Here is a 72089-nt window from a genome sequence, read left to right on the forward strand (position 1 = left end):
CTTGTATAGAGGTATAATAATCAATGCATAGTTCAGTACAAATCTCCAATAATACCCCGTATGGCCTAAGAAGCATTGAACTCCCTTGGAATTAGATGGTGGTGGTAGATCGACGCTTTCGAAAAGTCTATGGCAATGTCGTTATTTGATACCACATGCCCTATGATGCATCCATGCTTTACCCAAAACTTGCACTTCAAGGAGTTCAATGAGAGATGATATAATCGACATCGTTCAAAGACCTCTCAGGTGTTCCTTCCAATTGGAGTGAACACACAAATCATCAGCAAATACTTCTAACTCTTTCCTAAGCATATCTTTGAATATGGCACACATGAGCCTTTGGAATGTGGATGGTGCGTTTGTCAACCCAAAGGGCATGACTAAGTAGGCAAAGAACCCCCACTCAATGACAAATGCAGTCTTGTGCCCATCATCAGGATCACTTGCACCTGATTGTACCCTAAGAAGCCGTCCAGAAAACTATAGGTGTCTTTACCAGCTACTCGCTTGAGCATATGCTTAGTGTACGACAATGGATAATTGTCTCTCTTGGTAGCAGCATTTACTTTCTTGTAGTTGATGCACACTTTGATCTTTTCATTTTTCTTCAATACAATCACTATGGGTGAGACCCAGTCCGTGTGCTCAATCTCGTAAATGAATCCTACTCTCAATAATTTATCGATTTCTTCTTTGACAGCATGAGCGTGCTTGGGATTCATAGGATACGATCGCTGCTTGATCAACATTGCATCGGGCATCATGGGTATATTGTGAGTCATTACACTTGAATCTACCCCTTTTAGCTCCAATCAAAGACGTCTATATACTCCCATAAGAGAGCAATGAGACTAGCTTCCTCCTCCTCGGTCAAGTCATCGGCTATGAAGATAGGTCGAGGCGTCTCTCCTTCCTTAGCTAGAGTAACCTCTTTGACTTTGGCTAGCCCTTTTATTGGTTCACTCGCTTGCACTTATCGTTTGGCTCCCAGCAAAATCACTACCCTATCACCTTTCTTAAACTTGTGAATCGTCTTTGCTTCTCAGCTTACAGTTCCTTAGGCTGTTTCTTTCATTCTTCCTTCAACCTTTGGTGTCTTAGGTGGACTGGTAAGTCTCCTTTGGTGTATCCGGTCTTAGGCAGTCTAAGTATTTCAAGATCACTGTTTGAGGTTACTTCCTACTCAGAATCAAACTCTTTGCCTTTGCTAGAAGAGGAGGTCTCTCCTGGTGGTCGTAGCTCAAAGGGTGCATGTGCGATCACAATCAATGCGCATGACTCCTCTTTTGATTCTAAAAGTGTTCTTTTTTTGAGGTTTGGAGTCTATCCATATTTGCTCAATTACATGTCCCTCATGTGTCATATTCTATCATATTGATCTCTCCTTTGCTCTCGTCATTGAAGGAGTAGCAGTCCTTGTATTCATCGTTAGAACTATCCTCATCCAATTGCTCATCATCTCCTAAGTCTTGATACAATGTTTCCTTTTCATCGGTGACTAAGGCCCAATTATACATTAAGTTTAGGTCATGCACCTTAGTCCACTACCACTTGGGTTCATCCAAGAGATCCTTGAGCTTGTTCATTAGATGCTCTAAGATCTCAAGGAGTTCTCGCTTGTTGTTTGGTACGTGTGGAACATGACAGGGTTGGGTTGTCTATGTGAGCTCCTAACCATCATGCAGACTGGTAGTATTAAGGGTGTGCCACTATCCTTACCAATTGCTTTAGCGGCTTGCTCATACTCCTCATTATCTGAGAATGGAAAATCAATATTGGCTAGCACATGCATCCAATCTCGCTCATCCTCAAGATAAGGGATATACTTGGTGAGCACCCCGTATGATCTTCTAACTTGCACATCACCCTTCAGCATAGCTGAGATGGCATCTAAGTTGACTAGCGTAGTCTTCTAAGTATCCATCTCCATCCTTACCGCTTTTGTTTGATTGCCTAGGAAGATCAAACCGTTGCCCCAGTCTTCTATGACTCGTGCATTGCACATCCAGGGTTGGCCTAATAGGATCTCATAGTCCACTCATTTCATGATTATGAAGTCTACGAAGAACTAGACTCCCGCAATATTCAATGGTCAATTCTTCAGTACTCCAAATGGCTTTACTTTCACTTCATTAGCTAGTGTGACATTAAATCTAGCATTCTCAATAGGCGGCTTATCCCAAGCCAAGAGCACTGCGTGGCTAAGCACATTGACTCCTGCCCTGTGTGTCTATGATTCCCTTTCTTATAGTATCGCCTAGAGCTAGGACCAAAAATATTGCATGCATTTTGGTGCCTTCCCAAAAAGCATTAACATGTAAGGACTTGGGCACTAAGTGTAGCGTCAGACTTGGTATCTACGTTACTGTGTCATGCTCATGTAAGTCAACTTATCGATTTTTCTACCCACTACTTCAGTTCTTGCCATAAAGTTGGTGCCATAGAGTTGGATGCTGCCTAAGTAGATCTCCTAGGTTTAGAGTCACCGAAGTGGTTACTAGCATTGTGAGGAGATTACTAACTTCTTGCTTCTCTCTTGATTCTACATTTCTTGGCCAATGGCCTTGGCTGATTTGCTAGCCCGTAGCGTTTAAACTCCATCTAAGCTATCGAGCACTACTTGTGGTGTAGTTGTGTCTCTCGATTTTGGTCGTGGAGGCAAAACTAGTGTGCTTACACTTGAGAGATCATCAATCTCATCCTCCAAGATGGGCTTAGCGTCCCTTAGGTGTTCCTAGGCTTTCCTCACCCACTCCTTCACTTTTTCTATGGCTTTTAGTTGGCGCTTCAAGTTGGGGTACTCCCCTACTTCTCAGTAGTCTTTGGAGCAAATGTCTCTGCCTCTGCATCTATGACCTTCTTTCCAACAGGCAATGTTGTGGCACTCTTGGTTTTAAGTGTGACCTTTGTATTGGTTTTCTTTTTTCTTCTCCTATATGGCTCTTCTCTCCGATTGAGGTTGTGTCTAAGTTGCTAGGCCCTGGCAGTGATATGCCGGCTACTTGCTTTGGGTCATGACATGCAACGGGATAGTGGCGTGGCCTCACCATTGAGTGTTTCGACACCGAACAACCCCAATGGGACTGATGGCGCAATTTCCAAACTAGAGGATGGTTTCTATCTAGGGCAATCGACAAAGAGATATGTGATTCCACACTTAGTGCATCTAAGATCAACCTTTGTCTTAATTGGCTTGTTCGGGCAATCAACAAATAGATGTGTGATTCCACACTGTGCATCTAAGATTAGCCTAGTCTCGATTGGCTTGTTCCCTTTCAAGGCCACATGAGGAGATGTGTCCTGGGTGACCACAAGTCCAACATGAGATGGGCTCTTGGGTCTCCTCTCTTAAGCCTCTGCCTCTACCTCTACCTAGCACCATCACTGGTATTGGTTGATAATCCATGAGCATTGGATTATTCTCTTTGTCATACGAATGAGACATAAGGGTTTATGTAGGGCTCATCATCATTCGACCCCTCCACATAGTGGATTGGAGTGTCACTCGATGGATGGGTTACAAAAGGTTCAAGTGGCTGGGGTATGCCTGTGGGATTTATCTCCATCCTAGGAATGGATGGTTTAGTGTCATTAGGTCCCGGGAGAGCCAATGGGGCTCCCCTCTCGAAGAAATTTGGTGACCTATTTCCTTAGGTAAGGCTAGTTGTAAGGTTGCGAGTATGGGAGTCTCCTCGGCACTTTGCAATGTATGGGATCATGGCCCGAACCTACCACAATTGGCACATGGTCGAGACCTAGGGTCTTGACACTCAGTTGGCATGTGGTTTTTGCCACAATACATGCATTGGACGTGTAGGTCTCATCATCATCTCTTGTAGTCTTGCTAGCTCCATCTTTATCTGACCCAAGTACTCTTTCCCTTATCCTGGCTACTTGAAACTAACCGTTCTCTAGATGTGGTTGTCCTTTCTGAGGTTTTAGAAATAGTCTCATCACAACCTGAGCTCCTCTCCTTGAGCTAGTCATCCACTCTTATGGCCTCTTCAAAGACCCTAGTTTGCGCGTCTCGCTGCAAGCTTGAGTTGTCTGCCAAGGCTTTATAGAGCTCTTCACTCTGTATTCCATTGATAAAGACCTTTCTAAGGTTCTAGAAATAGATGTGGTTGCCCTTTCTGAGGTCCTAGAAATAGTCTCATTGCAACTTGAGCTCCTCTCCTTGAGCTAGTCATCCACTCTTATGGCCTCTTCAAAGACCCTAGTTTGCGCGTCTCGCTGCAAGCTTGAGTTGTCTACCAAGGCTTTATAGAGCTCTTCACTCTGTATTCCATTAATAAAGACCTTCTACATCCCTCTTTCTATGGGTCATGCATTTGTCGAGATTTTCTTAAAGAGACTCCTCATATGGGTAACGTAGTCCCGTATGTCCTCCTTGTCTTTCTGCTTGATGTTCATCAATCACACTACAGATTGTCTGAGTACTTAGCCTCCAAGAATCTCTTAATGAAGAGGTTCTTGAGATGGTTGGAATTGTTACATTTTGAAGCAACTAAGCTAGTGTACCAAGTCCTTTCCTTATTGCTTAAGCATAGACCGAAGGATTGTGAGCGCTAGGTGCGATGGGTGAGGCCGTTGGCCTCACATACATGCTTGAACTGCTCTACAAAGCTATAGGGATCGTCGTTTGGATGATACTTGTCTAACTGCTTAACAACAACATGGATTTTTTACTGGCTCTTGGAGCGTTGGTTGACTCCTAATCCTGTGAGCAATGAGTTTGCCAATGTTGTCACGCTCTTCTCTGCTGACATATTATCTAATAGTCACTTCATGAGAAGCTTGCTCATCATAAGGTCTCCTTCTAGCGCTCTCTCTCTCTTCTCTCTCTCTCTCTCTCTCTCTCTCTCTCTCTCTCTCTCTCTCTCTCTCTCTCTCTCTCTCTCTCTCTCTCTCTCTCTCTCTCTGTGTGAATCAGATCTAATTCGATTTGTGTTTGCTAAGGCGAGATCTCCTGCATTTCTACATTTCGCAAGCTTCTAGCTTAATGTTCCTGATTGTATGCCACCATGCCTTGCAAAGCTTTCCGATCTAGTTTCCTCTCCTCTTCGATATCCACTACGATATCCTTAGATGGCCTATCGCGGTGGTCCATCCGGGTCTACAAGTCATACTTGCTCACCATCTATTGGATTTCATCCAAGAAATCCCCCAAATTGAGCTCTTCATTGTGTCTGCAATTCGTATTGGTCTCTGCCATGTCTGCAATTTCTTGCTCCACCAGGGTGACAACGAGGTTGATCGTCACGAGTAGATTCACTTCCCCAATAATGTCGGTGTGTCCAACTCATGTGTCGTGTCTTCCTCTTGGTCCTACAACTTGGGTTTCTCAATTACTTGTCTAAGTTTGAGGGTCTTCTCCTATACTTGTGGGTTAGTTTAGTTTCTTAAATCTGAGTGAGTTCCTTGTTATTCATAAACAATCCTCAATTTACCGTCACTTAATGTTTGTGTGTTTGTATGTGTGTGTGTGCTCTTTTCCGTGCACTGTGCAAAGTCATGCTTTCATCTTTTCTTCAGGTGCACTTCAAGTGTCGAAGAATAATGTGGGGTGCTATGCAACTTCAGCATTGTCGTCTACGTTCCCAGCGTGATAAGGCTTTAGGCTTAATTGTTGGCTGCTCTCACTGGTCTCTAGGGTCTGCATTGCATCTTTTCGCTTAGTCAAGGTCCAACTCAGTGTTTATGGTTCAGTTTGACTCTCTTAGCAGGGTGGATAGCTAGTAGGTTGGCTAGCATTGCTTTTAGGTCTGTGATTTGTTGGTTCTCTCATTCTTACGCTAGAAAGGTGTTTTGTTCATCTTATCGCTCTCGGGGGTTCGTACAACTATGGTCTAGGTCAGTCATGGTCTACAGATGTCAATTTGAAAAATTCTAGATTCGGCCCAACTGGTTTGAATTGTAGGGTCCAAGTGTTAGATTTGGCCCACCGTCCGAGTGGCCTAGGATCAAATGATATTAGGGCCGAATTTGAGGCTCAAGTATCTGAGGGCCCAACCATTCGAATGCCACGTGGCAAGGTGGGCCGAATGCCTGATCATCCAATTTGGATGACGGGCCGAATATGATGGTTTGAGTGGGTAGGCCGAATCGGCTCAATCGAATGGTTGAGTGATGTGTCCAAATGTGACTAGGCTAAATGGCCAAGGGCCGATTCTGGGGTGGCCCATAGTGGCTGTCTAAGTCTAGGACCTAGACAGGCAAAGTGCGATGACACTTGTTAGCAAGGTGACGATTTTGGTTCGAATCAATCAATTCCTAGTATCCTAGGTCACAAACACTTCGAGAATAGATCAATGGACAAAGATCAAGGTTCGTATATACCTGATGTGCTCAAAAACCTTCGAAATGAATCGATTGATTCACTGCAAAGGTTTGGTCTCTCCAAGCTCTCTTTCTCTCTCTCTCTCTCTCTCTCTCTCTCTCTCTCTCTCTCTCTCTCTCTCTCTCTCTCTCTCTCTCTCTCTCTTAATGCTACTATTACAAATGAGCTCTCCCTTGACCTCTTAGGTTTTAAACCCTTGTCCAACTGACCTCTCCAATCACTCCTCTTGTGACATTAATACATTTAAGCACTATTTTTTCCTATTTTTCCTCGTTTGTGCCATGTTTGGGCGTGTTTTACAGTAGAAATCCTAAAGCTTTTCACTTTGATTTCTCGATCCTATCCTACTCTAAATGCAAAAAAAAATCAAAACCCAATTACTGAAATGATTCCTCCTACTGCCTAATCATCAAAAAATCGAAATACTTACTTATTGTGAAGATTAAAACCCCAAAATATCCTACCTATCTCAAGCTCTGTTCAGGGATGAAATCCTTACTTTGTTGCTCAATTTGAGGTATACAAGTGCTCAAGCTTGAATCCGTTGGTCCCAACAACGAAACCAAAATGTAGAGGGAGCCCACGCTCAATAGCTAAGACCCACGGACCGCTTATTGCTTCAAGTATTTCAGTCAAGTACAAATGGCTATCTCTCACCTAGCTAACGCACCTTCTATTCTACTAGGGTGTAGTGAGCTTACCTTGATGCCCGAATGAGTAGCCTCCTCCTTCAAGCAAGCCGATAGCTCCATGATTCGTGATGCGAGCTCAAGCAACCTCAAGCCTCCACCTCCAAGCTCTATCCTCCATAGCCACGTGCAAGACAAGAGAAGAGAATAGAAGAGAAGAAGAAGAGAAGAGATGATGGAGAGCTTCTTCTCCAAGATTCCTTGCCCTCGCACACTCACTCCCTCACACTCTCGCAGTCCCTCTCTCAAGCACACACAAGCAAGCAAGAAGGAGAGAATAAGGGAAGAAGAAGAGTCCACTTTAGCCACACAATAAAGAACAAGCTTCTCATTCACTTTTTGAGTTTATATACAAAACCCTTATCCCTTTAGGCACCCATCCCCTTTTTTACATGACCGGTCGTTGTGGCAAGGTCCACTTTTCCCATTCCCTTCTAGTTGCCCTTTCTCTTTACCTACACCCATCTACCCTTTACAATTTGCATAGGAGGGAGCCTAGCACTCTTTTACAAAAGTTTTAGGGGCACCTTGCATTTAAAAATACCCTTTTTCCTTTGACTTAGCTTTTGAGACTGCCCTTGCACTTTTGGCCATTTTCCTTCCTGCTTCTTCCTTTGTGTCTGCATTTGGACTTCTTTTTCTCAGTCTCAAACTAGGGTTAATAGTGTGAAATAGAGAACAAAAAACCACACAAAATTAACTTTGTGAGTACTCAAATTTATAGCTCTTGTCACCCTCTTCATTTCTAGCTTAGAATGCCTAAATCTAATAATATATGCAAAAATTATGGCCAAAATATGACAGTGTTGTCAAGCTACAATAGTTGTCCAAGACTTCTACAACATGCTCTATATCTACTTAAAAAGGATAAAATGACTACTCCTCAGCTCAATAAGTACTCAATAAGACTCAACTAAGCCTTGGAAAGCTTCTTAATAAGCACAAATCAAGGTGAAATAAATAAATACTCAATGCATACCTCAAGATGAAGTTACAATGGTTGCTATGAAACCTTGAGTTGAAGCTTTGAATTCAAGCCGAAGCAAAGGATGAAGAAGCTTCTCAAATGGTTTGCTCTAATACTAGTTGAAAGGCAGAGTTCAAGTGAAAGTACACGAGTGGAAGCAAGAGCAAAGCAAGAGCTATGGCAAATGAAGCAAGAGAGCAAGAGACAGAGACATTGTATGTGGAAACTCCAATAGTCATAACATGTGATTAGCCTTCCCTTATTCAATAGTCACTAAAAGAATAAAGAACAAAGTGACAGTGATGGGTGCCCGCTACTTGCAGTGTATAGGTATGTGGGTATTTTCAGTGTAATGAATACATAGGTGGTTAGGCATAAGCACCTTTACCCCTAACAAAAACAACCAAGACAAAAATGCAAAAGGGGACATTTTCTGAAGACAATAAGACCTTAAGACTTAAAGACAAAGGGTTTGACTACCCACTAGCAGTAGCCATATATACAACTAATGAGGGGATGAACCAACAATCATTATAAAATCAATAAACGTAACCACTTGACCACCTTGTAGTAGTCAAATAAGGCACCAGGGGGGATGTTTAAATATTTGTATTAGTGGTGCCTTCTTTGTATGCAACATGAACTAGACCTTAGAGTGTGGAGAGATAAGGATGTTGAGTTGGATGGATAAGGATTTGAGGTGGCAAATCACATTGGACTCAATACAATGTATCCAATATACTCATATGCCTATTTAAAATGTTGTGTATTTTTCTTTGCTCTCTCAAACCTATGGCCTATCTTGTCTATGAGCCTCCTTGATTCCTTTTTGCTTTTTTTAAGGCAACTCGTGGAGTTAATCCTTGTGGGTAAGAAGTGTTTCAAATTTGAGACCTCCCCAAAGGTGGTTTGAGGGTCTCTACTTGCCCACTTTGCTTGGAGCTGCAAAGGATTTTGATGTCGATAACCTTGGTATATAGAACATCGGTTTGAGAGATTGGTTTTTGTGGATGAAGATTATGATTATGAAGGTACTATGATGCCAAATGTGGAGAGTTACTTGTGTTCACTGTGTTTGAAAGGAAGGCTAGGGTTATCCTCCTAGAGTTGTAATCATTGAGTTCACTAAATTATGAATTGTACCGTGGATATATCCTTATACACCATGTTTCATTATTCATGGCCACAAAGGCTATGATGTTGTATCATGTTTTGAGCTATAAGAGGCTATGTACGTATGCTTTCCATATATGAAACATTCCCTTTATTTCATTATTCTTTTGGTTTGAGGTGTGTGGCATTTTCTAGTGAGTTGGAATGTGTGGTGTTTTCCAATGAGTTAGAATTCTCATAAATAGGTATTGGGTGGTGCAATATATTTAGTTTCCTTTCAACATCACGTCATTTTGGTGGCCCCACTAAGGATCTTTCTCAAAGCTCCCAATGGAAAAGATGGCCATGGAGTTCATGATATTCCTTGGAAGCAAAGTTGAAGATGTTGTGTAGTTTATCAAAGGCTTTGAAGTGACATATGTGGTGGGTAAATTGGATGAAGAGAAGTGGCTGAAGATTTTTTGCAACAAGGTTTAAGGAGCAGCCAAGTTCTTATATATGGCTCAACAATCTCTTAAGTAATCGCCACTAGAGGTGGACTAAGAGGATCCTAAGATGGGCTTAGTTAAGAACTTTACCAAGTAGAAGATGTGAATGTGGTGAGAAGGGAGCTATCAATGTATGTACACAAGGAAAATAAAAGCGTGGAGCATTGCGCTTAAGGATTTTGAAACTTTATGGAACAGATGAAAAAAGGCTTTAGTAGAGGGAGGGAGGGTGGGTGGGTGTGTGTGCATGTACGCGTGCATGCGATTCCACTGGCCCAATTGGAGAACGTGTAGCTATTGTGACATGTTGAATGCAAGAGCTCTCTCTCTCTCTCTCTCTCTCTCTCTCTCTCTCTCTCTCTCTCTCTCTCTCTCTCTCTCCCTCCCCCCCCACCCAAGCTTTCATCTCCACGCCAAACCCATTAGAATTGTTGTTCACTCTCGCCGCTGCCCCAACCAACTATTGATGTGAGAGAGAGAGAGAGAGAGGGATGGATGGAAGAGAGAGAGAAAGTTAGAGAGAGAGAGAGAGAGATTGAGCTCGCGATGGTGCTCCTGCGTCGTGCCGCCCTGCCATCGCATGGTCTGGCGCGCCCTCCTGTTGTTCTCATCTGCGTCGTAGCCGCCTGAAGACCTGCCTGTCGTCACCCCCCGTTCGCGCCAGCCCAGTCGTCGCCTCTGTTCATCGGTAGTTCGCGTTTGGTCACCATAGTCGAGGGATGCATCAACTCCTGTTCCTGACTGTCGCGCCTGCTCCCTGCGCTGCCAGCGGAATACATGGCACCATCTTTCTGACGTCCCGCTCCTGGAGCTGTCGGGAGCAGACGCCCTGCTCCTGGAGCCGCCAGCACGTTCTGCTCCTGGCGCCCTGTCCACGCCCAGACGCCCTGTCCCTGATGCCCTATCCACGGTAGCCTACCCCTGACGCCGAGAGTCAGCGGATCCACCGTGTCTCTTGCCTGTCCCGCTGAATCGTCTGCAGCCGCCCCATCAACTTCACCTCTGCCGCGGTTCGAGGCGCCGCCTGCGTGTGCTCCTCCTTTCATGCAGAGGCGCCCAACTCCTGTGAAACCCTAAACCTGACCTTCGTCAGAGAGGCATCGTCCGGGATCGCGTGCCCTCTGCTCTGTACACAGAGAGAGAGAGAGAGAGAGAGAGAGAGAGAGAGAGAGAGAGAGTGTGTGTGTGTGTGTGTGTGTGTGTGTGTCGATCAGTCCTTCTTTGAGATCATCTCGTCATACACGATGGCTGGTTTGGATCTGGATTTCATAGACCAAACGGTGCCAGCACTTGGCCCGGACTCTGATGCTGAGGAACTGGAGGATATGGTTCCGTGCACTGAAGAATTGCCCCCGGGTCCTGACATCCAGCCTGCGGGTAAACGTACCAAGCACACCCCGGAAGAGATAGGCGTTACTCCGGATCGTTCCTATGCGCAGGTTGCTTCGGATCCTGTGGACTCTCAGGAGGTGGACTAGGAGCATCTGTTGGAATTTGCCAACACTCTGCTTGGTGAATATGTTCAACATAATCAAGAAGCCTTCTCTGCCTCTGCTCCAGACGATGTTCTGGAAGCTACCGTCGAGCCAAAAACTGTCCTACGCTCCTTTTCGGTATTTTATGATCGCGCGATGATACTCTTCTTCACTGGTCGAATCCCGCTGCTTTCGCGTATTCGCCAATGGCTGCAGAGTCTGCTACAAGGGGAATGTGTTGAAGAGATTTTTGTTGGATCTCGAGGTTTTTTTGAGGTCCTCTTGAAAACAGAGATGCACCGTGCTGCTCTCCTGTCTAAACTGCCTTTATTTTTTGATCGTCGGTTGGTTCATGTGGTTCCATGGCGCCCAATGGCAGATTTCCAGCGCCTCCTGCAACGTGAATGCCCTGTGTGGGTAGAAGTGGAAAATTGTCCGATTGTTTATTGGCCGCTATTAAAGGATGCTATGGCCGCTGTGGGCACGGTTCTGGTCCCTCCCAGTCTCAAGCCTGTGAATCGCAACCGCTTGTGCATGTTATGGGATACTGCAAGGAAACGGCCTGCCTGGTTATGCCTCAATTGCTCTGGCATGCATCCGTTACACTTTCGTTTGAAATGGGGCAATTTTGCAGGCCATTGCTTTTCCTGTGGACAGTTGGGGCACTTTATGGCTGAATGCCCCGAGCAACAACACGTTTCAGATGCAGCTCATGTTGCTCCGCCCATGGAAGATATGGTGTGTGATGCTCCGTCGCTGGATACTATCCACTCGCCCCAAGTTCTGGCCAAAGGTAAACAACAGGTTTCGGGTCTGGATTCCCGTGCCACTGATTGGGTTGAAGTACGTGCCAAAAAAGGCAACAGGATTGGTGCTGGCATGGAGAGTACTGGGCCTACTCCCTCACACGATTCCATGCGAACATATATGCGCAGGAAGGAAATGATGTCGTCCGAGCGCTCTGCTCCTGCTATGGTTTCTTCAGCTCCCCGTTATCAGCCCACCACGAAAATGTATTCGGATCGTCTAAAGGGTCCATCGGCACAGTTGGCTTTTGATACCAGAGACAACGTCATTACTCCGTGGGACCGTCGTTACCCACGTTCCAACCCCAAGCAAGCAGATATGCCGTCTACTTCCAAATCTGGTCCTCAGAACTCTTTTGCGGTGTTGGCGGATTTCTTGGATGAGGGAGTCCTGGACATTCTCACCGACAAAGTCAAATCGAGGCAAGCTGTGCCTCGTACCTGATTGTGTTTTGTATACACATGAAAATAGCCACGTGGAATGTGCGAGGAATTTGTTCTCGCCACAAGCAACATGCCATGTGGACTGCATTGTATGAGAATCAGTGGGATGTCCTGTGTGCTGTTGAGCGCAAGAGTCACGGTGACGCCGGTAAAGTTGTGGATTGCCATGGCTTTCGTTTGTTCTATGCAGGAACACAGGCCATGCATTATTCGGGTGTGCTCATGATTGTACATGCCAAATATCAGCCTGTTCTTATTAAAAATGATGTTCATGGCCGCTTTTTGGCGGTTGAAATCTTATTCGAAGGGGAAATCCTATGGTTACTTGGCCTCTATGTTCCGAATGATTCGTTATCTCGCCGGGAGCTTTGGCAGACTTTGCAGACTTCCTTGTCACTTGGCAGACGGGGCTTCTTCATGGGGGATTTCAATATGTGTGTTGATTCTTCCCAGTCTACATTGGAGCACTCGGTCATGGATGCGCCGGAAAGTCGTATGTGGCACGACTTGGCTCTTGCTGTTCTTAAGCAAGATCTTTGGTCCTGGAATGATGATTTTCTGCCTGAGATGCTCGAAATAAAAGTGTTGCAGCAATATGTCTTGTCGGACCATTTCCCTCTGCAGTTCGAGTTGCTTGCACAACCCATTGCCCCTTTCAAGCAATTTTTGGAGAGACTCCCTTTGCGTTTCAACTCGTCCTACTTAAAGCATACAATTTTTTAGGGCTATATGCAGCAATTGCTTGACAGATTCTCCTTAGACTTTTCCTCTCAGGGCACTGCGTCATTTGAACGATTGCTCTCTAATGTGCAGTGGGTTGCTCGGCAATATGGGATCTATCATGCCTCTCTTTGTCGGCGCCGTCGACAGGCAGCGGAGGACCTGCTGCTTTTGGTTTGCTCCCTACTGGTGGACACTCCGGATGATGCATTTCTGCTTGCACTGGCCATGCGGGTGGCTGATCTTCTTAAAGAATTCCAGTTAAAATCGTATCAACAGGCCAAATTGCAACATCTAACAGAGACTTTGCAAGATAGTGCATGTCAGACCCATAAGTTCTTTCGAGCTCTCCATGCCTCTCCTGCTCGAGAGAATATGACCAGACTCGAGGATGCACGAGGCCACCTTATCCTGGATCCACAGACTATTGTGCATATGTGCAGGAATTATTTCCGAGACCTTCTCGGTTCCGCTTCTCCTCCTTTAGCCCAAATTACTCAGGCCCGTTCGGTCTTTTATGACCTGGTCCGCAATCAGCTTCCGCAGGACATGCAAGCTACTCTGGAGTCAGATATTGGTGAAGCAGAGGTTATGGATGTCTTGTTACACTTGCCCAAAGATAAAAGTCCGGGTTGGGATGGTCTCACCAATGAGTTCTTTGAAGCTTTCGCTACCCAACTGGCGAAACCATTGCAGGCTTTGTTTTAGCAGGTGTGGGAAACGGGGATCATGCCTCCCTCATGGAAACAAGGACTTATTAAACTGCTTCCAAAAGTTCCTTCGCCATCTAAGTTGACACACTGGCGCCCCATTTCTTTGATGGGTTCCATGTACAAAATCTTTTCCAAAGTAATGGCGAATCGGCTCCATAAGCATCTTCCTGCCCTTGTGCACCCTCTCCAGTACGGTTTCATTAAGGGCCGAAATATTCTACACAATGTTTTGAATGCCCAATTGGCCATTGATTATGCCCGGCATTCTAATCAGGAGGTGGTGTTGATTCAACTGGACCTGGAAAAGGCTTTTGACTATCTGGACTGGTCTTTTGTTACTGACCTTATGTCTGCTATGGGCTTTGGTGCTCGGATGTCTCGTCTTATCTACACCATTAATGCTGCGGCGTCTTCGCGAGTCATGCTGAACGGAGGTGTTACTGAGCCATTTGTCCTTGCCCATTCTATCAGGCAGGGGTGCCCTTTGAGCCCTTTATTCTTTGCCCTTGCGACACATCCAGTTCTTTCCATGTTATCACATATGGCTGCCTCTTCCCAGTTGGCCGGACTGTCGCTTCCTATAGGACAACACTTCATTAGCCAATCCTTGGCGGATGATACTTTTATGATTTTGCTTGCGGACAAGGATAACCTTCGAAAAGCATTGGATGTTTGGGGTCTCTTTGGCCAGGCGTCAGGCCTTCGTATCAATCCGCTCAAATCAGCCATTCTAAGCTGCACGGAGTCGGATTTGCAGTCCTTGGACTGGCAGGGTCTGGTTGTTCCTCGCGGTTCCATTGTCAGGCATCTTGGATACCTGTTGGGTGTTGATGTTCCCCCAAAGGAGCTTCTGCAGTGGATTTCTCAGAAGATGGTGGCCAAGTTTATGTACTGGAAGTCTCAGGCCTGGCCGTTTCATGTTCGCCTCAAAGTAGCCCAGATAATTATGTTGCCAATGATCACATATTTCTTGCCATTGTTGCCCTGGACTCCTACAACTCTGAATGCTCTCACTCAGTCTATTCACTTCATGCTCTGGAAGAAGGACTCATTGCATGCAAGTATTTCTTGGATCTCATGGTCGCATGCGTGCACCCCCAAAAGCATGGGTGGCGGAGCTATTTTAGATGCCCAAACTCACATGCAGGCACTCCGTTGGTCTCTTTTCCGCGCCATGTGCTCGGATGATCATCATCCGTGGGTCGCTATCGCCCGTTCTTTCCTTGAGGGTCATGGGCTTCGGCATGGCAATACCCGACTCCGGAGTTCTTGGTGGCACGTTCTTAATGCTGATTCGCGGTTTTCCAGTTCTTCTTCATCGCTGCTTACTCATTTGGTGTGTTCCTGGAAACACGTCCTTCGAAAGGCTCAGTGGCACCCAACGGAGGATCGCCTGGCTACTAACTCTTTTCAATTGGAATTACTGGTAGTCTCGCGTTTACTTTCGTGGGAAGGTAAACATGAGCTTAGACCACAATTCAACCGGATGGCACGTTTGGGCTTGTCTTCAGTTGCGGATGCCACCCTTGCCAGTCGCAATGTGCTTATCTCGTTTCGTACTGCTAGGAGGATTTTCTGGATCCCTCGTGGATATAGGCCTTTGTGGGAACAGCTCTTGACGGTGCTCCAGAGCAGACAACCCTTTCCTGCTCTTGCTTTGGATCATCCCTGGCAGGATTGGGACCTACAAGGCTGGCTGCATTGGAGCAAAGCTTCTGCTAATCAAGTGTATCATCTTCTGATTAAAGATAATCAATGGCTAGTTACTAAAGCGAATGCTTTATGGGGATTGCGTAAATCCCGCTCATGGTGGAGGGCAACTGTGATGGAGGGCTGGGTCAACAAGACACCCTTTAAATACAAAGTCTTTCTTTGGCGAGTGATAATTGGGGGTCTTCCGCTTGCTTCGGCTCTTTCCAAGCGATGAATCTCCAATGGCACCTGTTTCTTTTGCACCACTACTATGGAATCCGCCCGCCACCGATTTATTTCTTGCCCCGTCGCTAAGAAAGTCTGGTTATTTTTGTCGGTCGTTTGGCGAGGGGTGGTTGGTATCACACTGCGCCCCTTTGATTGGGTTTTGGGCCAGCCCAAGTACCCTACTCCCGCACAGCCACATATGAAGCTCATGTATCACTTTCTTCGATACTGGGGCTGTTGGCATAACTGGACCATTCGGAATGCTTTTCTGTTTGACTCCGCCCATAATGTTCAGCGGCATATTGTGAGGCTTAAGGGCCTCTTATATTGGCAGTTAGCTCTTCTCCATCGTTCTGATTTGCTCTCTACGGAGGACTTCCGTCCTTGGCATATGGCAATTTCCTCCGCATCCTTGCCATGAAATTGTAACTTGTAGTACTTAGCACCTCTTCACATGATGGCTTGCATTGTCGTCATGTATCTTGTAATCAAGTAATCTTGTATTTTTTTCGTAATTAATACAATTACCTTTTACGCAAAAAAAAAAGAGGGATGGATGGAGGGAGGGAGGGTGTGCGTGTGCTGTACGCGTGTGTGCGATTGCCCCAATTGGAGAACATGTAGCCATTGTGACACGTTGAATGCAGGAGAGCTCTCTCTCTCCTCTCTCTCTCCCTCCCCCCACCCAAGCTCTTATCTCCATGCCAAACCCATAAGAATTGTTGTTCACTCTTGTCGCCACCCCAACCAACTATTGATGTGAGAGAGAGAGAGAGAGAGAGAGAGAGAGATAGAGAGAGAGAGAGAGAGAGAGAGAGAGAGAGAGAGAGAGAGAGAGAGAGAGAGAGAGAGAGAGTCCACTGCCCCAGCTGGAAAACATGGAGTTGTCGCAGACTGTGCTGCCCAAGATCTACCATGCTGTAGGGTTGCCACCATTGCCCGAGATCTGTCATGCTAGACATCCAAATCCAAGGCAAATCCTAAGGCTAATTAGCAATCAAGAAGGCCATCAATGAGCAAAGTTGGCATGCCGTCCATCCATTGATGATATGCTTCTCTTGCACCACTCTATTTGCAACATTGGTCTACAAAGGTGATAAATCTAAAGCCTTGAGAGCTTGCTCAGTCGCCTTGTGCTGCCTCCATCACTTCGCCTTACACTCAAAAGTGGCTCACTTTTTGCATTTACAACCAATCAACAAATTTATAGGTTTATTATTTTTTATTTTTTTACAAACTGTGTCCATTTGGTGTGTAAAGGTAAGACGCCCATGGCTGTGCCTAGTTTCAAAAAGTGCATGCTCACACGGGATTGGCCATCCATCACTTGGTGTGTAACCAACCTTAGAGAGGGAGCCATCATGAGAAAGAGAGTGAGAGAATATATATGATATGGATATAAAATAATATAGATATAAATATGTGTAAGATAGAAAAAGTTCTATACAATTTCACACCACAATTTCCACATTGTGGATTACGGCAACATCATGAACTGAGCTTCTCCAAGGGATGCTTAAAGAAGGTGGGGTGGTTTGGCTGTCCTTACCTACGCCTTCCGAAGTAAGGTAGTGCATAGGCACTCTCGAGGCTGCCATGCCAGGCCCTGGATAGATAATCGAATGTTCTTGCTTTGCTACGTGTACAGAATCGCGGAGCTCATTGCGAGCTTCGATGCTAGCATGAGAGGCTTGGGTTAACTGGACATGGCCTCCGTTTCGCCATGGAGGCTTCAACCTGTCTCTGGTTTTGGATCAAACCAAGCCATGACTTTGGCAGCACCGCGGCGGCGAAGACCTCCCTTTTGCTGGAGAGCTCATGCAGGGGATAAGAGAGGAGGCGGCCACTGGTCTAGAAGACAGACAAGACAAACAAGCACCAGCAAGGATCACTATGGAGTCTTGGGTGTTGGTTCGGATGCGTCAGCTGCAGACATAAAGCTCGCCTTTCGACAGCTCGCCCGGAAGGTATCGCATGAAACAGCTGGTCCTACTCCCTGCGTACTGTCACAATTACTCCAGTTTGAGTTTATCCTTGTCTTTGGGATTCAGTCTCCTTTTTGTATTTTATTTAACTGAAATGATCAGTGATTGTAGTAGATGTCTTTATCCGAGCGGTGGTGAGTAGAGATGCAGCACGCCATCATTGGAGTTGGGAGAAATTTAGCTGGTCAGGGAGCACTAGTGTTTGTCCATGTCACTCCCATTAATGATCTTTGGGTTCTGTGTCAACGGCGAATAATCATTTATTTATGTTGACATATAGTAAGTCCAGACATGTAGTATTGGGCTACTTCCATTGTAGAATTGGGCAAATGGGAGTAGCCAGGAATGTCATGTTTGCATTCTGTCTCAACAACGAATCATGGTTTATGTTGACATGTATTTAGACGTGTAGAATTGGGCAATGGGAGCTAGCCAGGAATGTGTCCAGCTTCATTTTTCCACGATAATGAAGAGAGAAGAGAAAGAAGTGACTTATGCAGCCCACTGATGAAAAACTTTTATGTACTCAGCTTCATGGCATTCAGTTGTCTTTCACACATCTCCTTATCCATGGCCAAAGCTTATGGGTAGTAGTGGATCACTGATCTGTCTCTGAATGAGGTATGACTTTCTGGAGTATCAATATGTTGTTTTGTTTTCATCTTTTGTGGCTTCCGATCGAACTGTAGGAGTATACATTTTGGAACTTGTATTGCACAACTACTCCATGTGACAGCTTTTGCAGTGTGAATAGGTGGAGTACTGATCACATTGTAAGAGTGCCATGTAAGGCTTAGTGAAGACTCAAAAGCTGCAGTATCAACAAGCACAGTTAAATATCCTGTGGATAGAGCTTCACATATGAAAGCTGTAAAGTAGAAAAGTTCATTGTTTTGCAAGAGATGGTCCATCTCATGCACCCAAATGTGCAGAGACGCTCTTATGGCTGTTTGCTTGTGGAACCTACTTGTCCTCATTTGATGGCAATTTCCTACTACATGTAAAGGGATGCCTTGTTTGGGGAGATGGAGAAACTCTTGAAATGCTAGTAAATGTTGGGTACAAGTGGATTCTTGCTTAATTGAGTAGGATTGTGGCCTTTACCAAAAAGAAGAACCTTGGAGGAACATTGAGTGACTTTGAGATAACAATAGACACGTTTGACTGCTTGCCAATGTGTAGTACCAGGGCTGTGTATAAAGCATGCCAACTGAGAGATCCCAAATTGAATATTTGGCTGTGTATTACAGAAATATGATAAACAACCAACAGTTTGCTGATAAAGAGATGCTTCGAATGGATCTCTTGCACCCTCAAGTGTAAACTTGTGGCTTGTCTCAACTGGAGTAGAGATAGGCTTGCAGTCTTGCATCTCAAAAACTTAGTTAGTTGCCCAATGTACTTAGACTTCTCCACAATAATACCCCTTCAACTGCATGAGGTTTAGTCAACAACATGTCATTCATTGTAATGTGTCTACCTGTTCCCTTTCAGGACACGTCTTAGCAGTCCATCGGGAAGAGAGTCTAGAAAGCTTTGCCCGGCACTCCCATGAAATGTTACGGGGTTTGTGATCTAGGACTTTCCGAGTTTGCCACGTAGCGGAAGTATTCCAGCCGTTCCCACTTAGGACCGACCTGAATCAGGGTTTTCCCTAATGGTCAATTTCCTAAAATGGCAGCTAGCGTCGAATCCCAGGCGAACTACTTCATGCAAAAACGCCAGGGTCGAAGCGGATTCATGCTGCACTTGGTTCAAGGAGAATGGAAAACGAGAGGGATGCAAGGCTCGACCTCTTTGTCTATAAGGCATAGTCCCATTCCGTTCCCCTAAAACAGCATAAATCGGGATTCTAGTAACCTAAACTCTAGGTCAGCGCCCTTGCTGTTCATTTCCTTTGAGAAGAGCTCCTTGCTGTCCATTTCGTTTGAGAAAAATTCACGGCCAACCGGGACCACCCATCCGTAGGACGGACCCATGGCTACATCCACCGCACTTTCCTCAGGGTTGTTTTAGTTGTCTAACTACCTACCACATTTAGTTGAACACCATCAAGCAGCTTCCTTAATTAGCCAGTTAGACACTGGTTCCTTCACGTAATCTTAGCACTTGACATAGAAAAACAATACCAAACAAGTTCCTTTTCAACAGGTTATTTTACTTATCTTTGGAATACATCCATAAAATCCAGCCTGTAGGCTAATCCATAATCTACCCGAAGGCAATTCATAATCTGTCCGAAGGCTATCCAGCAATCCACAAGGATTACTAATCCAAGATTCTGCCCGTAGACTAGTATGCGGGCCTCGAGATCCAATCCCGAGTCACGTTGGCCTCTTGTGCAGGGCCCAGATATCACAACTCTATAGAAACAGAATTTGTATCCTTTTTCATTAATTTGTCTATATAATGATTTATTAAAATTGTTTCCTTTGCACTAATTAGATATAAAGAAAAGTGCATTGGAGCTGGCCACTGATGAGTGGTTAGAGGTTATGGTGGACCCACGCGGTGGGTTAGAGAAAAGATAGTTCACACTTCCACCTATATGGCCCGATTGGGCGCCTGTGACTAGAACGCACGCATATCAGGGTAAGACTCGCACACAGAAAGGATTGATGCCTTGAAGTATGGGCTAGATCTGCCAGAACAGACAGTTACAATCAACAAGATGGCATGATCATGAAATGGTTGTACAATGTGCATGTGTGGACTGAAAGCTTGAAATGCATATTTCTTTGCATAGGAAAGTCACATGAAGATTCTGATACCGTTTTTGCGATGTACACGGAAAAAGCTTTCATATGACACCCATATTGGGGGGGTCCCTAAATTTTAGGAGGTCTCTAAATTTTAAGAGCCTCGAATTAGCCTAAAAATGCTAGTCCTAAAAAATAGGGATGTCATTCTAAAAATAGTAAATTTTGTACTCTGACTGTGCTTACTAAATTTGGTTGTTTCTATTCTTGACAGGATTCAGTCCAAAAAGGAAGGCCATAGAGAAGAGACAAGCGTCAAGACACTTGTCACACAAGTTTCCAATTGTCCCACCACTTGTCACATCTCATGACATGTGGCTAGACACTTGTCTTGTGCTACTCCACTTTCCCCTTTTGTACTAGCTCTTCCCTCTCCTATAAATAAGAGCTCGTTTTTCTTCATTCAGCATCATTTTTCTTTGCTGTAAACTCATGTACAGCATCCACAGATAGCAGAAACTGGCCCCATCTATCCCCATCATCATCCTCCTCTTCTCCATTATCAAATTCCTCCATGTTTCCTCTTCTATCACTGTTGTTTTACAGGACAAGTCTGTAAATTCATTATAGCACCTTCTTCTGGAGCTATTTCTTCCATTTTAGCAACAAGAAGCAAGCCCTATCTATGTACTGTTGATTAACGATGGAGAAAGGCTAATTTTCCCTCTTTCTTATTCATTACAGCACCTTCTTCTGGAGCTATTTCTTCCATTTTAGCAACAAGAAGCAAGCCCTATCTATGTACTGCTGATTAACGATGGAGAAAGGCTGATTTTCCCTCTTTCTTCTCTCATACTGTAAAGGTTCTTATCATTGCATAATAGATAATGCATGTGTGTTTATACATCTTTGCATGATCTTGTGAGAGTGAGAATTACTGCTCCTCACTCTCAGGTTGATTGTAACTGAGCTCTTTCCTGAGGGACTTGGGTTGAGCAGAAATACATTCCTTCCGGGGGGGGGGGGGGGAGGAGGTTTGCCCATCTTCAACCCTCAATCTTGTCTCCATTACTTTTACATTTTCATGGCTGTAATTTTGTGAGTAATTTTCATTTTCAGCTTTAAGTGTTCATTCTCTTTTATATTAAACCTCGAAAACAAGCGAATATCATAATTGTTAAGTATACTACGTTGTTTGGGGCATTTACAGTGGTATCAGAGCTTTGGCTCGGTCCTCACCCCAACACTGGTAGTGCTTATAATTATAAGTTTGTTTGTTTTCAGCCCTTGCATTGAGTGCTTGAGCATATTTTTCTTAGAGTCTCAATGGATCAGTCGAGTGCTATCCTTCAAGCCATTCAAAGTCTTAGAGAGGAGAATCAGCAAATTCGTGATCAACTTCTCAAACTAGAAAAAGTTGAGAATCCCAAAGAATTCAAGGAAAGAAACCCATCTGCTTTAAGGAGACAAAGCCATACCAATGAAAGGAGCCGATCAAGAAGTCCAACTACTTCTAAGAGGCAGTCCCATTCTACTTTAAGACAAAGAGAGAGATCGCATCGAAGCTCATCCTCTTCTTCAAAGTCATCTGGTGCCTACTCTGATGGACCCTCTTCTAGTGACGAAGAGTCACACCCTTCTCGTGAAAGCCCTCATCATCGTCAAAGGCGTCGACATTCTTCACCCTCGTCTCCATCTTCATCTCCATCAAGCACTTTATCATCTTCAACCTCAAGATCCGGGCATGGACAAAGGCATAAGAAGAAGAAGAAGACTAAGTCACTATCTCAACTTGAAAAGAAGATCAAGTTCAGTATGTATGATGGTTTTTGAAATCCTGATCTTTTTCTGAAGTTTATTCGTCAATTTCAAATTTTGTATGGTCGTGACAAGTATAAAAAAAAAGAAAAGATTAAGTTTGCAGCTTTACATTTGACTGACTTAGCCCATACTTGGTGGACGGGGTTGGAATATGATCATGCTGTCCCAAAATCATGGCGGTTCTTTGTTCGCATGATACAAAGCCAATTTCTTCCTGTTCATTTCAAAAGAGCTGTAAAAATGGAATGGGATCGGCTTTGGCAAAGGAAAAATGAGTCACTTGGTTTTATACTAAGAGATTTTGGGAGCTACTTTTGAAGGTTCAACATTTCAAGAAGATCAACAGTTCGGAAAAGCTTAGGAAGTTTCAAGGAGGTTTGCATTTTAAACTTCGTACTGCTCTTAATCATTATCATTGTTCTAGTCTCAGGGAACTCATTGACCATACTGAGACATGGGAAATGGAGCACAATGGCAATAAATCATTCCAAAAGAATGATAAGAAGAGAGTAGCTGATGATGAGGAGTATTCAGCCCCAAATGAATGACAAAAACAACGGCAAAAGCAGCCATTAAATCAAAAGAAGATGAAGCCCTATGCACCTCCTAATGCTCCTCAATTTCGCTCCAATCTATACCCACAAGCAAAGCAACTTTCCGAAGAAGAAAAGCAACATTTCATGAAAGAAGGGAAGTGCTTTAAATGTGGACAAACAGGCCACATAGCGAAGCAATGTTCAGACAAAGGACAAAGCAAGGTTTTTTACAACAAGCCTAAGTCGCCAATGAAAATCAATGCTATCTGTGATGTAGTTGCAAATACAACTCACACTCCAGAGATGCGCAAATTATTAAAAGCTTGGGGACAGTTGCAAGGTAAGTAAGCACTATTCTTGATAGATCTTGGGATGAATGAAAATGTCATTTCCTTGCAATTAGCTAAAGAGCTTGGATTAAAGAATGAAGAGATGGATACTCCGGCAGAAGTTCGCCAAGCTTTAAATGCCGATGAAGGTGATACAGTGAAGACTGTGACACCCTACATTGGCAAGCTCAAGTTTCAAATTCAAGCCTACAGTGACAAAGATTCAACCATCTTCTCTCAGAAAAAGAAGGTAGAACTCACCAACAAAGGCAAGAAGTACGAGATTCAAGCTGGAGTTTCTGGAGACACCATACCTATGGTAAGCCATATGCAAGTCTCTAGAGCAATTAAGGATTGTGTTCAATGTTGTTTGCTTTATGTCACTGATGTAAAAGATAATATGAATGCTGAAAACCAAGAGCGACTTCAGCTCTTGGAAAAGTATAAAGATTGTTTTTCGGAAGATCTTCCTTATCAGCTTCCCCCAGAAAGGCCAGAAGACCATCATATTGATATTATTCAGGGCAGTTCTCCTCCTAATATAGCGACCGTGTGAGCCGTCCTCAACAAGAAGAAATCAGAAAGCAAGTCGAAGACCTACTCAACCGTGGGCTAATTAGGTCAAGTAGCTCACCATTTTGTTCACCGGTTCTTCTTGTTCAAAAGAAAGATGGCACATTCAAGATGTGCATTGATTATCGAGTCCTCAATAAAATCACTGTGAAGAATCGGTTTCCTATTTCCAGAATTGACGACATTTTGGATCGTCTAGGAGGCTCAAAGGTTTTCAGCCGCATTGATCTAAAGAGTGGTTATCATCAAATTAGGGTAATACCACAAGATGTACACAAAACTGCTTTTCGCACTTCATACGGTCCTTATGAATTCTTGGTGGTTCCTTTCGGATTAACCAATGCACCAGCCACCTTTAATCGAATGATGGAGCGCATCTTTAGAGAACATTGACAATATGTCGGTACTTTCTTTGATGATATTCTTGTCTTTAGCAAGAATGAAGAGGAGCATCATCAGCACTTGGAGATTGTTCTACAATTACTTCAACAAAATCAACTCTTGGTAAATGGTAAAAAGAGTGAATTTTTCATGCATAAAATAAATTACCTTGGGCATGTCATCTCTTCTGAAGGGATTCAGATGGATCCTGAAAAGATCAGGATAATCCAAGAATGGCCTCATCTTCATGATGTACATGAGGTGCGATCGTTTCTTGGCTTATGCTCTTATTACTGCCGCTTCATCAAGCATTTTGCACATATGGCTTCTCCACTTCATGACCTTACAAAGAAGAAGACCTATTTCCAATGGAAGGAAAAAGAGAAGGCAGCCTTCACAAGGTTTAAAATAGCTCTTACTTTTGGACCTGTTCTTATCATTCCAGATTTGGTAAAACCATTGTGGTGGAAGCAGATGCTTGTGGTGATTGTATTGGTGCAGTGCTAAATCAAGAAGGCCATGCCGTAGCCTTTGAAAGCCGCCGTCTAAATGATGTGGAGAAAATGTATGACATATATGAAAAGGAGCTCTTAGCAGTGGTTCATGCTTTGAAGATATGGAAACATTATCTTTTAGGCAATGAATTCCTTATTAAAATTGATCATCAGAGCTTGAAGTATTTCAAGACTCAAAAGCATTTGTAGGAGAAACATGTAAGATGGGAAAATTTCTTGTCTATGTTTCATTTTCAAATTATGTACACTCCAGGGAACCAAAATGTAGTTGCTGATGCACTTTCTAGAGTGCCTCGCATTGCAACTATTACAGTGGCTCATCATGAAGATTTTCAAACGATGAAGAATACTTATGATGAAGATATTAATTTTGCAGCAATTTGGTCAAATTTACAACAAGGAGGTTCTCATTCAGATTATTCCTTCTCATGAACAATCGCCTTTGCGTCACTCTTCCTGTTCGACAAAAGGTGCTTAAAGAAAGTCATAAACCCCCTTATGCAGAGCATAGAGGGAGGGCAGCCGCTCTAAGTGCAATTGAGCGCTACTTTTATTGGCCAACATTACGAAGAGATACACATAACTTCATTGAGGCTTGTCTAGTATGCCAAAAATCCAAGTATGATAGGTAGAAGACTCCAGGATTGTTGCAACCTCTTCGAGTGCCCAAAGATCCATAGGAATCTATCACAATGGATTTCATCTCAGGTATTCCAAGAACACCTCAAGGTCATGATATGATTTGGGTCATAATTGATCGATTTAGTAAGCAATCACATTTTATTCCATGTCATAAAACATTGAAATCCGCACAAGCTGCAAGACTTTTCATTCAGCATATCTTCAGATTACATGGTATGCCTTCTGAGATCATTTCAGATAGAGACTCCAAATTCACAAGTAACTTTTGGCGTGCTTTATTTGAGAATTTGGGAACCACTTTAAAGTTCTCCTCAGCTTTTCATCCTTAAACTGACGGCCAAACAGAGGTGATGAATCTCACTCTTTTGGATATGTTGAAAGCTTATGTTAGTGAACATAAGTCACAATGGGAGAAATATCTTCCATTATTGGAGTTTGCTTACAACAATACAGTGCACTCATCCACAGGGAAAGCTCCAAATGAAATAGTACAGGGTAAAGTGATTCCTCCTCCAATTATTCGCACTAAAGATAAGATTTTTGCTGTTGATGAGTTTGCTTCAGATTTAAAAACAGCAATGGATCAAGTTTGAGCCACTATCAAAGTTGCCCAAGAGCGATAAAAGAAGCAAGCAGATAAATGAAGAAGACCTTTGGCTTTTGAAAAAGGTCAATATGTCTTGCTAAAGTTTGATAAAAGCAGGCTCAAACAAGGTTCCGGTCAAAATTCATCTTTTCCAAAGCTCTCCAGTAGATATTTTGGACCTTTCAAAGTGATTGAGAAAATAAATGAAGTTCCTTATCGACTTGAGCTTCCTGCTCATTGAAAAATACACAATGCTTTTAATGTAAGTTTGCTAAAACCTTACATAGGACTAGAACCAAAGGAACCCATTACTGAAGATCCCCCAAAAGTTGAAGAAACAGAGCAACTCTTGGAACTTGAACAGATTTTGTTTAACAAGGATCGAACCACGAGAAGTGGCCTTGTGACACGAAAATTCTTGCTAAAATTCAAGAATCTACCCACAACAGATGCACAGTGGGTAGATGAAAATTTCATGAAGGATTACCCAGACATTCTTCAGCCATATCAAGAAGCTTTTCAGGTGAGGACAGCTGAATAAAAGCCAGAGGGCTATCACAACTCTATAGAAACAGAATTTGTATCCTTTTTCATTAATTTGTCTATATAATGATTTATTAAATTTGTTTTCTTTGCACTAATTAGATATAAAGAAAAGTGCATTGGAGCTGGCCACTGATGAGTGGTCACAGGTTATGGTGGACCCACGCGGTGGGTTAGAGAAAAGATAGTTCACACTTCCATCTATATGGCCCGATTGGGCACCTGTGATCAGAACTCACGCATATCAGGTTTAGACTCGCACACAGAAAGGATTGATACCTTGAAGTGTGGGCTAGATCCGCCAGAACAGACAGTTACAATCAATAAGATGGCATGATTATGAAATGCTTGTACAATGTGCATGTGTGGGCTGAAAGCTTGAAATGCACATTTCTTTGCATAGGAAAGTCACATGAAGATTCTGATACCGTTTTTGCGATGTACACGGAAAAATCTTTCATATGACACCCATATTGGGGGGGGCCCTAAATTTTAGGAGGTCTCTAAACTTTAGGAGCCTCGAATTAGCCTAAAAATGCTAGTTCTAAAAAATAGGGATGTCATTTTAAAAATAGTAAATTTTGTACTCTGACTGTGCTTACTAAATTTGGTTGTTTCTATTCTTGACAGTATTTAGCCTAAAAAGGAAGGCCATAGAGAAGAGACAAGTGTCAAGACACTTGTCACACAAGTTTCCAAGTGTCCCACCACTTGTCACATCTCATGACATGTGGCTGGACACTTGTCTTGTGCTACTCCACTTTCCCCTTTTGTACTAGCTCTTCCCTCTCCTATAAATAAGAGCTCGTTTTTCTTCATTCAACATCATTTTTCTTTGCTGTAAACTCATGTACAACATCCACAGATAGCCAGAAACTGGCCCCATCCATCCCCATCATCATCCCCCACTTCTCCATTATCAAATTCCTCCATATTCCCTCTTCTATCACTGCTGTTTTACAGGACAGCAAGCCTGTAAATTCATTACAGCACCTTCTTCTCAAGCTCTTTCTTCCATTTTAGCAACAAGAAGCAAGCCGTATCCATGTACTGCTGATCAATGATGGAGAAAGGCTGATTTCCCCTCTTTCTTCTCTCATACTGTAAAGAAATCGGTTCTTATCATTGCATAATAGACAATGCATGTGTGTTTGTACATCTTTGCATGATCTTGTGAGAGTGAGAATTACTTCTCCTCACTCTCAGGTTGATTGTAATTGAGCTCTTCCCTAAGGGTCTTGGGCTGAGCAGAAATACATTCCTTCGGGGGAGGGGGGGGGGAGGGATTTCGCCCATCTTCAACCCTCAATCTTGTCTCCATTACTTTTACATTTTCATGGCTGTAATTTTGTGAGTAATTTTCATTTTCAGCTTTAAGTGTTCATTCTCTTTTATATTAAATCTCGAAAACAAGCGAATATCATAATTGTTAAGTATACTACGTTGTTCGGGGCATTTACACCGGAAGGCAAGGGATTTACAGGCAGAGCCCCCCCTGGCACCCAAGCGTCCTCTTACTTCAAGTAGCGCTCAACGGAGAGACCTCTCGCGGCGGGTTCGGTCCACGTTCTTGGTGCGGCTAACAACCCCCTTGGTTAGGGTCAGGCAGACAGTCGGGGGTAATTGATGCTGCCTCTCCCTTCAGGCCTTCAACCTGAAGCATTAATTAACTTTTCATCTTTTAGTTCCTTGAGCAAACAATGCAAACAGTGCTCCTAAACTGCTACAAGCACAATCAATCCAGTGGTCGTTTATTTGGCTAACTGCTAAGATGTGAATCCTTCTCTCCGAATGCATCCAACGTTCGATCCGGGATCAATTGCGACTTGGCAAGATCCCCCAAGGGTCTGTTTGTTCACCCTTTGTCCTTGGGTTAGGGCCATACCCTGTTAACCCAACTTAACCAACACCTTAGGTTTCATAAATTAACAGTAAATCCTGGCGACCATGTCGCTCTAACTTGATTGATCATTTGCTTACTAAGCAATACATAACTTCCCTTATCTTGGCAAATTACCCCAAGAAGGTGATTTAACAGGATGACTACTCATCTTCTTGCAAGTTAGACTTGCGCTAGAACTTGCCAACCTCATTTCAAGGAATGACAAATCTATCTCGTGATTAAACCACAAGGCCATGCGACGTTACAGCTTGTTGCACAAGTGTCGCATCTATCCCATGGGATCATTTCACCCATTGGACGGGGTTTCCTGGTCAAGGAATTATGTTTGTACAAGACGCAGGGTTTGGGGTGTCTTCCTACCCAACCCTTCCTTAATTGTACTAGGCCGACAATGTTCGGTCCTAGGGTTTTCAAACTCAATCCGAGTTTTAGCATTAGGTCGAACGATCCTTAGGGTAGAAACCCTAGATTGTTGTTTGCATGAGCGTCCAATTGATCCAAACATTCCGTGAATGTGGGTAGGACCTTTGGGTTTGAGGATTTCGACTTGGCGTTCCAAGTGCGATATTAGGCAGCACTTCCAACGTGCCAAGCCCTAGCTAGTACTTGAGGTATTTATTGTGTCGACTAGTTATGCCTATACGAAACCCTAACAGTTATAATATCACAAGTGATTTGGATAAATTGAACTACTTGTCTTGTGATAAGGACAATTCTTTCATAGAGATGCTAAGCTAGTTTGCAAGACGTCACAATACATATAAACATGCGATTCATTACTTCCACGCACCACAAGGTTTCCAATAACCCTATCTTTTCTTGCTAAAGTCAAAACGCATGATAATTTGTAGAATAACTTTCATAGGACCTACTAGGACTTACATCAAAGAATCATGCCTACAGCTTTTTGTCTAGGCAATCGAGTTTCATGCTTTGATAAGCCATGCAATCTTTTCTAAATGCAACTCGATGAAATGAAATTTACGAATATGTAACATGCGACCCTTAGATACAACATCGTGAATGAAGTTCATGCAAAACTAAGGCTAGTGTTGACTTAATCCATTTCCAAGCATCTTTTGCATGCAACTTGCAATGTCCATTGTTTCATTTTCATGCCGTGCAACGGATGTTAACAATTTTTCCATTCGAGTCATAACAAGAAAGTTATTTGACTAAATGCAAGATACTCTTTTCCTTCACAGCCAATGCACTTAACAATTTCCTCTTTAACCCTAGGTAATATGCGTTTTAGACTTCCACTTTGAAAATGCACGACAAGGCAATTTGCGACTAAGTTCATAGGGCGAGTAAGTGATAACTTTGGAGATGCAAAGGATCCAATTGCATGATATGCACCAATCCCTATCCATCGTTTACAGAGATACTTTCGCAAATGTGCTTTTATCACTCCTACGTGAATTAATGATAAGCGTAAAAATGCATTCCCCCTATGGAATTAAATGTGTTTAAAGCATTTCTTATACGTGGGATTAAATTCATAAAACCTGGATTTGTGGATCCGCGGTGATGTCCATGTGTAAGGTCGGGGAGAAACCTCCCGCGGGTGCGCCTTGCGTTTTCTTGGGAGCCATTGTTATGCAGCGTACTTTTGTTGCAGTGGCTTTCCTCGAGTTATACGTGCGTCCCGAAGACTTACGGTTTGCGAATTTTCTCTCTTGCGTGGGATCAGGCCCTTGGAAGCTTGGATCTTGAACCCCATGAATGAGATGTATGCACAGGGCCTAAGGAGGCTGGGATTTTTTTCCCTCGGGTTCAATCCGTGTGCACAAGGCCTTAAGCCTTGCCTTTAGAAGCTTCCAAGAAGCTTCTGCTTCCCAGGAACCACGTGAGGAAAAAGGTAATGATTGAGGGGGGGCGGAAAATTTATGACGACAGGGGGGTTTATGGTGACAAGGCGGAGTATTGGCGGCAGTGGTATGGCAGTGGAGCGGCAGCTGGCGACTTCCACAGTGGGCGTTCTTCAGGCAGGCGGCAGCAACGACTTCTTCCTCCCCCTCTGATCGTGCAACGTGGCAGCCTCCTCCTTCAGCAGCACGGCCGCCTCATTCCCTTTTAGTCCCCTATACTCCCTCTTCTCTCCTTAGTACGGCGCAGGTGGACAGCCGACGACAGCAGCAGAGACGACCCCTTTTTCTCTCTCCGTTTGTCTGATCCTCCCTCACGTAGCCTTCTCCTCTTCTCTATCCTCCTGATTCCCCTTGTGCCACACTAAGGGGTGTTTTTATAGCCTTGGGGGGGGGGGGGGGGGAAAGGAAGCTCCACCACGTGGATTTTGCATGGCTCCCTCCCTCATGCAACCCACACCACTCAACCTAGGCCATTCCTCCCCACACTCCCTCTCCTCCAGCCATGCATCGGCCTTCCCCTAATCATATAAAAAAATTTGCCTAATTTAACCACTCCATTTTGCCCCTTCAAAAAGGGTGTTTCCCCGTGGCTATGCGGTCTTGAACCCCTGGCCTCAATTGCTCAATGCGGAGGCCTCATTTTTGTGCGTGCTGGGTACGGATTAATCTACTGATAATTACGCTATGGGAGATAACCTTGCGCGGCGTGCGGGGAGTCAAGTTCAACAATATTTTTGAGCGGAAATATTACATTCATATAAAGAATGAGAATCAAGAGATTATCCCCATCTTTGCAGACATAAAGTGTGCTTTCAGTATATGAATTATTGAATCCAAGAGCACTCAATTATGCATGTATCTTTTCATACCATGCCCTAGGTGCTTGCTTTAGACCATAGAGAGCCTTATGCAAGTGACACATTTTACTTTCTGAGCCTATGTATCTAACAACCATTTAGGGGGCCTTAGCTTCTCGAATAGCAGCCCTTTCATTGGCCACTTTATCATTAGCAATGCCTTGAAAACATACTATCAAACATGTCCGTAAGTCCCACGTTGGGCTGATTTTGACTATGAAGGGTTGACCAATTTGTTCTGCGAATACCACATCTCTATTAACAAAAATCTTGGTGGAGGGTTGGTACAAGTGGTACCCTTTGCTTTTTGCACTGTAATCAATAAAAATGCCTTTGACAACCTTGGCTTGTAATTTATGTCTTCGTGGCTATGGCACCAAAGCATATGCTAAACAACCAAAGGCATGAATATGTGACACCATTGATTTTCAGCCATTCCAAGCCTCATAAGGCATACATTCAGCCAATACTTGAGTGGGGCTACGATTCAACATATACACTACACACACAATAGATCAAGTTAAAACTTTAGGGGCAACTTATTGTGTAAAAGCATACAATATGCCATATTTAGGGATTGCACTTATAAATCATTCTTACATAGTGGATGGGACCTTCTAGCACTTTCTTCTCTTGTTGTTCACTTGTTCAGTGTGCGTGTGTGTGCGTGTGTGTTGCTAAACCCTAACCTAATAGTGGTATCAGAGTATATCTTTTGGTCGCCACCATCACCGCTTGAGTTGCTGAAACCAGCCTTCCTTCCGTGGATGGGTGGTTAATCCCTAATTACAACTTAATAACAGCAACAAACAATAAATGCAAATCTGAAAATACAAATTTACCTACTGATCTTGGACAATGCACACTCGATTGGTCCCAAAATTGGTGCCCCTTTTGGTATTTCTTTATCTTTATTGAAGAAGAAGTTGATTTACAATGGGATTCTCCCGATCCTCTTCGCAATTCAAACTCCCCTTGCTGTCCAAAGTGACCAGCAAGTCTTCAATCTGATTTGCGCCTTGATTTGGTACTTGATTGGCCCTCATCCACTTCATAGATGATGGAAATGCCCCAAATTCAATGGCTGGCTAGTCCTTCACTTGAATTTAGCCGAAATTCAGCTTCAGCCCTGTTGAATCCAAGTCATGGAGCTTCCAATTGGCTGTTGCTAAACTCTAATTTTTGCTGTAAATTGGGGTTAGAAATTAGGGTTAACAGCATAGAAATTTGCAATTTCTCAGCCTCCAAGGTTCCAAATGCTGAGATCTTGGGAGCAAGGCTGTGAAAAGGTTGGGATATGAGAGAGAAAGCTGTAGAGAGAGAAAATTTAGAGTTTTGTTGCGAAGAATGACTGAAAATCAGTCAAATGAAGCTGCTACCTTGCCACAACAGCTTGTAGATGCAAAGATTTGAAGAAAATCAATCATTTACTGCTACTGCCCTGTCTCAACAGCCTGTAGATTTTGTCACCTGCTGTTGATTGGTCTTCTCCTGCCCCTGGCTACCTCAGAAGGTCCTCGAATGGCTGCAAATCAGACCAGCAACATCTCCTCCCTCTCTCTTGCAGACTGAATACATTAAAAATGCATCTCCAGTCTCTAAAGACGTTTTTCAGTCTTGCATGGGCATTTTTGACAAGTGATAGCCTTCCCAAATGGTTTTTCTAGTATTATCCATAAATAAGCATTAATTTTCAGTTTTTAAATACTAAAAATTAATCTAATAATTATTTCGGTGCCCTGAAAAATAATTTGACTAGCCAATAATTAAATTGGCTAGACAACTTCCATTCTCGAGTGTCTTTGCACCATCTTTGACCATCAAATTGGCATTAGGTACCATTAAACGCCATTTTTCTAGTGTCACCTACTACTGACACTTATGGCAAAATAAATGATCTAGGCTAACAATTGACACCAGATACTACCAAGTACTTGTGCAACATAACTTATAACAACTTTTGCCTTTGACATCTCGTGATTTTCTTGGGCCTCTGGCACATCACATGTGCAACATTTACTTAATCATGTGATTAAAAATTAATCTATATGTTAAGTGAGGTTTGAAAATTACATATCCTCATGATAGCCCTTCTCCTTGAAATCCTTGCAATCGTCCTCGATTGCACTGCCAAATGCATCAAAAGTAAAGTACTACATTGGAATTTTCATAAGGTATCATAGTCAACACAACATTGTGCATTGTTGTTCAACCATTCCATATGTCCAACATATGTTGAAAATTACCATCCAACATAATATAACATAAAGACTCACAAAGAATCTCAAAAATATTGTCAGATTATCATGTGACATGACCATTTTTCATGAGCTCAACTCATCTGGTAAAACCAAACCGTAGTATTGCGAAAACTAAGCATAAACCATTGGCTAAAATATCAATGATATCATATCATATGCTGTTGTCCATGGACCTAGATGTAAACCATTGGCTAAAACATCAATGACATCATATCATATGCTGTTGTCCATGGACCTAGATGTAAACCATTGAAAACTGAGTATAATCTGATCATAAACTGATCACTTTTGCTGATCTGAGAATTGATCACAAACTGCTACAAATGTGACCCCGAACTGAGCACAAACTCATTGCAAAAACTGACCAGCAATCAATGCAAAAACTAATCCAAAAAGTGACCGTAAACGGTTCTCAAGCTGATAAAAAACTGAGCTGAATACGACTAAATATTAATGATTATACGCTGAAAACCAACATTCGATAATCAGCCCTTGATAATCATTAATTGATGCTACACCAAGCATAACCAATGCCATAGCAAGCATAACTGATTACATCGAGCATAATGGATGCAAATGTCGAGTTTCAGAGGTGCAGTGAAAACGATACCGATCTGCATACCAAACATAGTGACTAGTACATTGAATAGTAATCTCCTGGCAAACATCACTACAAAATACAGACCTCATATCGACGTTCAAAGCGACAAAAATGTTTAGCAAAAAAATTGCCTTCGTCATTGCTAAACATGTCGGTATTAGCAACGCCATAGAAATGTCGCTATTTGCGTCGCTATTGGCATTGCTATTTGTAAATAACAACGCAAATAGCGACAGTTTGCGATGCAAGTAGCGACATGTGCAATAAATTTGCGACGCTAATAGCGACGGTTATAGAGATTTTTTTTTCTTGCTGTCCTGCCACATGTAGCACTATGTGCTGTATTTGGGCTATACAAAAGGATTATAGTAAAGTATACAATGGTCGTCAAAATGAAGGCAAAGTGTACTTGAATCCCCAAGATTGATACATAAAATAAATACAAGATTGCTGAATGAAAGTGCTCATGGAATCATGGCAAGATACAAAGGATGATAATAACATAGTGCATTGAAAATGCCTACATAAATCACAGGACCAAAAAGAAAAGGATGTGTGCTTCACAGATCCAAGTATGAGCTATAGATCCTCGCCATTCGAAAGCTCGTTCCGCCGCAAAGGAGCATCGAACAGACTTTGCAAAAAAACAAACAACTACCCATCAGTTCACCATATAATAATGCATTTTAATTAAAATTAGTAAGTACGGATAAGAAAGATGAGTGACTTATTGGGCTGCCATGTTCGTACAATCTATCAATCAATGCAGTGAGACCGTGTATCTCTGTATATCGAGTCTCTAGGCCGGTGGGATCGCGGTTTGTAATGAAGTGCTGCAAAGAAAACAAAATACAATTATTGGAAATACAATTGTCAGTATAAGCGATATTGCAAAAAAATAAGCGAGAAAAACAAAAGAAAAACTTACAAAGTCCTCCAGAGAAGTCTTGTGGCCGCCACTCTCAAGATGATAGACTACTCTTGCCTCCAATCGTACCCTCGCTGCCTTGCGTTACTGTCTCCAATATCCTGGAGAATCTGTAGCCTCTTCCTTGAGTTGGTATCAGTCATCTGTGTCTAGCCACTCGGGCTTTGAGGCTCCACTCTTAAGTGCCTTGTATGCGTTCAATTGTCTGTGTGACATATATGCACGTATATATTCCATTATCTAGCCTGTGAAAAATCTATCTTTATCATCTAGCCTGTGGAGAATCTATCTATTGCGGTGGGTACTGGAAACTCCTAATGCAAGGATGGTACTATGTAATCTTTGCTCCCCTCTGGTATGTTCTTCCAATGATCCAAGACGTGATGAAAAACTTGTTGGCATAACTCTTTCATACGAGCCATCACTCTCCTCCCCTCCCCTCATCATTTATGATGATGGCTCTTGTCCTATCATCTACAAGGTATCTATACAGAGGGTGTGTCTAAGATGTGTCCTCTCCCACCTGCGATCGCGCTCTTGGGCATATCCAAGAGACCTGTGTATATCTGGTGTACCCACGGGGATGGTATCTCTCGGAGTAGCACCCATAGGGGTGTCACTTGCGGACAGCTGAGCAAAAGCTGGAGTGACTGGAGTAGATATCCCCATAGGTGTGACAAATCCCACAGGTGACGCAAATTCAGTTGAATGACGAGACGGAGACACTGCGTTGGTATCTCCCAAACAACCACTTGAGCCACTCTCTCTCGAACTTGCACAAGAGCGAGGAGTACCACTTGTATCTCGAGCCGACCGCGGGCTCACCGCATCCACGTCTCTGCAGCATCTCTCAGAACCACTTTCTGCGTTCGGCCCAAGTTTGGAGCGTCGACCTCGTCTATTGGAAACCAAAGCATCAGAGCGTGTTTAAGTAGATCGAATGGAATGGCCTAATGGTGTCTGTGACAGCTCTTGGTCTGCCATATCTTTGAATTGAGCCATGTGATTTGGAGACATACGTGTGAAGATCTCTTGTAGCTCCTCGTCGCTCATCCCTCGTCTCATCATGCTGTCCAAATATCCACAAAGGTCACCTGCACATACAAAAATTGATGTTAGTATAATCAATATAAAGATTTAAGCAAAGCACAGTAATATAACTCTTAAAAAAATGATCTTACTTAAAATGCATATTCTAGAGTACCCTTATAAGTGATTCATCAACGAATTGAGTAGGTGGATGTTTCAAGTATGAGGTAGCCTATGGTCCCATGTCAATCTTCTGACACAACTCCATATACATTGGAAGGTCGATAGAAAGGTCACCACAAAAGGATGAGTCCACCTCATTCTCAAAGAATTCTTAGCCTCTTGTCTTTCCATCATTGTTACCCGATTTTGCCTTCTCTACATGCTCCAAGCTTTGGGCAGCCTCCACCCCTTGTAATATCAACTGTTGGGTTTGCATTGAGGACACATAGAGTGTACGATCATGACAGATCCACAAAGAGACAGACATAGACACAGAGGGCAAAACTCAAACCCTAAACGCAAAGCTCAAAAACTTAAACCCTAAACGCAAAACTTAAAACTCAAACATAAACAGAAGAAGGGAGAGAGAGATCACATCTCTAAAGTGAACGAATGCTGTAAATGAATGTAAGAGTGTACAGTGTGCTCAAGGGCAGAGCAATGTCGGAGTGTGACGTCCACCGGAGACGAATCCCAAGTCTGTGACCACCAATCGGAGTGTGAAGAGAGAGGAAACTGTAAAACACTGATATCAGGGGTTGCTAGAGACAGAGGCGACAACTGATGATGGCTGAAATGTGCATTGGAGAGTGTGAAACCTGCACAAACGGAATGAGGCCGAATGGGGGCAGCCTGTCTATTTATAGATGTGAAAGGGTGTCCCAAAAATTAGGGTTTTCATTGAACTCTCTCGAACCGCTCCCCGTTTTAGGGTTTCCACTGAACTCTCTCGAACCGCTCCCTGTTTTAGGGTTTTACTCTAAAAGAGCATTTTTTAGTGTGTTTTGGGGTTGTTTAAGAGGCTAATCAGCAAGTAATGTATGTTTTAGCTCAACACCCCCTCTTAGGCCCAAAACTGAGCCAAAAGGTTAGGCCAGCCATTGTGATGTTTAGTGACCCCAAGGCGTCCCACCCCAAAGTAGCCAGGGCATCGGACAAAGGGTGCACGGCGGCTGCCCAGTGGCCTACAAAGACTACATAGGGAATAGTTATCTTACCAAGGGAATCCAAGTAGTCACCCCAGAGAGGACAAAGCATCGGACAAAGGGTGCACGTTGGCTGCCCAATGGCCTACCAAGCTTTACAAAGACGGATGGAACTACATGGAACTTTTTTTGTTTAAAAAAAAAAAGTGAGTAAATTTTATGGGATGCGACCGATTGAGTAAAAGTAACCGAGAAGATGGGAGCAGGGAGGGTACACCCAACACATTATAAAACAGTACAAGCTAACCCATCCAATCAGGGTGTTGATGACGAGGAAAAATAGATGATGAGGTATCCATGTAATGGAGGATGGTGCTGTGGTAACAACCACCGCTGGTGGAAACAGCTTAGGATCCGCTCAAGTGGTGCTCTGCGTAAAGTATGCTACATGCTGAAGAATGCTTATGTAGTAGGTGCCACTTGGACAGTGTTTCTTGTTGGGAAATTGTTTACTTGCCCAAGTGCCCTAGTACAAAGATGATGAAATCATGCAATGCAAAGGGTAAGGTACAACAAGGGGGAGAAGCCGATGTCGAAGACAAAGTACTGAAGCCTGTAGAATACCAAGGAGTGTAGGAATCCCCCTCTCAACCTGGATGTAGATGCCGAAGAAGGAAGAGGAGCCTGATGTCGGTCTTTGTATGGTGTCGAGAACCATAAGGAATGAAATAAGAAAAAGTGGATGAAGCACCCTGCTAGAAGAGCAAGGTAGAAGTCACCACCATGATAGCATCGAGAGAGATGCTGCACGATCCGCCTCGGGAGGGGAAACTGCCATGCTAGAAGAAGAGCAAGCACTCCTAGGATGATGAAACCATGAAAGGAACGGTGCGTATCCCCACGTCGCTAGTCGAGATAGGACCAAAGCAATTTGCAAGTTAGCCCTACATTGAAAGACAAAACCCTACAAAAGAGATGAGAATCTACAAACACAGAGGTTAATGATGAGATGCTCCAAAGCAAAACATAACAGAAAGGAAATCTAACTCAAAATAAATGCAATGAATGTGTATGTGTGAGTAAATTTAGTGGAAGACAAAAGAATGGAAAAGCTAAGGACAATGAATCCTATGGGCCCGACTCTAAGAGTGCGAAAAATGAATGCTAGACTGAACTAGGGTATCTGAAAGGACGTAGAGACATGCTAGTCTAAGAAGGTGGCCACCATTGCATACGTCCAGTAGCAGGGCTTTGCCAAGGGAACACTTGACGAGGTGGAAAGGAAGGTGAGATAGATGCATGAAGTGCAACGGGATCGAAACCTGCGCACCAATTAGCCAGTCCCTCAGGGGTAGTGAAAGAAATGGGCTGCTGAGGTTGTACGCGAGCCACATGTCCAGCAGCAACAATGGGTGTTGAAGGAGTAGATGAAGCAGGAGCGAAAGGCGTAGCCCCACTGGACTGTGTAGTCGCAGCGGTCTGCTGAGGCTTTTTAGGTGGAAGACCTTGGGCCTTGGAGCGACACTCCTCGTTCACATGGCTTGCTCTCTTGCAGTGTGTGCAAAATCGGTTTTTCTTAAGGAGTTGTTACCAAATAGATCTAGATTCTTTGGTTCCATTTGAGGAAGAGAAGTCACCCTTTGATTGGCTTGCCTTCGCATCTTGCGAGTTCTTGCCACTAGTGGTTTTCCCTCCCGAAGAAGAGGCAACCAACCCCCTTTGCTCTGAATAAGGCTATGATGAGGATTTCTTGTGGACTTGATCATGCAGCCTTACATAACGCAAGAACCGGCACTCAAATCCGTAGAAGGTTGGCAATCGAGATTGGGAGATGATGTGTTGAACGAAATTGAAGTATTTTTCGGGCAATTTATTCAAGAAGAATGTAACCTGATTGTCATCTGACTTTGGAGAGCCAGTAGTGGCGAACTCGGCAAGTAACCGCCTATATTCGGCCAGCTTGACTTTTAGATCATCCCCTTTCTTAACAGAGAACTCTTGAAGCTCAAAGTCGAGATTGATGCGCCAAGTACGATTATGAGCCACATAGCGGTCGAGAAGGTGACGCCAACGCTCTGACGGGAGTGGAAAGTGTTGCAACTGAGAGTGAAACTCAGGAAGCAATCCTTGCATCAGCTCAACATTGGGTGTGGCGTTGTGTGCTCTCCATTAATGAATGTAATCAAGGTGAGCTAGTCGAGGGTCCGGCATAGGCTCTAGACGAATGATGAGGTTCCAAAGACCCTGAGACTCAAGCACTTGTTGTATGAAATTAGACCAAATGGTGAAATTTGACTCGTTAAAACGGGTAGTGGGGGTAGGATGGGGAAGTGGAGTACACTTGGGAATGGGCCCCAAAGTGCCCACCAGGCATGCGAGTAGTGTGCAAGGTGGATTCATAGGTAGGGATGGGCTGACTAGGCATGGGCATGGTAGCCACATGGGGAACCAAAGGAGGTGGTATGGGAACATGGGGAGCAAAATATAGGAATCCTTGTGTAGGTGTAACCCAAGGAGAGTGTGAAGACGCACCATAAGCTAAGGATGGAAACCCCTGCATATGAGTGGTCATGTGAGATGTAAAGCTGGGGATAGTGAGGGGGATGCCCATCACAGTTGACTCAGGAGTTATGGGTGTGCTCATTTGCTGAAAGGTGAGAGGCACTGTGTTAAAGAGTGGCATTCCCCCTAACGAAGTACCATTGTACAAAGAGGTAGAGAATGGGATGGAAGGAAATTCAAAAGGTGCTAGGAGCGGAGATGGAAGATCCAACCCCTAGGGTGTGTGATGCAGATGAGTGTAATCCAAGGTTTTGGAAAGATGATGAGAGGTGATCAAGGTGTGATATAGAAGAGGGTGGGATGAAACCGGTCTATGACTCACATAAAGCGGTAGTTCCTTCAATTAACACCTGGTCTTTACACACACACATAAGCAGAGACCTCACTCCCTCGCTTAACACCAAATTGGCCTTGAAGACCGGAGCCCCTCTTGATATTTCTTTATCAATTGAAAGATTGAAAATTACAAAAATGATAATGTTTCAAAATACATAACCTGTGAACAATTGATTTTCATCTCTTTTGAGTAAATCCCAGCTGCATAAGAACAGTACAGCATGTCCAGATCAACATCCCTTTTAGGAAAGCATTTTTTGTGACCAAAACTCAATGATTCGTGTGCAGAATTGCAGTCTGCAGATCTCTGAATTCACTGTTCTTATTGTCCAGCACACTGTTATTATTGTCCAGCATGTGCAAAATTCACTGTTTTTACTGTTCAGCATGTGACCAAAACGCAATGATTCGTGTGCAGAATTACAGTTTGCAGATCTTTGAATTCAATATTCTTATTGTCGAGCATGTTGTGCATTTTCTGTGACCAATACTCAATGATTCATGTGTAGATTTTGAGAGAAAACACAGAATTGTACCTTTGATGGAATTAGCCCATCATGCGAAGCATTTTCTCTAAGAATAGAGAGAGAGTTGATTCGAGGGAGCAAGCTCTACCTCCGTACTTGAGTCAGAGACGTAGAAGTGCTCTCCATGGCTGATTTTCTTGTAACAATTTGCCCTTAGCTCCTCAAAACTTCATTCTTCTATCTGCCCCTTATGGCTATTACGTTTTTTTTAATGCGCTCTCTCTCTCTCTCTCTCTCTCTCTTTTGGGCATTTGTGCCACATGGCATACATTCAACAATTTTCCTGTTTAAGCCTTCTGTTCTAAAATTCTCCACGATCAGTGCAAAATTTGACCTTGGCATAGACAAAAAATCCTCGTGCAAAAACAAAGATAATGGCGCGAATAGATTCTGGGGTCCAAAAATAGTAACTCTCTAAATTTTAGGGATGGTGACCCTTCATTCCTCAAGTTATTCTGAGTAACTTTTATCATTGTGACCATATCAAAAAGTGTAATGTGGCTCAATTACGGTGACTTTTATTCTGTGAGCATTCTCACATGTGCATCTTCTGTCTTGTCCAGGCTCATTGTCCTGCACCATCTCCAATGGCTAAGCAGAGAGTCCCAAACCAGTGGCATTCTATTCTTCAATGTCCATTCAATATAGAACCGGTCCTAAGGCTCAGACAAACCATTAGTCCAATTTGTCCCAATGACTGCCTCTTTTGGCTATGCAAAGATCTCGGCTTATTCCAAGAGAACTCTGGGGGTAAGAAGCAACAACAACAAAAGAAAAGAAAAATAAAATATTTATATAAGTAAATAAGAAAAGTAACTGTAAAAAGTATTACCACTTGGTGACAAGGGAAGTGAGAAGTGTGTGTGATATGCTCAAATGAAACAGAAGCTGTAGATGTATCTGAATTTCGTCTGCTTCGTAAGCTCCCTCTATTGAAGTTCACATACGCAAAGCCATCCGGATCCTGTACATCAAAAGAAGAAACATGCGAGGGTTTTGAATCATGCAACACAAAAGAATTATACAAACCTGACATTGGACCTGGCTGAGATGATGAAGATGGATCGCCAGACGTTCGAAATGTTGTATGTCCTCCATGATCAGAGAGGTGACCAACCTCACCAACTTGTTTGAATGTGGTAGTAAAACTGGTAGGAGAGGTGTAACATCACCGTACTTGTTGCGATAGTACTCCTGAAAGTCCTCTGTCATGTTAGTGAAATTTGGTGAAGGTGGAGTGTCGTCCTCCTTACCGAGTCCATAATGCCGTCTCAGGGCCTCTAATGATGGAGGAGCTTGATAAGACATCATAGGAACTGGAGAAGGTGTCTGGGACATTGTGTTTCGGTTACGAGTCGTATTGTGTGCCTCGCACAAAGACTAGCTCTCCACAAGATCCATAGGATACTCTTTACAAGAGCACCGGCTCTGATACCATATGAAGAAAACTGCTAGGTTTGCACTGAGGACACATAGAGTGTACGACTACGATAGAAACACAAAGAGATAGACACAGACACAGAGGGCAAAACTCAAACCCTAAACGCAAAACTCAAAACTCAAACACAGAAACTCAAACATAAACAGAAGAAGGGAAAGAGAGAACACAACTCTGAAGTGAATGAATGCTGTAAATGAATGTACGAGTGTACGGTGTGCTCAAGGATAGAGCAATGTCGGAGTGTGACGTCCATCAGAGACGGATCCCAAGTTTGTGACCACCGGTCGGAGTGTGAAGAGAGAGAGAACTGCAAAACGCTGACACCAGGGGCTCCAGAGACAGAGGCGATAGCTGCAGAATGGTGAGATGACACCAGGCGACTCCAGAAGGATGCAAATGCAGACTGTAGGATGTCGCCTGATGTTGAAGATGCTGGCGATGGCAGCTGGAAGCCAAAGGCAGCCTGGGAGATGGTGCCTGACAGTGGGTGACAGTTGGAAGAAGGCGCCAGGGTACTGCAAGGCTGGAGGGAGAAGGGGCAGCAGTTGCAAGGGCTGGACAGCCACGTGGAGGTAGACTGATGATTGAAATCTGCACTGGAGAGTGTGAAACTTGCACACACGGAATGAGGTTGAATGGGGGTAGCTTGTCTATTTATAGATGTGGAAGGGCGCCCCAAAAATAAGGGTTTCCACTGAACTCTCTCTCCCCGTTTTAGGGTTTTACTCTAAAAGAGCATTTTTTAGTGTGTTTTGGGGTTGGTTTAGAGGTTAATGAGCAAGTAATGCATGTTTTAGCTCAACACCCCTTTATCTGTATACTGTCCTCATCTACACTGGAAACATTGCTTCATCATATACTCTTGCACTTTGGGAAGCTGAAGGTACAACATACCACCATCGAGGTTGTCGGGGGTTTGGATAGAAAATTACCCATTCAAAATCACATACAAGAGAGATTTAATATTTGTGATATATACCATGTCGTAATAGAAGTTTAAAAAACATGAGTTCATCCAGCTGTTCACAATGGGCCGGCAATATAAACGTGTTGCGCAAATCTGTCCATCTTTTTTCGGAATCTATTTCGAGAAATCTAGATAGACCTCGTCAAACAGTTGCCTCGGTTTTTTCCAGTATTACTTTGAACCACTGCACATCGAATAGGATCATGGAGAAGCTACAGTAATCCACCGTGATAATACTTTGCAAGTTTCCAAAATACTCAATCTCTTTTATAACAATGTTTGGATCCGTGGCTTGCCGTTGGCTCTCTTGCTCAAACTTTGCCATGATACCAGAATCCGTTATGGAGCGCATTTTGTCGATACGCTCCACGCAGAAATGTCGTTGGCGCGACTATACCACACTGTATATTTTGTACTGTTCATTGAAACGATTAATTAGTTGTCACATACAAAATCTAGATACGATAGCTTATAAAACATGTGGTCACATTTGGACTACATCCCCTTGAGAATTCCCACTCCTCAGTAGAGATCTCCACTCCTTTGTGAGAGCTTGCGATCAAAGCTCCATGCGACCATTGCATAGATATAAACCGCGGCATCTCCTCCATGCCCTCGGGATATCGAATTGGCCAGTGGTACGGACTATATCGAAATTCGAATTATGTTTCTTCTCGATCTTTTCTGGCTTGCTCGTACCTAGTGAGTCACGTCTCCATGGAGGCATTGTGCAACATACAAAAATGATTCTCTCTCCTCTATTGCAGCATCCATCCTTTTTTCTACCCCATTTTCAACCACCACATCTCCGGTCAGTCTATCATTGTCCTTCAACGACCATAGCATACTGTTGTCTGAATCTACTGTTGGCAGCTACTGTGAAATATGCATTAACGCCTCAAATACCAATTAACCTTCAGTCATGCCGTCTTCAGGCCAAACTCGTTGTCACACAAAGCCTTTCAGGGTTTTCATGAAGCGCTCCAAGAAAAACATCCATCGCGTATGGACAGGTCTAGCAATCTTCACTTCGTCTATAAGATGCACCAGGATGTGGGTTTGTATCATGAGCATGTTGGTGGACAAGTACTTCTCAAAGAGGCAGATTGTCTCCACTGCTCCTCACCTTGCGGATTCAATAGAGGATGTTTGATCTCCTTTTGTGAATTCCATTGCACTAAATTTGACAACTTGTAAATCGCCTCTCGTATTTTTGAAGTAAGGCATCTTGCGATTGCGATCGGTAATACAAATTGCTACAAATGAAGAAGCATTACGAACAATGACTATACTCCAAATAGCAAAATACGCAAGTCACTTACAATCTATTCGTAGTATAAACTTGATATATCTTATGTCAATCATGGTATTTTAGCCTTGTTAGTTGGTCATCTTTAGAAAACGTGAATCTGAGAGAACGCATAATATCCATCGGAGTACAGATAGACCTGATAATTTACTTCACAATACGCTCTTCTTTAGGTGATAAAACCCTAGGAGTGCGAGGTAGTTGCAAGCGACCATCAGCACTCGACTGTGGCCAAAGTGTCTCCATCTTGCCTACCTTCTTCGAATCTATTCATGTCCCTGTAGTGTCTCTCTTTCTTGTGATGTAGTCCCAAAGTAAGCTTCCCACATTCTTGAAAATATGCATTGGATCCAACAAGAAGTTGATTTGTAAGTGGGTCCAATATGGCAACTCGTAGAAAACCAAGAACTGTTGCATTCCATTTGGATGCGACTCCGTGTGGATCATTTTCAACTCGTACTAGCTTTGGGTGTTCATTCATGTTGGAGGTTATCTAAGAAAACCTTTCCTCAGTTCATGACCCTTTGGCAATAAAGCGGCATGTCCTTGATATTCGTGACCTTCGGGAGTCTAACTGTGGCCCACACAATGAACATGCATAATAACCTGAGGTAATCAGACCTGTCTCAACACCTCTATTTAGTGAATACAAACTTGAACGAGCTATGATAGATATGACCAACGAGAACGGAAGCCTACTACCTGAGCACTCCCCGAATCCCGGAAAGTCATGCATGGTCCACATGAGAATGGCTCGTATATTAGCGGAGTGTCGACTATCGTGCTTGCTCATATCTTCCACGACGATCCTCTCATTCCACAAAATCTTAAGCTCATTGACTAATGGACGGAGATAGACGTCCATATTCTTGACTTTGTAGCGGCCAAGAATGAGCAAGCTAAGGATCAGGTGTCATTTCTTCGTAGAAATCCATGGTGTACGAAACATGTGAAGTATATGGGGGATAAGTGGAAAGTGTCTAAGAACTTTCTGAGGGACGGTTTGCCTTGCAAGTCTTGTCGATACCTGTGAGCACCACACTTAGTACATGTCTCCATATCTTGTACTCTCCTCGCAACAGCACGTAATCGTTGACACATGCGTGGATGTTGTTGTAGTCCATGCCAAGCTTTCGTAAAACATGCCGTGCATCATCACGAGACTTAGGCATGATATTTTCAAGTGGTAATATATGATACTTTAGCAACCTGAAAAGAAATTATAAAATACCTTAAAAAAGCACAATTGTTTTTTATAATGGTGCAGAAAAGAAATCAACGAAGCGTACATAGAAGGTACTTGAACAACTCGGTCACACTTGCATTGCTCCACCCATATTTTACTTGCACACTTAGGAGTGCAAGTAGCGTCTTCAGGCAAGATACTCGGCACCCATCATATAAGGGCATGGATGCTTTCTCTCTAAGCGGATTAGATGTCTTAGTATCAATGGGCATCAATGCATTTTGATCATTGCCTCCATCTGAGGCTCCAAGATTGTAGAAAAGTTTGAAAGGCCGCCTGTCTACTCTGGTATTGACGGTATAGATTGGGTAGTGCTTTCCAAGTGGTGGATTGGCTCAGGCACTCCATCCATCGCACGCTCACGAACTCTTCTAACTGGCTGCAATAGGTGCACTCCTCCTTGGGATGAGATGTCACCTCCCTTCATAAATTTTACGGCCACATCCAATGTTGTATATGATTTTCAATTAGTTCACGAATATAATGCATGATTGATACACACTTTTCTTATCGTTTGCTCAAAGTCTGAGATCGCCTGATCAATGATCTCCGATTGAAACTCTTTGAAGCATTGTACGTGTTCCATAGACAAGCGACGCTTTCGTCTAATTGCCAGCAAGGACACGGGACACGCTGATTGAGATACGCCTCGTGATCTTGAACATCGCGACCTTTATCGTTTTCCATTTTGTCTACGTTACAATAAACAATTTGTTTTTGTTCTCATTTTCTTTTTCTTTCTGAATTTATTTGAGAAGGGATTTCTTCTCTTGTAACTCAACAAAAGTAACACCAACTGTCATCTTGGTTTTCTCCTGATTTCTTTGATTCTCCCCCTTTCTTTGCACCTTTCTTTGCGCTCTTTGTTTTATGTTCTCTCCCATTTCTCTTTATTTCTCTACCCCCTCTTGTATAACTACGGTCTTAATAAGTGATTAGTTTAGGTAAGGAAGTGGTGGCTTCTGAGGAAGACACCTCTTGCTCTCCAAATTTGTGATATGTTCGATGTGTCGTATGCTAGGTACTAAAAAGATTGCTGCCTAATTTATCATTGTTGGCTAGTAAGGCTCATTTAGTGATGTGGTCTTTGTTGCATAGTGTGTAAGCTTTAGAATATTTTTGATGATAAGGTCCATTTTTCACAGTGTATTTTCTTTGTCTAAGCTATGATTGTAGGGGTTTCTAAAGTCAATCAATATTTGGTCTCTCTATTTCTCAAATTTCTTTATGTATTTTGTGATTTTTTTTTGATTTATTTCTTTATGTATCTTGTGTTCCTTTATTAGAAATTTGTAAATTTACTAACTTGCAAGTGTATGTAGGTGTACCATGCACAACTAGGCTTTTGTTTTCCACAATCAATGTGATTCAGTATAAATGCAAGTATCTTTATGATGATGGTGCTCAAACTTCCAATTCAATTATGACATATGCAAACAAGCATTCAATCACAATTTTTACAATACTACACAATGTGTGAACTCTCTTTTTGATGATCCAACCACTTGTGAGTGATTTTGTAGGCTAATTAAGGTGAGATCCTAGTCTTCTTAGGGTTGTCATCTCTTAGATGTAGTCACTTTTGATGACCTAGCTGCATGAGGTCCAAGGGCTTGACTATCACTATTAGTACTACCTCCACTCGAGTTGTTCTCACCAAATGGTTCTAGGTGAGCATAATAATAGTTTTAGGTTGACTACTCAAGTTCACTTCTCGAGGTATGAAGTGAGCCTTTAGCACTTACTTTGGAAGTGAGTGTATCAAAAGTGTTGGCATAATCTCTTTTGTCTCTATCTAGCACTCTAAAAACACTCCTAAAGGTGTCCAAACAAGTGAGTTGAGTTGAGCTTCCCGCTAGTGAAGACTTGGTTACTTCTTCTCAAGTGCAATGGCCCTTGTGATGTGCCAAGGTGTAGGGAGTTTCTTTCACCAAGCTTTTAACCATGAAATGTCCTCTTGCATGATTACGGTCTCTCTTGGTTTTTCTCTACCCCTTCGTGTTTTCTCATTCATTCTCTTTCCTCCCTCCCTTCCTCCCTCTCTCTCTCTCTCTCTCTCTCTCTCTCTCTCTCTCTTTATTATGTTTCATGTTTATTCCCTCTCTCTCTCTCGTTCTTTCTTCCTTTTCCTTTCTTCTTCTTCTTCTCTCTCTCTCTCTCTCTCTTTTTCTCTCTCATTTCGTCTCTTTCTCCCTCAATGCACCTCATTCTCAACAAAAACAAATAAAAGAAAAGGAGAAAGAACAAGAACAAACCAAGAGGAAGCAATGTACTCACCGCAAAGGCTCGAAGATGGATTCTTTGTCTCCTTTTCGCGACGGCTCCTCTTCGCTCTTCGTACACTTCCTTCTCTGTTCCGCGAACGGTAGTGCGGCGGCGGCGGCGAGCTCTCCTTCTCTTTCTCTCTCCCTCTCCGACTCTCTCTTTCTTTCACTCTCTTTCGCTCGCTCTTTCGCAAAATGCCGCGCTTAGGTTTCGACCGCGTTTTTTTGTCTGAGTATCGTTGGTATCAACGATGCCACTAATTTGCGTCGGAACTCGGCGTCGCTATTCTCCCCTTCCCTTGTAGTGCATACTATTCAGCCACAGTACCCTGAATGTATGCTGAATACATTCACGATCCACTACTTCTAGAGCTGTTCATTACAATTTATTGAGGAGCGGATATGCTAGCTCCCTCACAAGTATCAAGTAATACTTTGAACCTCTGCTTTGTTGAATCTGATTGAGCCCGAACTAAAGTCGGCTCTAACTGGAAAGCATCAAGGTAAAGCTGCAACAACTGAGGATGGTGTACCAAGTCATCCTTCTCTATCCATTTGGCATCCATTGGTGAATAATTGTGAAACTTCACTAAGTACCTTTTGGAACCCTTACCCCTGATCTTCCTCTCTTTTTGTGCCAAAATCTACTCTAGTATCAGTATTTCATTGAGTTCTTCAACCTCCAATTGAATTTCAAGAGATACATCCTTTGGCACATCTCCATGAAAAGGTCTAAGCAAGCTCACATGAAAGGCATTGTGTATCCTCCAATGTGGAGGCAATTTCAGCCTATAGCATGCATCAGTGATCCTCTCCAACACTTGAAATGGCCCATAGTATCTCATAGACAATTTTGGATACAATCGCTCTTTGCCCTTCATCTTTTTCAGCCGTGCCTTTTCAAATCATAGCAATACATAATCGCCCTCTGCAAAGTGCAAAGTATGCCTATGATGATTAGCTGCTCTCTTTTGCTTATCTTTAGTGAAAACTAAGTAAGTTGAAATATGATTTTTTCATTACTTTGGAAATAGCAGAAGCAGATAAAACAGGGATAGATTCCCCTTTCAAATTTACATCCAAAGTACGAACTTTGCCTCTATGGAAGAGGATCACAATCATATCATGAGTATCAATCACTGCATGCTGAAACTAGCCTTCCTTCCGTGGATGGGTGGTTAATCCGTGATTGCAACTCAATTACAGCAGCAAACAATTTATGCAAATCTGAAAATACAAATTTACGCATTGATCTTGGATAATGCACACTTGATTGGCCCCAAAATTGGCGCCTCTTTCAGTATTTCTTTAGCTTTATTGAAGAAAAAGTTGATTTACAATGAGATTCTCCTGATTCCCTTCGCAATCCAAATTTCCCTTGCTGTCCAAAGTGACCAGCAAGTTTTCAATCTGATTTGCCCCTTGATTCGGCACTTAATTGGCCTTCACCCACTTCATAGACGATGAAAATGCCCCAAATTCAATGGTTGGCTAGTCTTCCATCTGAATTTAGCTGAAATTCACCTTTAGCCTTCAAAAGTCTAAGTCTTGTAGCTTTCAATTTTTGGCACGTTTCTTAAGGGTGCTACTAAACTCTAATTTCTACTGTAAATTAGAGTTTAAATAGAGAGATTTGCAATTTCTCAGCCTCCAAGGGTCCAAATGCTGAGATCTTCGGAGCAAGGCTCTGAAATGGTTGGGAGATGAGAGAGAAATCTGTAGAGAGAGAAAATTTAGAGTTTTGTCGTGAAGAATGATTGAAAATCAGTCAAATGCAGCTGTTGCTTTGCTACAACAGCTTGTAGATGCAAAGAATTGAAGAAAATCAGTCATTTACTGTTGTTGTCCTGTCTCAACAGCCTGTAGATGCTGTCACCTGTTGTTGATTGGTTTACTCTTGCCCTTAGCTGCCTCAGAAGGTCCTCCAATGGCTGCAAATCTGACCCACAGTATCTCCTCCCTCTCTCTTGCAAGCTAAATATACTAAAAATTGCCTCTCTTCAGTCTCTAAAGATGTTTCAGTCTTGTATGGGCATTTTTGACAAGTGGCAGCCTTTTCAAATGGTTTTTCTAGCATTATTCATAATTAAATATTAATTTTCAGTCTTTAAAATATTGAAAATTAATCTAATAATTATTTCGGTGCCTAGAAAAATAATCTGATTGGCCAATAATTAAATTGGCTAGGCAACTTCCATTCCCAAGTATTTTTGTGCCATCTTTGACTATTAGATTGGCATTAGGTACCATTAAATGCCACTTCTCTAGTGTCACCAACTGACAGTTATGGCCAAATGAATGACCTAGGCCAACAACTGACACCAGATACCACTAAGTACTTATGCGGCATAACTTATAGTTTTGCCTTTGATATCCCGTGATTTCTTCGGGTCTTCGGCTCGTAAATTTACTTTAACCCTAGTTGCACCTCACATGTGCAATATTTACTTAATCGTGTGATTAAAAATTAATCCACATGTTAAGTGAGGTTTCAAAAATACATGTCCTCATGACAGCCCTTCCCCTTGAAATCCTTGCAATCGTCCTCGATTGCATTGCCAAATGCATCAAAAGCAAAGTACTACATTGAAATTTCCATAGGGCATCATAGTGAACACAACATTGTGCATTGCTGTTCAACCATTCCTTATGCCCAATATATTCTGAAAATTACCAGCCAATAGAACGTAACATAAGACTCACAAAAAATCTCAGAAACATTGCCAGATTATCATGTGACTTGACCATTTCTCATGAACTCAGCTTACATACCTCTGTAATTTCTTTATTTTTTGAAGCATATTCAAATTTCTCTCTTCTTGATATTCGGCAGGCTTTATGCTGTTGTCCATGGAACTAGATGTAAACCATTGAAAACTGAGCATAATCTGATCATAAACTGATCACTTGCTGATCTGAGAACTGATCACAAACTGCTTTAAATTTGACCCCAAACTAATCACAAACTCATCGCAAAAATTGACGAGCAATCAATGCAAAAACCGATGCAAAACTAATCCAAAAAGTGACCATAAATGGTTCTCAAGCTGATAAAAATTTGAGCTGAAACTGATCAGAGTTTTGTCTCAAAATTGAGGCAAATTCATGCCAAATTGATCATAAGTTGATACAAAAGTATAGTTGGAGTGCCCAGGTGAAACTCATACTCATCTGCATACATCTCACAGTGACTAGTACACTAAGTAGTGATATCATGGACATACTGTCAACGCAGTATCTTGGATGTATGCTGAATACATCCGAGATCCACTACATACGAGAGCTGTCCATAACTAGAGGAGTGGAAGTGCCACCTCTCCCTTGAGCATCAGGCAATACTTCGGACCCTTGCTCTGTTGAACCTGACGGAGCGTAAACTAAAGTCGGCTCTAATCGAAAGGCATCTAGGTAAAGCTGCAACAACTGAGGATGGTTTGCCAAGTCATTCTCTTCCATCCATTTGGCATCCATTGGTGAATAATTCTGAAATTTCACGAAGTATCTCTTGGATACGTTACCTTTGACTTTTCTTTTCTTATGTACCAAAATCTGCTCAGGTACCAAAATCTCATCTAGCTCCTTAACCTCAGGCTGAATTTTTGCAGACATATCCTTTGGCACATCACCACGAAAAGGCCTAAGCAAGCTCACATGAAAGGCATTGTGTATCCGCCAATGTGGAGGCAATTTCAGCCTATAGCATGCATCACTGAGCCAACACCTACAGCAGGGACAGATTCCCCTTTCAATTTTACATTCAAAGTATGAACTTTGCCTCTATGGAAGAGCGTCACAATCTTATCATGAGAATCAATCATTGCATGCACACGATGACACCAAGGCATACCAAGCAAGACGTCACATGTCCCTTGCATGCCATACGAATCTCACCCATGAGTCCTATCTCATTCTCTCTGATGCCTAAACGGGCTGCCATATGAAGAGAGATGAAATTTGACTGTGCCCCTGGAGCAAGAAAAATCAATGCATGCAGATCTTTGATTTTGCCCCATGTCTTGCAAAGTTCAGTACTATCTTGATTAGGCTGATCTGCCACTACATCAAGCACTAAACCAGCAGTGGTTTTGCCTTTGTTTCCCTTATTATCATCCTTTTCAACTTGCTGTTTATTAGGACAGTTGCGTGCCATACGCCCTTCCTATTCACAAATATAGCATTTATTTGCGGCCATCAGCTCCCTACGTCGTGCATTACTTTTCCCACTCTTTCGCTGCGGTCTGTTCCTCTTTCCAGCCCTATTTTCAGATCTGCCTTGATTTTCAGCTTTATTTTCAGATTTACCCTTTTTCTTAGCCTTTGCCTCTTTGACATGTAACTTGGCATCATCATCGTGAAATCCTGCATCCTTTCCACACAGCAATGTGTCGGTTGTAGTAGCAATTTCTATAAGGTGAGACATGTTGGAAACAGTGGGCTTAATACAAAAATCCGGAGTACCCTTTGGCAAACCACAAATATACTTCTCTACCTGCTCATGGAGGGATACTGTGCAATAAGAAGTAATTGGCAGCAATGCATCCTAAAACTTCTTATTATACTCATCTAAGTTTTTGCAGTCTTTGGAATTCAACTGATTCCAAGCTATCATAATGTCTACTTCAAAGGTACTTGTCAACCAATTTGAAGCAAACATTTGCTTGAACTAGACCCAAGTGGTAGGTGACTTCCCTTGAATAAGAAGTGTAGACCACCACTGCAATGCATTTCCCTTGAAAAATGTGGCTGCCTTGTATATCTTAGATGCCTCTATGAAGTTGCCTCCAAAATAGGCTGCATCAAACTGCTGAAAAAAAACAAGTGATTTCAGCCTATCTTGTGTACCACTAAAAGGCTCAAACTTCGCGCTTTTGCCACCTTCATCATAGTCCTTCCGCGGACCTATGGGAGTCAAGTTATCATAAATGGGCTGCTGCAAAAAGGGTGCATTGGCTGTATTTGCATAAAAACTGGCACTATTTGGAGCATCTACATGACCAACACCAAATCCTTATGCTCCATCAGTCCCTGGAGGTGTTGATACATATCCATATGGCCCGCTTTGTGCCTCAAGCATCATGCTTATGCTGCCATACTTCGGAATAGGCATTCCACTTGCATTACCCGGATACATTGGGTGTTGTGAGCCATGCATTGGCTACTGCATACCATAGGGATTCGTGCCATACATTCCCGTATGTGGTGCTTGTCCAATCATAGCATGAAAAATGGTACCACCACCAAAGTATCCTTGCTGTCCCATGCTTGCATATGCATAATTGCCTTGCTGCACATGTTCCCATGGATTGGCACTACCAAGTTGGCCATGCATTTGCACTTGCTGTCCCACGGATATGAATTATTTGTGCTCATCAGGCATTTTGGGCTCTTCTAAAGAAGGCTTAGGCATTTTCTTTGGTTCTTGTGGCTGTCTCGAAGCTGTAGAAGGTGTCTTCCTCTCAGATTCTAAATGAATACATGAATCACCACCTCTTACAATAGATAGTAGCATGTGAGGGATCCAAAGACTTGATCCCATGTAATTTCCTCACGTACATAAATAAGGAAACATTCTTTTAGAATTGTTTACAACCTTTCCTCTATCGCACTTGGAAATGCCAAGGTTGGTAAATGATACCTTTTCTAGACTATCATTTTTAGTTCTTGTGAACAATCTTAAGGATCCCCCAACCCTCCATGTCAAAACATATGAATATGTTAGTAGATATCTCAAAGATATCCTTGACCTTGAGTTGTAAAAGCACAACATAACATAGGAAGAGCCACATGCAAAGAGAGAACAAGTTGTTGAGATCTTTGGAGCAAGGCTATGAAATGGTTGGGAGATGAGAGAGAAAGTTGTAGAGAGAGAAAATTCAGAGTTTTGTCTTGAAGAATGATTGAAAATCAGTCAAATGCAACTTCTGCCCTGCCACAATAGCTTGTAGATGCAAAGAACTGAAAAAAATCAGTTAGTTACTACTGCTGCCCTGTCTCAACGGCTTGTAGATGCTGTCAGCTGTTGTTGATTGGCCTTCTCCTACCCTTGGCTGTCTCAGAAGGTCCTCTAATGGCTGCAAATCAAACCAACAACATCTCTTTCCTCTCTCTTGCAAGCTGAATACACAAAAAATGCCTCTCTCTAGCGTCTGAAGACGTTTTTTAGACTTGCATGGGCATTTTTGACAAGTGACAGCCTTCCCAAATGGTTTTTTCAGCATTATCCATAATTAAATATTAATTTTCAGTCTTTAAATACTGAAAATTAATCTAATAATTATTTCGATGCCTTGAAAAATAATCTGACTGGCCAATAATTAAATTGGCTAGGTAACTTCCATTCCCAAGTGTCTATGCGTCATCTTTGACGGTTAGATTGACGTTAGATACCATTAAACGCCACTTTTCTAGTGTCACCAACTGACACTTATGGCCAAATGAATGACCTAGGCCAACAATTGACACTAGATACCATGAAGTACCTATGCAACATAACGTATAGCAACTTTTGCCTTTGACATCCCGTGATTTTCTCGAGTCTCGGGCTCATAAATTTACTCTAATCCCAATTGCACCTCACAAGTGCAACATTTACTTAATCATGTGATTAAAAATTAATCCACATGTTAAGTGAGGTTTCAAAAATACATGTCCTCATGATAGTCGCTATTGAGGTTGACACTTAGTTGCTCTTCTCCTTACCGACAAATCCTTATGTTGAAAGCTTGTTTTGGCATTTGTTGCTCCAATTATTTTGCCCTTCACACTAGTAGTTTGCATAAGCTAGGCCAACCTGCTTATCATCAACGCCATGTGCTCTACTTGCAATTAGTGCTCAAGTGTCTCGCTTCATTTGTCCTACCCACTTTATCTACCTCATGTTGCTCACTCCCAATGCCCAATAGGTCATGTTAAATGTGCCCATGATCTGGTGCCAAAATGCAATGCTGACCTTTAGCGTGTAGTTGACAAGCATCATTAGCCTCATCACATTGCACATTTGCCGTGAGCAACGCATCTCATAACAATCTCACCACGTTACGTAGCATCAAACAACTCACACATGCTTGTACGACGCCCAATAGTCCCACATAATAATTTATTGTTTTTTCCAAGTCTCAATTAGCATTAACCAAACAAATAAATTTCTGTTTTCATACATTCCCCATCTAGCACAAAATGTTAGGGATTTTGCAGGAGGCACAACTTTTTAGATACTGTGGTGTTTTGCCTTACAACTTTTTGGGCACAACTTTTTAGGTACAACTTTTTAGGGAAGCTGGATGAACTAACTTGGGAGTTGGGAGTCTTGTGTTCATTCAGATACTCTGGTGTTTTGCCTTAAGCTCTTTTCAAATGTCATGTTCTGCATTATGTGACTAATAATTAGCATGGAAGGTCTGATCCTGACAATGATTTCTGACAACCTTTTATATGCTCTGCAGTACCATCCGGATGTGAATAAGGAACTTGGAGCTCCTGAAACGTTCAAAACAGTACGTCATGCATACGAGGTGACTTAGCTGTTTTGGTTTTTTGCAATTTGTAGGGTCAGCATATCGCTATAGAGTATCTGATTGTGCATTTTATTCTCAGATATTATCTAACAATGCTACCAGAAATGCATATGATCATTCTCTAAAAATGCAACGGCGTACCAGGGAAATGTATAAATCTTATCCATCAGGCTATAACGGAGAAAGAAAAGCAAGTATCAGGAATATGTATCGACAGAAACAAAAGTTTCCCTGGAAAACTATTGATAATGAAGATGCATGGGATTACTGTTCAGCAAGAGGAGTAACAGGAGAGAATGTACATGAGTACTTTAAGAATGCTGGCAATAACACAGCTAAAAAGAATTGCAAGTATTCGGATGAAAAACATGATTTTGATGCACAAATGAAGTCTCGGAGTCCATATCTGATTGTAGGTTGGGAAAAGTCCTTTCTTAAGGTCCTCCTCAATTTTTCTCTTGTAGCGTTTATATGGAATGCCTTTGGAGCTCAATTAGCACTGACATACTTTGTCTTTTTCATGCCACTTAATAAAGAGCACACAGCTTGGTATAAGTTGGCATGTGTAGTTGCCTGGCTAATTGGTGGACATAGGGGTCTTGCTCTACAGTATGGCATATCAACAACAGGTTGGCTTTATGGCAAGGCCCATGATGTTGCACTGGCTGCTACTCTTTTGGGTCTTTGGATTGCGGGATTTGTTACAGATTTTATTACTCTGCCCTATGCTATGGTTCTGTTCATGATATGTATGTATGCGAGTATTAAAGCAAGTCATTAGGCTTTTTCATACCTGCTCTTATATACATTGGTTCTGTGCAAATATGTTTGGGTTCCCAACTAAGAAAGTTACATGGAGCTCAGGTTAACTTTCAAACCTTTCGAAGAGTCTTTCTGTGGACTAATTTTTAGACCTTCTGAAGCAGTCTGTATGCTTTTCTACCTGTTTACAAGCTCAGACTGATGCTGTACAAGTTCTCTTCTGCACTATCTTGCAATAGCAGGTGGGGACTTTGAATGAGTTGTAAAATTCATCTGCTGTAAGGCTGGCTTGTAAACTAGCAGCTTTTTGGCTGAAGGGTATGACTATAATGGCTAAGGTCCCACCCCTCAGCCTGTTCATCTGGAACAGCGGCAGTGCCCTGGTAATGCAATTGGGCCGGTCGTTAGGCCCTCAAGTGACGCACGGGGAATTGGAGGACACGTTAGTGCATCACCAGGCCGGCACCGAGGCCTGCAGGGTGTTATCTGTGTGCCTTCCTCCCCCCAGCCTCAAGGGGAGGTCGTATCTAGAAGGCATTGTACAACCAGTGCCGGTAATGACGCCACAACTGACTCTGCCATGGTGGGACCCTCAATGCCTCGTCACGAGACCCACCCTGTCCTTATGGGGAGGGACAGAGACTTGGCTCTTGCGCAAAGGTTGACGAGCTTTCATGAATACCTGACAATTGTGATATGGGGAGCTGGAAGCTTCACAGGACGGTTCATGTGGGGCACCTCGAGACGTTTGCTTCGATCAGAGCTCTACCGCAAGGTTAGGAGGTGTGACTGAATCAGGTGCGTTTCAACGTTACAGTCAAATCTTGTGAAGAGATATCTGACAAATTGTTCCCAAATTGTAGATTTCTGACAGAAAGACTCTTCGAAATTGTTCCCAAATCTTGTGAATAGATTTCTGACAAATCTTGAAAGTTACATGGAGCTCAGGGTTCCCAAATATGTTCGAAGCATAGATTTCTGACAAATTGTAGAATTCTTAAGTTTAGTCTGTAATAGAAAAGCTACTATGTTGGCTATTTATACCCTCTGCAATAAAGGCAATAGTATCGATAAAGATTCATGCAAGAAACGATGATCAATATAAGATGGTGCTTGAAAAGAATATAGAAGGGTTCAGAGTTTCAGCAGAGAGTACTTGGAAATAAAATACAAGGGGTCAAAGTTATAGAAGTGTAAATTTTGGTTGCCATAGTTGCTTCTTCTCATTCATCCTCCTTTAAGTTCGTTATCATTATATGGGAGTGACTTTCTTGCTTGCATGGGGTAAAGTAGGCGATTGCTTTGAGTAGTAATGTAAGTGCTTGGAAAAGGTAGCCTTAGAACCACATTCACATATTTTTATGTCAAACACTAATCAAGCACACAAGTGGATGAAACAATATTGCAACATTAGCACTTGAAAGTGATGCATCCTCATAATGTAAGTATATCACTTCCTCAAGAGAATTGATGCTTATGGAGTAATGGGTACGTTTGAGTAAGCGTAGCTAATTTTGTTCCTTGACTTTACTAATTGCCTTCATCCCCTTTCGTCATGGGCTAGAGGAAACCTTCTTTTGGCACCATTGCTAAGAAAAAGAAAGTTTGCTTGTGTGAAAGTTTATGTATTGTAGTGGTATGGTCTTAGGATCCTTTGCATTTTTGAACAAACTTTGATGAGATTTGGTGAGTGAGGTGGTTTGGAATGCAATTCTAGGATTGTGTTTTTGAAGTAGGGCTCATCATTAAGTGCCTTTTGATGTTGTCTAGGCCTAAGTTAGTGCAAACTATTAAACTTGTCACTTTGGCCTTGACTTTAAGTCTCAAAATTACTTGTCTATTTATTCTATGTGCTAATTACATTGTCTACCATTCCTTCCACAATGAGCTTCTTGTTTACTCAAATTCCTATACATGGTGCGCTAGAAAATTTAGTCTTTGAAGTATTATTAGCAAGTAAGGCTTGAACTAAATTTCAAAAGTTGTGTTGATAGAGGTCATGAAGATGTTGGAGTTGATATGCCATTGCATTTTTAAAATATTGATTTATCTCCTTGTTCTTGTTTTTCGCTTAGCGAGATTTTTGGCCATAACTTGATATTGAAAGCAAATCATGGAAGTACCAACATACAATTGGAAACAATGAAAATCAAATTGGTATAAGTATGTCTAATTGGCCTAATTTGAAAAGCATTTACTTTTTGTCTTAGTTAGCCTTAATGATTTATGTGGAATGGGGCTCTTGGAGGTTTAGGGTTCTTTCTCTTAAGACATGTAAGGTAAATTTTCATAGTTTGTTGTTATAAGTTGAGCGTGAGCTAAATTTACATTTTACATTTCAAATCGTTTAGATTGTAAGGATGTGGTGGTGGTGCTAATATATGGTATTTAAGGTGTATGTATGTATGTGAGGTTGCATCACAAGAAACCATTTTTTATATGTATGTGATCATGGTGCATTTGTCTAGTTGGATGGGACTATTCATGTTTGGGAAGAGCTCGGGGGCTTCACTATATGTAAATTCTCTATATCACGTGTTCAAGGCATATTTAAAAATACTATTATAATTCTCTCTAAATAAAACATGTCCCTTGTCAATTCAATTTGTGAATAATATCATTATATGGCACTTTTCTATGTAAATATGTAAAGATGGTTGAAAATCTTTTTTTTTGAACCCATGTGCTATGGTTACATTTTATGGTACACGTGTCTTATTAAATGGGATTGTTCATGTTTGGGGAGGGTTCGTTTGTAAGCACATAAATGATGAAGAGGAGAGCAAAGTAATATATATTAAGAACCTTTTTAGCACATGATTAAATGTTTGAAGTGAAATCAAATTAACTTAACAATGACTAGGACAATAAGTGTTTAATGAAAATAGATTTTAGAGGTATATCAATGAAAATAAACTTGTGATTGATGCAAACCTTTAGATGTCTCATTGCATTGTAAAGAGGATCATATGATCTATTCATTAAAGTAGAGATCAAAACTACAAAAGCAATACTTTGTTTCTTTGAGTGATGCTAGGCCAAGTTCACTATCGAGGAGGTTGGGTGCTAACGAAGCTTAAAATCTTGAAGGAGGGTGTCCATGGCCCATGGGTAAAGCTCATTACTGAGGGCATGTGCTAACTAGGCTCCTCATCAAAGTAGAGGGGTACTAACCCATCTCCAAATTAAGAAGCATGGGCTTGCATGGCCACATTGCCAAGCTCATTACCAATAATGATAAGTGGTACAATAGCAATTAATCAAGGCCATGACATAGGAGAGAATGCATACCTAATGGGCCAAGATGATTACACTCACTCATGTTTAGCTAATAAAGATAAGAAATAATAGAGAGCCTTAACACTTTGCAAAGGTTAACATAATAGGAAATGTCTTATAGGTAATTCTAAAAAAAGTGGTAGTAGTTTAATAAAATGCATGAATTATTAAGTTGTCTACAACAAATTCTAAATATGGAATTCGAAGTTGTGATCAATCTTAAAAACAAAAAATGCTATATTATTATGTTTGGGTAGTAAAGAAGGGTTGTAAGTTCTATCATGCTTGAAGAACTTTACTTATGTGTCAACATTATAATTGATTCCCTTAAGAAACTAACATAGTTATTGTATTGGTACTTCCACATGCACACATCTTACTGCTTGTGTGCACTTATAAATGTAGGTTCTCTAGGGTTGCACAAGTTTGAAGATGCCTATAGCCCATGGCCATTGACTCAAACAAGATGTGCTCGTTTGGGGTGGTGATAGGGAGGACAATTGAAATGTGCTATCAACACTTGGTGGTGATAGGGAGGACAATTGAAATGTGCTATCAACACTTGCAATGCAAACATATTTCTTTACTCCTTACTAATAAGTGGCACGCTCAATTCTATGGGTAGCAAGTGCAACCCTTTCTCCTCATGCAACTCTATTTTGTGAAAGTTTTAACTTGTGGTTTATGATAATACACGCATGGCATTGTTTATAATGATACATTTTTTGGCATGACATTGCAAAGTTTAATGTGATAATTTATTCTTGTCTAATGTTTAGTGTTTATTATCCACTTCTCATATTCAATAGTATGATAGTATAGCCTAAAGGCTTTCTACTAATGCACTCATGAAAATAGTGCATATTGCATCCATTTTCTATTACTTCTTGGATTACTTATTAATCTTTCGCTACTATTATTGTAGTACTATGGCACCTTAATCTTATATCTTTAGAGTATGAGGATCGACTCCCATAACTTTTCCTATTTGTTTAAGGATTGTTATGTTGCATCAATTTAATGAAGTTTTACTAATTAATTATACTATTGGATTTTCTACACTAAAGGACAATGCTAGCGCTAGGAACTTACTCCTACTCTAGCTTAACATTGCATATTGGCTAAAAGTGCACCATATTGCCCTTAGTAATCCTAAGATTACTAGTGCAAAGCTTAAAGCACTAGTTGGCAATTTAGATGCTCTAACCAAGAAGGATAAGAGGAATCTTAACCACTGTTGGAATCCTCTAAAACCATTCTCAAACATATTTTTTCTTATGTTAATATCCCATTCTAGAACGAGAATCATAGGCAAAAAAAAAGATTGGCATTTCATGTATGTGTCTTGCTGCTAGTATGGAAAGGAAGGCTCTCAATCCCCTTGACTAAACAAAGGAAGATGTTGAATTCCTACAAGACCATTTGGATACCCCTAAGTGGGTGAAAAAGTAGCAAGAATGATCTTATATGTATGCCTTGATACCTCATTCCCTGCTTGAAAGTTACCTACAAGCTTGTAATAATCAACCATAGTCCTAACTTGTGTTTACATTAGCTACACTTGTACCATTAGAGACGTGGTTTGTTTTGCTTGGAGATGATAACATATCATGGATAAAGAAGAATATATGGCTCTAGCGCATGATGGATTATTATCTCTCTCTAAAAAACAAACATTTTAAATGGGCCTTTTAGCATGCATTTATTTGAACAATCATTCTAAATGGGACTTTTAACATGCATTTATTGGAGCAATCATTTTGAATGGGCCTTTTAGCATGCATTTGTTTGAATACAAAAGATGTTTCTCCCTTGTGGGATATTATTGAAATGTCATTGTGATCTAGCTTATCATAATTCAAATTGCAAAAATAACAATATACATCAATTTGTTCATGCCCTTTGGCATGTCATGCACCATGTGAACATTGTGTTTGCTACCAAAACACAATGTGAACATTCAAAATGCAAAAATAACAAAATACATCAATTTGATTGTGCCCTTTGGCATGTCATGCACAATATGAACATTGTGTTTGCTACCAAAAGTCATGATAATTCCATGCTCTTGTTCTTCAAATAGATTGCTAATGAGTCTCATAAGCTTCCTTTGTGTTATCCTAATTTAGGGAGGTGGTGATCATTAGAAGAAACCTAATGATTTGTAAAAACCATACCAACCTACTATGCACACTAAGGCGATGGGGTCAAACTCATAGAAAGATTGTTCCACCATCTTAAGGGTTTACAATCCCTCTAGGGGAAGTAGACAACCACAATGCCACTTTAGACAAAAAACTATTGGCCTATTTCACTTTCTTATTCTAGAGAAGAATCTAATAACATCAACAAAATTGCAAAACCAAAAAGAAAAAGGGTCATTCTTGAGTATTGTAGCTTAATCATTAAAAAGTTGTTTGATTAACTTGGGGGTTCCTATGTTATAGAAGCATGAAAGCATTACCCTCTTAGAGAAGAAAGCTTCACCTCTACTTTACTTAATATGCAATGCTATAAAATCATTTGGAAAAGGGGCTACCCTTCCAAATAAGTACTTTAAGGCCCACAAGAACAAATTAAGATTGCTAATCAATGCTACAAATTTTGTATACTCTTATTACATAGATGCTTGACTTTTGCAAAGAAGTAAATAGTTTCACCTCTAAGAAAAAGAAAATTCTGAGTATAAGTCTCAACATTATCTTACTCTTACGTAATTATTCCATGTTTTAAGAACAATCAAGAAGACTTGTGCCCAACATGGTATTAATTAGAGTATTAATTCCTCCATTCATGCATATAAAACTAACAGATCAAACCATATTTTTATTATAAATTAGGGTTCATCATGGGAGGGGAATCATCCTTATGGAAATTTCTCTCTTAAGTAGCCTCGACCTAGTCTAATCAGGCATGTATTCAAAAGAGTTACTGAATTAAGTAGCTAACTCATACTTTGACCCTTGTATTAATACTTTCTACTTTATTTAATTTATAGCAAGAGTGCTATATGAATGCTATGAGAGGCAACTAGGCTTGGACTAGTGCAGGTGGGTGATCTCTTGTCCAATTCTAGCGCTTCTTCTCTTATGGACCATCATGAATACATGAACTATTTCTTGCATGTTCCTTGCTTAGTTTCTCACTTAGCTCCTTTGTCCTGCTCCCTAGCTCATATGATCTTCAAAGTAGAACTTTGGCAAGGTTATCTAGGGATATTTTGGTTTAGTGAGCAGGATATCTTTTAGTGGAGGGGGGCTAGGGCAATAGTAGAGAGAACCCAAATGTGATGCTTTTGGATTAGGGTGGAATAGATTTGGTATATCTTCAAGTGGGTTGAGGACAGAAGGAAAAAAGGGATGAGAATTTAATAGTAATTCAAATGGGAAAAAATAGAGAGCTTGAGTAGGAGCAAGGGGACGTTTAGTATAAGCAAGGCAAAGGACATCAATAGGTTGATTTCAAAGATGTAACTTACGAGTTGATGGATGAGATAGGGGGAGAAGAATAATCTCCTTGCACATTATCATTTCTATCTATATGATTTCCGTATCGCTCTTGCTCTCTCTCTCTCTCTCTCTCTCTTTATATATATATGATTTGGTATATCTTCAAGTGGGTTGAGGACAGAAGGAAAAATGGGATGAGAATTTAATAGTAATTCAAATGGGAAAAAATAGAGAGCTTGAGTAGGGGCAAGGGGACGTTTAGTATAACTTACGGAGTTGATGGATGAGATAGGGGGAGAAGAATAATCTCCTTGCACATTATCATTTCTATCTATATGATTTTCGTATCTCTCTCTCTCTCTCTCTCTATATATATATATATATATATATATATATATATATATATATCCAAAGGCTACTTATATAGTCTTCTTATGATAGCCTTTGGAAAATGATGATTGACACATCTCTTTTTTTTTTTTGGGGGGGGGGGGGGGGAAGCATGTGTTCTTCTCAAGTTGGAGCCTCACTATGTCCAACCCATCAATCTCTTTCTTTCCAACTTGTGACTCGGGTGATAAGGGCAATGATGAAGATCTTGAAGTTACCTCCTATTCATAGGTGGTGTCTCTCTCCTTATCTTTCTATTGGCAATCATCCCTTCTCCTCATGGCAACTATTTTTTTAAATGTCCCTTCATTCTTCCTATTTCGCCCCTCATGATGGCATATCTTCTTCATGTCAATGATGATGATAATGTGAACTAGCATTCCTTGCATGCTTCGCATGTGTAGAATGCCATCCTGCTTCATGGCTTTGCTACCACATGGCAATTTCACTTCCTTATCGCATGACATTGTCTCCCCTCACTTTTCCACCATATGTTGTATTTCACTCTCTTCAACTTTGCACGATAACTTTGCTTCCTCATTTCTCTCTCTCTCTCTCTCTCTCTCTCTCTCTCATTCATACCAATATTGCCACCACTACTTGCCAAATAAGAGAGAGAAAGAGAGTGTGTGAATTGCACTTCTCTCTCACTCTCAATTGTACCTATGTCTCCCTCCCTTGCTCAATTTGTATCATTGAATGTAAGAAATCACATGCTTGCTAATCCTTGAGTATTATAATTAGAAACAACATTGCTAATCCTTGAGCATTATTGTGCTAACAAAGAGATGCAAACATACGCACATAGTGAATATTAAATTTAGAGAGAGAATAAAGTGATCTTTCTATAGTAAGCACAAAGCTGTGCAAAGCAGCTTCACAAGGGAACGTTATGCCATGGCAACTTCACTTCCCTATCAAATGGTATTGTCTCCCCTCACTTTTTCCACCATACATTGTATTTCACTCTCTTCAACTTTGCATGATGATTTCGCTTCCTCATCTCTCTCTCTCCCCCAATACCAATATTGCCACCACTACTTACCAAATAAGAGAGAGAGAAAGAGAGTGTGTGTGCATGTGAGAGTGAGAGAGAGATTGAAAAGGGGAGCATGGTAATGTTCTAACAAAGAAATGTAGACTCTCAATGAAATATTTCTCTCAGTTGCACTTCTCTCTTGCTCAGTTGTACCTCTATCTCCCTCTCCCTCCCTCCCTCCCTCCCTCTCTTTCTTAGTTTGTATACTTCAATGTAAAAAGTCACACACTTATTAATCCTTGAGTATTATAATTAGAAACAACATAGCTAATCCTTGAGTATTATAAGTATGTTTGTTGTTGTGTGTGTGTGTGTGTGTGTGTGATAGGGAGAGAGAGATAAAAAAGAAAAGCGCTGCAATGTACTAATAGAGAGATGCAAACACATGCACATAGTGAAGATTAAATTTTGAGAGAGAGAGAGAGAATAAAGTGATCTTTCCATGGTAAGCACAAAGCTTTGCAAAGTGGCTTCATGAGGATGCACGTGGAATGCTACCCCACTCACTTCCCAATAGTGAATATTTACTATCACGAAAGGCAAAGTTATCATGCTATCACTTCCCTATCATGTAGCAACATCACTTTTTTCTCTCCCTCTTTTTTCCTTCTCGCTCCCTCTCCTCGTTTTCTTTTTCTCTCTTTCTTCTTCTCTCTCTCTCTCTCTATTATTCCTCACTCCCCCCTTCTCTCTTTCTCTCTCTCTCTCTCTCTCTCTCTCCTCTTCTTTCTATCTTTCTTTCTCTCTCTATCCCCTCTTTTTCCTCTTCTCTCTCTTTATGTCCCCCCCCTCTCTCTCTCTCTCTCTCTCTCTCTCTCTCTCTCTCTCTCTCTCTCTCTCTCTCTCTCTCTCTCTCTCTCTCTCTCTCCCAAGATCTCTTTCTCTCCCCCCCTCTTTTTTCTCTTCTTCTTCTTCTTCTTCTTCTTATCTCTCTCTCTCTCTCTCTCTCTCTCCACAATTCTTTTTCCTCTTCTCTCTCTCTCTCTCTCTCCCATTTCTTTTCTCTTTTTTATTCTGTGTGTGTGTGTGTGTGTGTAATGTCCCCATTACTTAGTTTATTTTAATGTGCGTATACATTCCAAAGAAAATTGATTCATGTCGCACATTTATTTTTCTAAAAAATATTAGCTCTAATTATGAAATTGACTCTCATTATGAAGATAATTAATGGGGTACTATATGCCAGCTAATGGAAGAAAGACTTAGGAAGCCCTTCCAAGACTAGCTTATTAAAACTATATTTGTAGTGTAGAACAACAAAAAAAGAACTAGCCTAGTGGATAGTCACTTGGTGGTTAAGCGCACTTGGGTGACGACATTGCCGGGATGGGTGACCTCCCAGGAAGAATTTCCTACAAGCTAGTGGGAGCTTCTTGTGCGCAACCAACGGTGCCAACGAAGCCTTCATAGCATGTTGCCAAGTATGCCAAGGTCTATGCCTTGGTTGCTGCCTTAGTTGTGAGCCTTAGAGTGATGATTGATGCTCGATGATGCGTCGCGTGGTGCTCACCGATAGATTTGTAAATTTTTATCTTCATGCTAGAAAAATGGATCACCCTCTTTGGCATCACCAATGATGTCATCAAAAGCGCTAAAATAAAGCGTTCTCTCTTTGTCATCAATGATGCCATCGAAAAATGCTAAAAAGCAAGCATCCCCCCCCCCCCCCCCCCCCCCCTTTGCAAAACTATAAATTGAGGGCTTGGGGATGACCAGAAAGAGTGACAAGAGCAATCCTGACGGGACGAGACGTTGATCAAGAAGGAGGAGACTCTATTCCACGGGTCGAAGAGACATCATTGTGTTCAACCCAAGGAAGGGGATACGCTAAAGGTCTCTCATCCTCTTCTACTTTGATCCGAGAAGGGAAGACACTGAAGAACTCTATCATACCTCTACTCTTGTCTCTATTTTGTCTACTAGAGAGAGTGAAGTATTTCTCTCCACGAGGCAAGAAGAATCAACCACGAGGCCTACGTCATTGAATCCTGTAATATCCATCATCATCATCGAGAGTCTTACACCCAACCGATATTACTGTCGTATTCTTTTTTTCTTCTACAAATCATATTTTTGTCATGGCCCCAAAGAAAACAAATTCAAAAGTGGAAATTGCGAATGACCCTACTAACGTGGAAGCAATAGTTGGAGTTGCGAGCATGGGAGTCACTAACGGACTCACGGGCACAAATAACAACCCTTTACCAATCGCAATACCACAGGTTTTTCAAAGAAAATTTATATTCAAATTCAATAGGAATAAGATAAGAACATCTTATAGGCTAAAAACTATTAGAAGAACTATGAAAACCTAGAACTCAAGAGAAATGATGAGGAATTTTAAGGTTAATCCCATAGAAAAGAAGATTAGTGAATTCAAGACGAATTTACTAAGAACAAAACCTTGAAGAAACTAGCTAAGGATATAGTTTTAATCTAAAAGCTCTGATAAAAGATTTTAAAGACCGAAAATATCTCTAAGTTGAAGAAATGGACTTAAGGCCAAGAAACTTGGTTACAAGAACTGGGAAGTTAGAGACCCCGAAATCTAGATACCCTTAGTAAAATTCCAAGGGGAAGAGTTCGTTATGTGAAACTCAAGTGTCGATTGCTACTAGATTAATCATCACTTGAAAGTTGCATAATTGATTGAAGTCATAACTGCCTGTAGACATCAATCTTGTTTGTGATATTCTAGATTAGACATTGATTGAATTAAGTATTGTAACAGATATAAATTGAGGTGCCCTATACCTCCCCCAAGGATAGGTGTTGAATACCCATACCAAGAGGGGATGTTTTTATAGCCGCGGAAGCATGGACCGACTCCGATGGCGAGAGGTCTCCCAGCAAAAGGATTGTATTAAGTAGGAGGTGGATAGGGTGCCAAGGGGGCTTTTGGCTAGTAAATCCCTTTTCATACCTAGGAACTACTTGGTCCCCTATATGGCATGAGTTCTACTTGGGACACCTATAAATGCTAGCTATAAGTGGATTTGATCTTGGTGACATGCAGATGTGCCAGATGAGGCAGCATGTGAAATTGTAATTTTTCTCCTGTATGGGCGGGATAACACACATTATGAAATATAATCAATGAAATTGTTTTATTCTGATTGTATGTCCGTGAGTAAATTATCTAAACGAACAACTGTGCATAAAAGGATTTTAGTTAATGAAGCTATTTTTTTAAATGTTTCACGTAATGTGGTAGGTAATTAGATAACTAAGAACTTCCATAGAGGGAAGTGGGTGGATGGATTCCTGACGAATCCAATCCTATGGCAGGGTGGTCTCAGTTAGCTGAGAGGTTTCCCCAAAAACAAACACTAGGAAGAAACTCTAAGAAGGGCCGATTCGCTGACTTAGGGTTTGGTCTCAGAACCCAAACTATAAATTATTATCGGGGAAAGGTACGTCGGTTGTGCCAGAGCACTGCGAGGGATTTCATAGATCCTTAGTCTGTTACTGGAAAAAAGTGTTGTACTCCATGAACCAAGGGTAATGGCAGTCACTCCTTGCGGACAAGAAGCCTCTCAAAGGACACCTTCAGATGTGAGTTAATTGTTGATAGGTGATTATTAGGTCAATTAGGAACCTTCAGGTCGGTCCTCTGTGGGTTATGGCATGACGCTTCCCTTGCGGGGGGTAGACCTAGGGTTAACTAGTTGGGGACAAAATCCGATCATTCTGATTAGAGTATGGATAGCGACGGTTAGAAGGTAAACTCTAGGCAACTACTAAAACGTTATCTGTCAAGAAATCAAGGCGGGTACGTTACACACTCTCTCGATCTCTTTATCTCTCTCTATTTCTTTCTCTCCTCCTCCTCCTCTCTCTCTCTCTATTTTTCTTCTCCCCCCTCTCTCTCTCTCTTACCCTAGGCACATGAGGGAGGATCCAATTGGTTTTTGGTTAGGCATTGCAAGCATGGAAACATGACCCTTCACTTTTGTGCCAGAGTGCTAATGAAAGAAGGAATTAGAGCTTGATGGAACATAGGAGGCTGTACTGACAAGTAGGCGACATGTAAGTTCTAACATCCATTGATATTTTGCCACATCATCATCTTCTTTCCCTTTGCAACCTTATGGACATTTATGTAATGTGTGGTTGTAGCTCTCACCTCTTGTTAGGTAGTGTCTAGCCTATCATATGTGCATGATTCTATCAGGTACTCCAATAGCATATACAAAAGAGGGCATGCGCCCAAACTCTCTCTCTCTCTCTCTCTCTCTCTCTCTCTACACACACACACACACACACACACACACACACACACACACACACACACACACACACACACACACACACACACACACACACACACACACACACACACACACACACACACACACACACACACACACACACACACACACACACACACACACACACACGTGTGTGTATTCCTTCTTTTGTCTTCCTCGTTTCTCTCTCGAGTAATGTTTCTCTCTCAAGTGTGGTACCTGTGTCAGTTAGCGTAGCAACCTTTGCTAATCCATTCCTCAAAAATATTTTGCTGGTCCATATCTTGACGAGGTGTATTACTTTCTCTCTCAAGTTCCACTGTCGCTTCACATATCCATGCATAATCAAAACTATCTCCATGCACAATGCATATATTATGTAGAACAAGGCATGCTACCACCATCTTCGAGACATTTTGTAAAAGCATGTCACATCTCTTCAAACAACAATATACGAAATCGCGCTTTAAGGATGCCAAATGCCCTTTCAACTGGCATACCAGTACTTGATTGTATGTAATTCCAATGATAATGCTTTGAAGATAGTCCATCCTTACCACCCTTGAAAGGAGGAAGCATCCAAAAGCGTGAAGGATAAGCACAATCACCTAGTAGATAGTATTATCCCAAAGCTTTGTTTATGCATCATTTTCCTAGGTGTGAATGTTGAAAAACATTCCAGTTATGCATAAGACATGCCCAACCAACGTCATAGTCCCAAACATCACAATTGGCTGCCACACTTATCTATAGAATAATTGAGTGGAAGCCCTTCCTATTAAAATAATGTTCATGGTTCTCTCTTGGGGCAATGATGGGAATATGGCTACCATCTACTATACCAACAACATAAGGTATACCTCGAAGGGCCTCAAATGCATCTACATTTTTTGGCATTTATTGTGATGTTGGTCACTTTATGTACATACCATGCAATCCACATGTGGCCAATGCATCGCAAAAGTCCAGAATAGCCATTTGTGTAAATGAAGTTTAGACTCTATACAAATCAGCTACGAGTCCCAAATTTGAGCCGCTCGCCATGCGATGTAGAGCCACACAGACCCGCTTCTCCGTAGGTATTGCTCTTCTATAGTTCGTGTTCTTGCGTTGCAAATGTGGTGCTAACTTCGCGACGAGATATTCAAATGTACTCCTACTAAATCGTAACCTTCTTTTGAACATTCGGTTTGAATAACTCCCCAGAACACCCTGCTCCATAAAAGTTTATGGTCTTGGATAGGCCCAGCGCATGACCATCGATCGTGCCTTCACTAACCTATCCTAGCTTGACGTGCAACGTAACCACGAGCCATGCACTCCATCAAAGTATGCAATTGCATATTGTCATCGCCCACGTCATCAAATCACTTAACAATAACTGAAACATTGCCATGACGCAACTATAACACTGATTACACACATTATCAAAAGACTTTCGTCGTCTATTCACTTGTCAAAAGATTTGATGAAATTCTATGAGACAATTGAAGAGAGATGTATAGGTAGACTAAAAAATATTTTCTTAAAAAAAGTTCAAAATTCATCTACAATTCAAACCATCATTCCTTTTGCTGCGCTCTTCAAATGTGTTCTTTTCCTCTAGGTTTGATTTCTAGTTGGCTAACATAGATTGGGCGATGCTAGCCATGTCACTGAGAGACTCCTCTATCTTTCTACCCTTCTTATTGCATGCTCCTTGGTTGGTCATTTCGATCTTCGAAGGCTCATTGGATCCAATGTCTTCATGGGTGTGGTCACATTGATCATTGGAGACTGATGTATCGTTGTCTTTTGGAGAAGACAACCCACCAACAGATGAGGCATGTGCATTGCTGATAACATTCGCATGATTCCACATATATTCATCCACAAGATCATACCATTGACAAATTATCCTGTGATCATTGCATGATATGGCATTGTGGGCCTTATCCTTTCTATATGACTCATAAATGTATCCCAACGTTTTTTGCATGCCTCACCATCTTTGTTGAACTTTGGAAATAGTGATGCTAGTTGTGTGGCTACCTTCGACCATATATCCACTCCTTGCTTTGGTGGCTTTGAGAACTCCACACTCATGGATCCTCAGATGCGAATGAGTTGTATTGTCCATGTATCCTTCCACTGAGCAAACTGTTTTTTGGTGATTGTTGAATGGTCTTGTGTCTCAGGTCCGTCATCCTGATTCTTTCCTTTCCACACCCTCTTTGCTTTAGGAGGTTTTGGCGCATCATACTCTATGAGGTTCGCCGTGGACATTGCTTGTTGGCATTCTCGGAAGATGGCACAATTGGTTCTTGAGTCTGAACCATGTCAACCCTTCACATGTGTCCTGGATTGCATCACATTAACTTATTGCTTGTGGTTCTTGTTGTGGTGGTGTTGAGGGCCCATATTGAGGACTATGTGCAATTGGACGATGAATTACATGATTGTGTATTGTTGTGGGTCCCTCTACACTTGAATGTCTTGGTCATTAGAACGGTGTGAATTGAGGAGGACAAGGATTGATCAAAGGAGGGAAGTTTGGAAACACATTTAGAAGAATATTGCCAACCACACTATGGCTTGGAATGTGGCTGGGAACACCCAAACTTTGGCTCGAGAAGTACATAAAGTCATTATTGCATATTGCATCCTAGCTCATTTGAGACACGAACTAATGAAACTCCTCCATGGGAGTGCTCTCTTGAGAATCCATCGAGCTCCACCTTATGCATGAAAATTATCCATAATTTACAATAACTAAATGAACAAATAGGTTTATTCTTCAATAACTTTATTCTATCCATAACTATGAACTTTAAAGTTAAAATAGCTTTAATGAAAACTAACTACAATATGTCAAAACTTATCAAGCAACTAGAATGTACTCAAGTTTTTACAAAAACATAATTTACTTTGCAAATATGTAATATGAGCTTGGTTATACCATGATGCCACCTATCTAATATTCTTGCATAACTTTACGAGACACATATTCTTAAGAATGTTGTTAGCACATGCTTATGAACACATGCCTAAGGTTTCATCTATTGTCGCTTAGAGTCATCATTTGAAAAGGTTTGTCCTGGGTGCCATTTTCCTTAACCCATAGTTTCCACCGAGGTTGCACCTCTTCGCTTGACATGTATGCCATGTTGTTCAATGCCTTCTAAAACATCTTTTATGTATAAAAGATAAGATTATCTATATTGCTTGACCTCAATTTAGAGCACTTACATAATGGCTAATGTTTTGAAACGTCAAATTTTTCCTAGTTTAAATTCAAAACAAGAGCCAATATTGTCATATGCCCCACCAAAAGAGACCTCATGAAATTTTTGCCTACTTTAAATTCAAATGTTAACCCCAAGTCGAGATGGCAAAAAAATGAAGGAAAAAGCAAAAGGAAGATGGAAAAAGAGCAAAGACACGCAGGCGGCCTCTAAAAAAGAGCCGGGGCAAAAAGTGCAACTTTAAATAAAAAGGCGCCTCAAAAAACTTGAAAAACTCTTGTAAAAGAGCACCAGGCTCCCTCTTGTGCCAATTGTAAAATATTAGATGGGTGTAGAATATAGGCACAAGGATAGAAGAGGGAAATGGAAAAAGGACCTTGCCACAATGGCCGGTCATGTAAAAAAGGGATGGGTGCCCATGGGGTTTTAGGGTTTGTATATATAAAGTGAATAAGAGATCATTCTTTGGTGTGTGGCAACGAGAGTCTTCTTCTTCTTCTCTCCTTCTCATCTTCTTGCTTGTGTGTGTTCTTGAGAGAGGGAGTGTGAGAGTGTGAGGGAGCGAGTGTGTGAGAGTGAGGGATCAAGAGGGTGAAGCTCTTCACCATCTCCTCTTCTCTTATTCTCTTCTCTTCTCTCTTCTT

General features: G+C 41.9%; 1 protein-coding gene across 4 annotated transcripts; it reads left to right on the forward strand.

Annotated features, from left to right (window-relative positions):
• Positions 1-17142: 17142 nt before the first annotated feature.
• Positions 17143-57000, forward strand: LOC148027098 (Chaperone DnaJ-domain superfamily protein). 4 transcript variants are annotated; one of them, XR_015692937.1, is made up of 4 exons: positions 17143-17645; positions 54981-55049; positions 55132-56589; positions 56678-56999. XR_015692937.1 is itself a non-coding variant. In XM_087691632.1 (3 exons), the coding sequence occupies exons 1-3, from the start codon at positions 17385-17387 to the stop codon at positions 55831-55833; spliced, it is 1014 nt and encodes a 337-aa protein (XP_087547758.1). In that variant the 5' UTR covers positions 17143-17384; the 3' UTR covers positions 55834-57000. The 4 variants fall into 4 exon arrangements, 2 of the variants coding, with proteins under 2 accessions (XP_087547758.1, XP_087547757.1); XR_015692936.1 differs by having other exon boundaries at positions 55132-56056; positions 56132-56999; XM_087691632.1 differs by having other exon boundaries at positions 54981-55031; positions 55132-57000.
• The last annotated feature ends 15089 nt before the right edge of the window (positions 57001-72089 follow it).

The sequence above is a fragment of the Lygodium microphyllum genome, chromosome 13 (genome assembly GCF_053477565.2).
Source record: "Lygodium microphyllum isolate KBCC chromosome 13, Lygodium_microphyllum_v1.1.10, whole genome shotgun sequence".
NCBI classification, from domain to species: domain Eukaryota; kingdom Viridiplantae; phylum Streptophyta; class Polypodiopsida; order Schizaeales; family Lygodiaceae; genus Lygodium; species Lygodium microphyllum.

What these genes read in the sequence shown, in the direction of transcription:
- LOC148027098 (XM_087691631.1), top strand. Translation starts at nt 17,385, where the DNA reads ATGGCCTCCGTTTCGCCATGGAGGCTTCAACCTGTCTCTGGTTTTGGA. An exon ending in TTCGACAGCTCGCCCGGAAG is followed by an intron (nt 17,646 to 54,980) that starts GTATCGCATGAA and finishes TATGCTCTGCAG; the next exon opens with TACCATCCGGATGTGAATAA. An exon ending in CAGTACGTCATGCATACGAG is followed by an intron (nt 55,050 to 55,131) that starts GTGACTTAGCTG and finishes TTTTATTCTCAG; the next exon opens with ATATTATCTAACAATGCTAC.